This window comes from Apus apus, chromosome 3, assembly GCF_020740795.1.
Source record: "Apus apus isolate bApuApu2 chromosome 3, bApuApu2.pri.cur, whole genome shotgun sequence".
Lineage (NCBI taxonomy): Eukaryota > Metazoa > Chordata > Aves > Apodiformes > Apodidae > Apus > Apus apus.
In genome coordinates this window covers 15,188,701-15,260,789 of record NC_067284.1, presented here as the reverse complement: position 1 = coordinate 15,260,789, position 72,089 = coordinate 15,188,701, and the positions used below count along the sequence as shown (strand labels likewise).

The 72,089-nt window shown below is 41.8% G+C and overlaps 1 protein-coding gene across 1 annotated transcript; it reads right to left on the bottom strand.

Moving 5' to 3' along the window:
- Nucleotides 1-31,401: 31,401 nt before the first annotated feature.
- ELOVL4 (ELOVL fatty acid elongase 4) lies at nt 31,402-70,078 on the bottom strand. Its single transcript, XM_051616001.1, has 6 exons — nt 69,778-70,078; nt 50,162-50,349; nt 46,775-46,855; nt 39,109-39,280; nt 36,812-36,939; nt 31,402-36,317 (listed from the first exon to the last, which is right to left on the bottom strand). Exons 1-6 carry the CDS (start codon nt 69,872-69,874, stop codon nt 36,042-36,044), a joined length of 942 nt encoding a protein of 313 aa, XP_051471961.1. The 5' UTR covers nt 69,875-70,078; the 3' UTR covers nt 31,402-36,041.
- Between the last annotated feature and the right edge of the window lie 2,011 nt (nt 70,079-72,089).

Sequence of the window (72,089 nt, the reverse complement as noted above, 5' to 3'; positions counted from 1 at the left end):
CTTTCAGTGCTGGAGACCCCTCATGCTCCCTGAGTGATCCACAACAGGGCTGCATCATCCTCATGCCTGGAAAGCTCCTCCTAGCATTTCAGCTATGTCTTCTCACCTCCCTCTGGTTAAGGCTTGTGCTCTTCATCCTTCTCACAACAGATGTGAGAATGAATAATTCCCTTTCTCTTTGAGAGTTTTTAATGCATTTGTTACTTGCATCCTTCTGCACTGGTCTTCATCTTTGGGTAACCCTCTCAGACCAGTGATCTTGCTGGGATGCTCCTCTCTCCCTCCTTTGGGAAATTATTCCCTCAAAATTTTCTCCATTTTCTAAACATATTCATAATTTATAATTACAACTTTAAAATTGTAAATCCAGTTGTCATTTACAGTCCTGTCTGCCTTCCATTTCTTGCCAAATAACCTGAAATGTTACTTCTCAGCCTGGGTCTATGTCACTCTATTCTAATCCATTTTGCATGATTTTTAGTTGACTGCCACAGCTAAAACAGCATGAAAGTAAGCTGTGTGATTGAAAGGTATCTTGCATAAAAGCAGGGGAGGCAGCCTCCTCTCAGCATTTCACTGAAAACTCTGCTCTATTAGTGTGTGTTATCTCTGCTGGAAAACAGTCAGATCACTTCTTTGGGAGATTTGCTCCTGTGAGGATTTCTTATTGCTAAGTCACAAAGAAATGGCAACGCTGGAGCCTGGTTTGCCTTGAAAGGTGACATCCTTCTTGTAAAGAATCTTATTTCCAAGGCAGTTAATAAAAAAGGGAAGGTTTATTCTGTAGTATCTGTTCCAATACCAATTTTTAGTCAAAATACTGTTATTTCACCTGTTTTCCAGCCATCAACCTGATAGTGTGAAGCAATTCTGTATCTCATTTCCCTGTGATTTAGATGTACTTTTTGAATTCCCAGGCTTTCTTTTGCTTGCTTCTCTAGTGAGAGAAGAAGAACGATCAGAGAATTTTAGAGGATCCTTGGCCTTCTTTTGCCTGGAACATTTGTAGCCAAACATTGCTGTCCTTCCCAACACAATGCAATCAAGTGTTTTTCCACTTCAGTTATAATAACACAATATCCTCAGTGCAGAGCCTAGAGGTTTTTCTCTTTCTTTTGGATAAATTCCATATCTCATCTCTAATTGTCAAATTATGGAGAAGCAGAATAAAACATAGAACATATAGGCGAGCCTTTGGAAAGCATGACAATAGCATGTATAATTTTGTTTGCATGGTAAATGGGAGCTTCTTTGCTTCTTATGTGAAATTTAGCAAGTCAAGTGGCTGCTACTCATCTAGCTAAGGAGTAGACAGGGTATGAGACCTTAGTTGAGTGGCTGAGACACTGAGGATGTGTGTGTTTCACATACCCCCTAAATAACCTTAAATAACCACTGGAGACAGTACATGTCCCTCCACACAATATTCACCCAGGGAGATTGTTTGGAACAGCCCAGCACTGGAATTGTCACAACCAGCTGCCAGAAGAGTATAGCAGTGTCAAGGGCCATTTTATTCTGACAGGAATTCTGGAGCAATAGTTCACTGCTCCTGAGCATTATTTAGGATTTAAATAATTCCTAGCAAGTTTTCTGAGTGACCTGGGTTTGGGTGATAACCATGGTCTTAGCCAAACTTTGTTCCCCACTTATGAGATCAGCTGGTTAAAAGGGGAGAAAAAGAGTCCCTCACTTAGCTGTTTGGGGTTTTTTTCTGCATCTACTGCATCAAAATCCCATCCCCAGGCTTTGTCATCTGCTGCTTACTCTGAGACAATATTTCTAGCCAGAAACATGCATCTGAAAATGTAAATGATACCTCCAGCTGAACCTCCAAACTACCCAGTGTGCCAGCTGTGCCACCCTTTGGCATCCTGCCCCTCTGGGATGTACTGCACCCGTTCCATTCCTGGACTCCCTGGGGTGAGATGTCCCCTGAGAGCACATCAGGGCCAGCCAGTCAGACTGAAAATTGCTCAAAGCAACAAGTAGGAAACACCAACAAACAAGTAAATAGACTTTGTTTGGCTGATGTGTGTAGTCTTGGTCTTCCACATTCATGAAAGACAAAGTTAAACTGAAGCAGAGGCGTAAAAGGGCCATGAGGTCTTTTTTCCCCTCGTGCTTTTTATTGCATCCTGTTGGAGCAGCTTGGTGTGTCTTACATAGCAAAAGTGAGGGGATGTGTTTACTGCATTGAGACACTGCAGTGCTGGAGGGGTTAAGCAGAAAGAGTGGAGCTATTCAAGCTATGGACACCATGGGCACCAGAACAAGTGATGTGAACTGTCCATGAATAAACCTACACTTTGAAATAAAAGGTTTCTAATCACACGTGATATAAATTCCGGAATAACTTCCAGCTAAATGCAGAAAGCAGATCTGCTTTCAAAGCAGGCTTTAGACAATATATGGGAGGGATGAGATAAGGTAAGTAAGCTCATAAGCTGCCTTGCTTGCAATGACTTATGTGCCAGAATTTATTTTTCATGGGATAGTCTGAATCATGACTCAAGGAGCATATTGCACAGTGCTAGCTTCCCATCAGACCCTTTCTGCATCAGCAGGCCCTAAAACATGGCAGTGTGTGCTCAGAAGGGCAGGTCCATCCCCACCAGGGACCAGGGGGACCGGGTATTTTTCAAGAACCAGTGTTTCAGATGGAATGGAGGCAGCCAGAGTTTTAAAACCACACTTCTGTACTTTGGGTGAGCACCTGCATCTTCTGTTTGGATCAGAAGAGAGGGTCTCAGAAGAGCTCTTGGGGTGATAGGACTTTGCAAGCAAGGCAGGTAGAGAAATGCCTGGTTTGAAAATCTTCTCTTGCCTGAGATGGGATATAAAGCTCCGAGCAGCTTAGTGGCATCAGGCTCTTTCTGGCTGGGCTCACATTCCTCAGAGGGAATGTAGCCATGATGGGGAGTGAGGAAGGATGGAATGGTGGCTGAGAGGACACCTGTGCCACCCACGTACTAGAGACAAACACAGGTGGTTGTGCACCTCTGCTTTGGGGGCTCTGCTCCATCCTACATTCAAACACCCATGAGATCATCAGGAAGAGATATTTTTGTCATTTCACACTCAAGATTACAGATATTTCCAAGGCATTGCATCTGAAAAAGGTCTCTCCTTTACCTTCTGGCTGCTGTTCTGCCAGTTCAATTGGAAGAATAATTATGTAATAAAATCTGTGTAATAAAACCATCTGAGCATCCCCGACAAGAATGCCAGTGCCAATGTTTGAGGTTTGGAGCTGGTGATCAGGTCACCTGTCTTGGAATGGTGTAGTTCAAACCTCCTCAGTTGTGGACCATAACAGCATGAAAACATAAGTGTATATAGAACTCTTGCAATATGTTTCAGTCAAGTAAGATATAATCATATTTCCTTTATGTGCTTTTAAAGGTTGTAATCCCTACAGGAATAAAAGTAAATTATTTGGTAGATTAATGTAAACACTTCATTATACAACCAGAGCTTTTATGTTTGGGCCAAAATATTTATATTTTGCATCAGTAGGAAAATATATAACACATACCTGTGCATTGTTAATCATCTTTGTGTGAAGAAAGCCTTTCATTTATGGTTACCTAGTACATATTGTGTGATTAGGTTATTTTAAAATGTGATGAATGGAAATTTTGCCTCTGTTCTGCCAATGCAGCAATGTTTATATTCAGGTGATATTTACATTATAAATAGCAAAAGACGACTGCATTAATACTAATAGAATCATTTGTTATTGCTCTCTCAGCACTCCTTGTGAAAGCTGCCTTCATTGAGTTTGAATCCAGGAAGAGCCTGAGAAGGTATTTGTGTGCCATTAACACCCCTTTCTTGCCAGCACTGGGGTGCCAGGGGCAAGGCACCTCTCCCTGTGTCAGCTCCATGTGGAAACAAATCAGTGTTCTTTCTTGGCTTAAATTAGACTATTTCTCCCCCCCTCTTGCTGATTTGAAATATAGTTTTCACATTAATGTTCTGAGTAAAGCTCTGAGGCACCTGGATTACATTTCCTTCATCGTTTATATATATCCAAAATTCCATGAAAGCTAAATCAGGACATCTGGCTCACTGCAGTCACATTTCCCCTTTCCCCACTTCTTCATACAAACAGTGTTTCCCAGGGAGAGCTTCGAGCCTAATGTGATGCTGTGGTAGTTAGAGAGATGCTGCTGAGTGATACAGCAAAGGATGCAGCATGATTAACTCACCGCAAGTTCTTCTCATCAATCACAGAAATACATCTGTGCACTGAAATACATTTCTGCACTCAACCCCTCAGCAAACAAAAGAACAGGTTATAGGGTGAAGGCTGAAATTACTCTCTCTCATACTAGTTCCCAGTAGTGCTTAAGGCTGTGTGACAGCCCTGATGTGAGTGGGGATACAAAAAGTCTCAGTGCCAAACCTTGCTGTGGACTTTCAGTGCATTAAGATGTTGTCATTGCTCTCTAAATCATGGTATTTGGGAGCTGAGATGAGCACATGTGAGCCATTATTCTGTGGGATATTATCTTGCTTTGAAGGTAAGTTCTGAGCAATGAAAAGTTCAAATAAATACATTGCAGCCCACAAAATCCACTCATCCTTCTACCATGTTATTCTCTTCCAGTACCTCAACTGGATGATCACAACTGCAGTATCAAGACTTCTCCAAAGCAACATTTTTTTTGCGACTGCAGATAATGATTTCTGCTCTTATGTCACTTCACAGTGTCTCACAATTACCTTCAGCTCTCCAGTGCCAACAGTTAATCCAAAATCTTTGGGGCAGAGATCTTTTCTCTATTACATAGCTCATGAATCTGGTATCCCTAAACACTGAGGCACCATGCATTGTTGTTAATGAAATGCCCATACATGCAGTCAGGGTATGACAGAGATTTCTGAAGAGGCTATTGGAGGTTGCAAGTACTTCTTTATAACAAATCCTTGGGGACTAAGTAGAATTCTAGTTCTTTGCTGAAATCCATGAATTTTAGGCCTATTGCCAGCCTGCATCATCTGTCATCAAAACTGTATTTCACGGAAGCTCATCTGTCCAAATATTTCAGCTGTGGTTTTGTTGCCCATTGTACCACTGCCCAGCAAGCACAGCAAGACTTAAAAGCTTAAAAAATAAGATTCCCAAAGACTTTTGGGACTAGAGGTAGTTAATACTGTCTCTTGGCATAAATCCTAATCAACTGTTTTGAAATAGTGCCATTCCTTGCCACTACATTGAGAGCTTCTGGAGGAGCTGGGTTCTGCAGCAGCACAGTTTGATGGCTGCAGTCAGCACCCAAGGCACGTGGGTGTTCCAAAGAAACAAACAAGTAATTTTTGGCTCCACAGCATTAAAAAGGGTCTCCTGGTCTCCTTTAACTTTGAAGCTGATATGAGCTTGCTGTTGCCTTTGTGGTAATGCAGGTGGAGGAGAGCAGGTGTGTGCGTTTCCAGACCACTCTTGTGGGAAGGAGGGAACATTTACCAGGGAGTCCCAGATCCAGTGGCTCCCCTCCATCAACCCATCTTGCCATTGTCTCTGTGGGATGAAGGCTACAGGGAGCTGTCTGGGACCCATGCTGCTCCCCCGTTCACTAATGGAAAGAGTCCTGACCTCTTTCAGAAGAAGTTGAATCAAACATTGCCCCTTTCTACAGACACATCCCCAACAGCCTTTTTTCAGCTGCTCTGAATCAGGCTTCAAGTTACAGCTGTGAAAACCTCCAGCAGGGACTCTCGTGGGTTGGGACTGATGGCCAGGGTCATTTAGGTATAACAGGAGAGGGCAAAGCAGTGAGGGCCACCCCAAATTATGGAATCATGGAATTGTCAGAGTTGGAAGGGACCTCTAGAGATCATCCAGTCCAACTCCCCTGCTAAATCAGGATCCCCTAGAGCACATTATTCATGTAATCCAAGCGGGTCCTGAATGTCTCCAGAGAAGGAGACTCCACAACCTCCCTGGGCAGCCTGTTCCAGGGCTCTGTCACTCTCACCACAAAGTTTCTCCTCATATTTAAATGGAACTTCCCACATTCCAGCTTGTGCCCATTGCTCCTTGTCCTGCCACTGGGAACTACTGAGAAGAGTCTGGCTCCATCCCTGCACCCACCCTTTAGATACTTGCAGGCATTAGCAAGCTCTCCCCTCAGCCTTCTCTTCTCCAGGCTACAGAGTCCCAGGTCTCTCAGCCTTTCCTCATTATGGAGATGCTTCAATCCCCCAGTCATCTTTGTTGCCCTTTGCTGGACCTTCTCTAGTAGTTCCCTGTCTCTCTTGAACTGGCGAGCCCAGAACTGGATGCAGTATTCCAGATGTGTTCTCATCAGGGCAGAGTAGAGGGGGAGAGCGACCTCTCTTGACCTACTGGCCACACTCTTCCTTATGCAGTCTAGGATTCCGTTGGCCTCCTTGGCAGCAAGGGCACATTGCTGGCTCATGGATAACTTACTATCTACCAGGACTCCCAGATCTTTCTCCTCAGAACTGTTTTCCAGCAGGTCCCCCCCTAACATATATTGGTGCATGGGGTTTCTCTTCCCCAGGTGCAGATGTGCAGAAGGAAATTGGACGGTGTCACAGGACCACCCACCATGACCCCAGGTGACAGTCCAGGCATTCTTAGAAAGAATCTGCAGTCCATGTAGAGCCTGGGGGCTGGGGTTTTTTTCCACCAACAAACTGTCTGGCATTTTTCCATGTTTGGAGGTTATTACAGTATTCCTGCCTTGTGTCTTCAACCTTAATTATACTTTCAATCTTCCTTTCGGTCACTTTAATTAATTTGTTGTTTATTTCTCTCAGTTACTCAAAAGACACTCTGTCAGAGTAGATAAAATGGAGTTGGAGTGTTGAATCAAATCCTGGCATGTGATTATCCACCATGTTTAAACACAGGCTGGGGAAGAGGGAATTTAGGGAATGTTCTCTCTGAACCCTGCTAGGCTGTTTGAACCCAAGGACAGAAACGAGCTCTGGTCCTTTTTCTTTATGAACAAAATACGACTACTGATTCCAACCTAGTCGTTCCCTCTGCCTTCCAATGGCTGGGGCTGAGGAGCTGGCCTGTTTGCAGTCTCTCCCACCATAAATGTCCCATGTGGTTTTTGGAAAATATACTTGGATACATACTTCATTTCAGCGGTGGTTTAGCAAGTGAGGTGTTTTTGCAAATTTAAGAAGAGACCTTTCATCTTTGGGTGCCAATGTACATTTTTCTAGGACAATCTCTTACCATTAAAAATGTCAATGCTTCTTTCTGTGAAGATACTTCCATATCTCCAGATGGTCCTGTCTGGGTGAACCATGTAAGTGAGCAGAGGTACAATAGCAAGAGGGGGCTCCATTGCGTAACTATAATCAGCTTAATTGATTTATGACTTCTAAGGTAGTTGACAACACTTTTCATATACCATCTACATGTCCTGTCTTTCTATGTGGTGAGGCAGAGAGGAACCAGAATCTCAAATGCTGCAAATCAGGCAAACCTAAGCAGATTTACACAAGTTGACCACTTGGGTGAAAGACATCAGAGTCATGTTTTGGTCCCACAAAAGCTGCGAGTGCAAAACTGAGGAGGTGACATGGGACTGGGAGCACTGGGAGATGGGGTAGGATGGGAGCCACCAAAGGGAACCTCTGTTACATGACAGCCTGGCAGGCAGTATGGCTGGTGTCTTCTGTAAGTCAGCTGCTGAGTTATGGACAATCACTGACCCAAAATGTGCTTTCAGTAACCCCACACATCTGTCTAGTGTAGGTTGGAGCAATTTAACCATACCCACATCAGTATCTGACTGGTGCAGCCAAACCTGCCTGGGCACACTGCACTGGGAAAAGATTTGGGATGACAAGTTACTGAGTTGAGAGGCAACATGAGAAAGGAAAATTAATATTTATTCAGAGCCAGTTTTAATTTGTTCAAAATGGCAGATGTTTTAAGTTCTTAAAGCTCCCAGGGTGTTTAATACATTTTAAATGCATGATGATGAATTAAACATTCCAAAATTTCCCCCTTTTTCATATTGATGTGGGTCTGAGGGGAGATAAAAAGTTGGATTTGATGTCATTGTTACATAATTAGACTTGTTTGCCCTTTTCATCAGCCAGTGCAATTGCTCCCTTGGACCTGTCCATGGAGTGTGATTTGTAATTCAGCACAGAATGTGTTTCCTTGGCTTCACATAATTGCTCAAATTTTCATTTTTCAACTGTTGTAGATCACAAACTATTTCAGTTCTGCATAGACAGGCAAATGCTGCTTAAAATAACCCACATCTTGCAATTCTTCCCTCAGGAGCTTATCCATGAACATTTTCAGTGTACCGATTAATGAGACCAAGCTTCCCCCTCCTACGTACTCTCCTGATTAAAATATTTAAAGGAATACCAGACAAATTCAGGTTGTCTAGTGAGTGACTAGACAAGCTCCTCTCTGTCCTAGCTGACTCTTGCTCATTTTGATAAAAGAGGGAGAGAGAATCTCAAGAATTCAAAAGTTTGCTACTGTCCAAGACAGGAAGAGTTTCCTCCATTGAAGGGAACAAGCTTCAGCATGTAACAAGTAGGTGTCAGATTGGACCAAATATTATAAAACAAGCAGCAAAAAGGCAGCAAAGCTGCTACACTGTATAAGTTAAAGAAGCATCTGTTGCAACTAGATTTAAAAAAAGAAAATAATAACTGGGTCTGCAAAAATAGTAATAGTCTGTAGTTCAAGCGGAAGATGAGAAGAGCTGATGTGAGAATTTAGGAGTTGCCACGAAATCTGTTAACCTCACTGTTCCTATTGATTATCATGTCTGACACCAGGTAATGGGATGTTATGTCAGGCATCAGGTGCTGCCTATTTCAGCTGCTCATATCTGAATCACACAGATTCTTCTCCTCAAAGTCAATGGTCTCTTTACACTTGCTCATCATTTTTGATACCAGCTGCACTCTTATAACACAGGACTAAACTATATATTCCTAGGAGTGGTATAAAATTTACAAGAGTTCAGAGTGAATTGCATCCAAATGAACCACTCTCAGGCTAATTGTTAATAAAGAAAACAATTTCCTCTGCAATGATGATCTAAAATTCCTAATTTTCATTTATACAGACATGAAATCTATAGGCAGACGTGCTTTGCTCGGCACACATGAGCAGGTACATTTAGGAAGGCATGAATACAGAGCAAGACTTCTGGTGCAAGTACAGTTCCTGCAAATATATATCTGTAGAGTGACTTTACCTTTAAATGTATGTGCCTCTGCACCCTCAACAACTTTTAGATTCTTCAAACTCTTTGTGAACCATCATCCCTTTGTGAAGCTGTGAAATATTGTTAAGTGACATTTTGGAAACCAGGAAGAGGGAGGCTGAGTTCACAAAGACAAGCTGAACCCAAAACACAATGGATGTCCATGTCAGCAGCACCTGTGTGGTGCCCCAGGTTATGCACCAAGTCTCCAGCAAAGCTCAGAAAAAAACTGAAGCTTCCTGAAGCCAAAAGCACCTTCTTGGCAGAATGGAAACTGCTGGGCAAGCCTTCCTTTGGTACCCTTGAAAGCAGATAGCACAGCTTTGCCCCAGCCCAGAAAACCCATGTGTGGGTTGGGGCTGAGGGTGGGCTTCAGCCCCTTTGCACTGGTCAAGTCAAAAGAAGTCAGGCTGGAGAAGCAAGCTCTACAGAAAGCATGAAGTAGAGTTTCTTCTTGGAAAGTTCTTCCTGTTTTTGTTTTTTTTTAAAGATATTTTCTGTGTCTTTACTAAGAATGTTAATGGGAACTTGAAAAAGAGCTTTAAATCCTACAAATTTCCTGATATTCTTGCTAAGAAAGAGAAGTGATGTGTGGGAATAAATATCAGCAGAAGGTGTTTCTGATGGAGTCAGTGGTGTCCAGAAGCAGAATGCAGCTGCTTGACCACAAAATAAGTATTTAATCCTCCTATAAGAAGAAAACCCTGATAAGACAGTGTTCAGTAAAGAAGAAAGGTTTCAACCTCTGCTCATAAATGATGAGGGGGAACGAGACAAGTTTCTTGGATGGGAGATCCCTGTGGAAGAGGGTGCATGAGATGACAATGATACCCAGGGCCCACCACTCAGTTCTGGGTCTTCTCATCTCCCTGCAGAGGTGTCTCCTCTGTGGTAGGTCTGGGGGGTCCACGGAGGAAGAGGAGGGGGTGGCAGGAGGACCACGGTCAATGCAGGTTTTGATGCCAACAAGCTGAACACAAAAGTGAAGGTATTAATGGTCCTACTAGGTTTGGGAGCTTGAGGTGTGAACCTCTACCCTGTTGCTCTAGCTGATGGGGCACTGAGCCTTGGCTGTCCACTGGCTGGGCTGCCCTGGCTGGGCACATGGGCTTTCCCCTGGGTGGGAGGAGGGAACGTGAAGGGAGAAAAAGAGTGTGAGAAGAAAAAGCTTGGGAGATGTTCATTGAGAAAAGGTGGAGGGCAGCCAGTGGAATAGCACTGACAGGAACAAGCAGGCAGAGAAACTGAGCCACACAGGTGTGGTGTGTGCCCAGCACAGCTCTCATCCCTGCGGGTCAGGAGAGGCCTCTCTGATTAATGATTTCACCAGCATCTGGGAAAGATGCTAAGGAACTTCTCCTTAATAGGCAAGCAGGGCACAAATAGCTTCTGATGGAAAACAATATTAAAATTGTTGATTTTTAGAGAAAAATAAAATAGCAGCCATTAATCAAACAAATGGCAAGCTTGGGAACTGAGCAGTGTGGGGGAGCAGATTGATGGCAGGAGTTGCCTGCTCCCTCTGTGCCTCCCTGCATTGCGAAGGGCACAGAACACCCAGCTTTATTATATGCTGGCCCTTACAATTGGAATTTAAATGCAATTAAAATAACACTTGAGAGAGCCATACATTTTAATTAATGGCCTGCATTGCTGCGAAGTTGGAAAACAAGAAGAGCATTGCCCACTTGCAATGAGTAAATCAAGACAGATGTGTTCCTGGGAGTCCATACATCAATATGACGACATAATCTAGTAAAGCAAGAAACCCATCTCTGCTGCAATAACATCACTTGTTTTGCTTCAGAACTTTAGTCCAAAGGGTGTGTGTGATGAGTGCCAGCTGAACAGCCTCTGTTTTTAAAAGGGGGACAAAAATACATCTGAGGAAATGTGGTTCTCCCTTAAAGCTCCGGAACCAAAAGGAACCACTATGAGACTTGGATTGCTGACCCCTTCTTCCAGTTGAGCTGCTTCTCCTTTTGGTTTCCAGCTTCCAGAGCTCTTGTCCTGAGTTGCCAAATTGTTGTTCAGATGGAGCAATTGCAGATGGGGCTGACATCTGTGGGTGGTGTGAGAAAGGTGTGAGACCTGTGATGTTAAGTCTGAGGTTTGCTCCAGCTCAGCGAGCTTGTTGGAGCCTGGGCCAGCATGTGCCATCCTCAACAAGCATGGACAGCGAGTGGGAAGGAGCCTGGCTATTCCCTGTGGCTTCCAGTAGGCAGCTTGGATGTAGCATCCCTCTTTTGGATGGTACCTGGGTTATACAGTGTGTGTATATATGTATTTGTAGCAAAGATGGGTTAATCATAGATGCAGCCTTTCCCTCTCAGTCCTTAAGCTCATGAATATTTTATGTTGTGATCATCTTGTACAGAGCATTTACCTGAAAACCTGTTATCACATAGAAAACAAATAATGCCACTAAATTTTACAAAATAAATAGTAAAATGGGACGTAGAGCACTTAACACTAAGTCAGAGAGACTTTCAAGAGCATTTACATCCACCCACACATCACACACTAATTATGAGTTTGGCTGAAGAGCAGGGGCTACACAGAAGATATTTCTTCAGGTCTTTGCATGGGAAAAACCAAACCCGACCAAAATAGCACATAAAGCAAAATCTTTGTAAAAATAGATACTGAAGTGAGAGACTGGAAAAAAGCAAACCTAGCAACCATTTAAAAACACATGTAGAGATCTTAAAATTACAGTCCATAGAGGTAAGTATTTGGATTTTTTCTGGACTAGGAAAACTCCAGGAGAACATGGAGGGGAAAAAAAAGGCACCTAGGAAGCAAGAGGCAGTTGGCTGTTGTCAGAATGAGATAATGAACCTTAGAAGAAATAAACTGAGCTGTCCTGTCTCCTTGTTCATTTCTCAGTTAAATCTGACAATTTTGAAGAAGACAGAGGCAGCCTTTAAGGCTACAGTCCAACAGCAGGCTCCCAGCTAGGTGCCCTCAGCAAAACACAGAAGGGACTGAGATAGAAGTGAGAAAATGCCACTTACTAAATCAGTGAACCTCCTGCATTTCAAATGCTTTAGCCCATCTTGGTCACCTCATCTTAAAACAAATGAAGCTGAAACTGAGGGGCTCCAGAAAGGGGTTTGCAAACAAGTGAGTATAGGGAAAATCCCTTCTCGATTCTGCCTTGAGGTAGAGGTAGCTGAAGCTTCCTCTTAGTCTCAAAAAAGCAAGGAGGTTTTTGACACTTGTTCTGTGTCATGGAGGGCTGCAAATCGCAAACTGACTTACCATCCAGCTTTGCAGATGCATGTTCTCCCCTGAGCAGGCTGCTGAGAGATGCCAATGCAGATCAACCAGCTGCCATAGCCAGCGACAGCAAGGGTTGCTTGCACAGCCTTTGACAAGATTGTGCACTGGTAGAAACCAGCTCAGAGAAGAAACTGCAATGCCCTGGAAATGAGGAAATATACAAAAGCTACCAAGAACACCTGAATTTTCCTTATTTTATATCCATTTGTTGAGATGTGTGGATGTAATGGTGAGTATCTTTTTCTTTCCTTAACCGTGAAGCTACAAGATCAGGCTTTGTTTGTGTATGTCCTCTTCCTTTTTCTCCTCTCAGGAACAGCCAGTTGTCAATGTTGGCTGATGGAACCATTGACTCTTTCTGTAGTCACTGCTTCTTCATTTGGCTAGCACCCCATTACTGAGCCATCCAGCCCAGTCAACCCATTTGACACGTACATCTACAATGAGGGGCCTGAGGGGCTGCGGACAAGCATAAACATTCCTCTGCCTGGTCTGCAGGTCTTGACTGTAGGCAGGAGACATAGAGACCTCCATGTCCAGACCAGGGAAGTCCTTGGCACATGTATGTACAGGAGACCTGCATGTGTATTGGTTGAGGGACTGGGGAGAAAGTGCACCCTGGCTTCTGCCACCTTTGCCTTTTCATTAAGTATGGTTGGAAAAGATTTCTCAAGTGGAATACAATTGTTTGTTTATTTTGTTTATTTTTTTTTCTCAGCATTTAATAGCTTTTAAAAAATGCATCACCAAGGTTTTCTAGCAACCAGAAGTCATAGTAACATGTGCCCACTTCAGAGTGCATGATTTATCCCTGAGATCAGGAGAAGGTGGGTGGCCCTTAATCCACACCTGCGTATTCACTGGGGAAACAGCAAAGCTGAAGTACTTAATCTTCTGGGAAGTCTGCTTTAGTGTGCAGATCTCCTGACAGCATCTTAGCAGAAACTGGAACATCATATTGTCACTCTGACTCATGAAAGGAAGCCCTAACAGGCCTCTTACCAGCCCCCTTATATTTTCTGAAGTGTTAAAAAGCTGGGAAAGGGGACATGCACAGGAAAGGTGACTAGTGGCTGAATCAAAGGGACCTCCTTAGAAGCCTTGATAAGTGTACTGAGCTGAAGGCTGGGGAATTTGGATTAAACAAAAAGACACTGTGTAATTATTAAAATAACTACCATGTTGCTTTATAAACCACAATGAACCACATAGTTAGGGTTTCTGTATTCTGAACTTTGATTTTCTCACACAGCCAGGTCTTAATTGTCAACTTTTATAGAAAGACAAATCAAGCACAGTCAATCTGAGCCCCAAATCTATCTGCTGCTATTGATGTCAAGGAGAAAAAGCCCTTCTTTAATGATCAAAGATTGAAGGTGAAGTTTCCAATAACCTGAGGTGGAGTTTAAATAAGAATTTGTAATGAAAATGGCATGAACATTTGGATCAGGTATCTAAGATAACATGCTAAAAATAAAACAGGTTGTTATTGTTATTACTATCCTTTTTCATCTGTCCATATGGGTATGAGCACTCAGACCTGCCCTACACCAACCTCAGAGCACCATTCCACTGCCCACCTTTTGCATGTTCACTGCTTTTGTCTTGCTTGTTCTGTAGGTAAAAAGCATGAAAACCAGCCCATGGTGTAACTGGTAAAAAGTGGCAAGTTATTCCAGCTGGTGAGCTAGAGAATCAGGAAAATGGCATTATCTAAAACTAAGAGGGGATAAAATCCATGAACCTGTGGTTAACCTTGGTTATACTTCTGCTTTTTCCTTGAGTTGTGTATGCAGTTTGTGGGTCTATTTAAGCAGAGCATTTGCATTGGGACATAAGTGGGAACAAACTAAATATGGGTGAAAAAAAATCCCAGAGAAGTTACTGGAGGATTTTCACTGTCAGTGTCTGAACATTTGAAAGCTTTCCTTAAGATCTACACCACATTTTGTGGCAACAAGTCCTTACAGGGCTCCTTTCTGCATGCTCATAACCAGCACTGGTTATTTTTGCCACTGTTACCTCCTGCCCTCTCCAGCACTCTCCCCATGGGTGAATTCCTCAAAGGAGGCTCTGACAGATATGTAGCACAAGCACTGGAAATGGGTAAAGCTGTTTCAAAGCATGACTGTGAAGGAAACAAAACACACACCTAAAGATACTCATAGCTATTAATTGGGTTTTGTTATGTTAATTAAAAATTAGAAGAGTCAGATTTTTCAGAAATTCATCCCTCTTTTTTTTGTTTGCAAAGCCAGACAGCTCGAGTGCCTTTCTTTTAAAGACAAAATTTCAGAGTTAAAAACAAGACCTAAGCCCAAAGCTTCTCAAGATCCAAGATCTGGCACTAAATAGAAAGCTATTGCTAGTCTCAAACTGGGATGATTGTGACCCAAAATGTTTCCTCCCCTCCACACTATGGCCTTTCCATGACTGAAGCCACTGATGGTTTCAAGGTACCACTGATCAGATCCAGCCTCAGGAAACTCCAGTGCTACTAACTGTGGTAGGAGAGGACAGATACTCTAAATGTGTCCTCTCTTTATACTCCTTCCTGGTGTATAAAGAGCACTGAGGTGGGTGGACCTTTGTCTGGCCATTTCTAGGGTCCCCTGTGGTGTGGCAGTCCCCATGTTGCTGTAACAACACCCAGATTTTCTGCTTGCTGCTCTCAAAGGCAGTACCTGCTCTCCCAGATGTTGCGTGCTTGTCCATGCTTGTCTCAGTTTTGCTTCCTGTTTCCTTATTGCTAAGAAGGATTTCAGGGATGCAGACAAGCCTTCTGCTGCCCACCAGGACCTTTTAGGGTTTGGTGCCCATGACCCATGGCCAAAGGCAGATGTGATCCCACACTTCTTTGGAGTACCACAGGTTAATGGCAAGGAAGCCAAGGCTGGGGCTGCCCCCAGGAAACTGGGACATCCAGGAAAATAAGAAAAAAGGACTAAAAAAGGGTAACTAAAGCAACACCCTGCAGTACTGACCCACTGCTGGGGTGGAGTCCCTTTGTAGGACCCCCAACTACGTTGATAACATATTAAAGTTTCCCCATGGGGCAGCTCAGGGGATGAATAGGTTAACTGGGAAAAACCACATTAGAGCTTTAAAAATAGTATCGGTGGGCAGCTCTGCCCTGTGGAATAGAGAGAAACCCGGCACACGGCTGGGTAAGCCTGGGATATTTTGAAGGAATCGTGCCCCCTGCTGATTTAATTAGATTTTTTTCTTAGCCTCGGTTCTAAACCTGGGGAGAACGTTCAAACATACTGATTAGCGTTCAAGGTCAATAACTGAGATGTCCTGCTGGATAGTAAAAATCTTCTCTTTCAACACTGAAAAGAGACGCTTATTATTGATTTTTATTTTTTTTCTGAAACAGAAGGCAAAAGACGAACGGCATGCATACCCTTGCAGGGCCAGCATTTCTGAGACTATGCCTACCATTTTACATGCCCTTTGTAGCATTTAAGGGGGAAATAAAGGCCTGGAATAATAATAACACCAACAGAAATTTGTGACCAGAGGATTTATCAGGTTCATATGGCCTCTGTAGGTGTTTGTGACTTACCTGCGTGGTAAAATAGTCCCATTTTCTAGCCTGCCTATAAGGGACAGTCATTGGCTGCCCGTTTAAAATGACTACGAGTGATCAGCACAATAAAAATAGTCAATAATCTTGGAATAGCAGCAGCTGTTGTTTATGAGTTGTTGGTTTGCTTTTTTTATACCCCAGCGTCTCAGACCAACCCTCTCCATGCTGGCAGTATAAAACCCCGGGCTTTTTGACAGAAAACCCCAGCTCTGCCAAGGCGCTTAGCACGGAGGTCACCCCCAAAGCTTTTCTCCTTGCAGGTGGGACAGAAAAAAAGAGGAAGAAGAGGAAGAAAACCCAGCAGCGGGGCTGGACGGGGCGGGGGAGGTCCCCGCTCTGCTCCCTGGAAAAGGGTCACCAAGCCCCCCTTTCCCACTGCCCTGTGCCTCTCTGGCAGTTTGGGGTCTCTGGAGCTGTGGTACAGACGTGTCCCGGCTGGATTTAAGCTAGCCCCACATTTCTTTCCCCTGAAATCCTCCTCTCCGTGCTTGCTGGTCCTGCCAGGGGCTCCGCTATTGTTCGCGCCGCGCTGGGTGACATTTCCCGCCGGCTTCCCCCGCCCGGGCGCCCCGCTGCAAACCTGCTGTGCAAGGAAGGTCCTTGACTACCCTCTAGTGGGTATTTTTGGAAAATACAGCTCAGCTCTTTATCGGTCTCGGGAGACTCAGCCGCAGCTCTCTGGAAAGCCGTGTGTTTACAGTTAAGATACACAGGGGATGGATTACCGTGAGCACAGCACACGCTAACAGCGGTTCCAAACTTTTCCAAGAGCTCCTTCGCTGTAGTTAAATCAAACATGAAGGGTAAAGAAGATTTAAAATCAGTACTTCAGAGAGAAACGGCTTGGTGGTTTTATTCTTTTATATTATATTCTTTTATGTCATTTTATGTCATTTTAAGTATTTTAATTTTAAATTTTATTTTATTTTTTCCCAACTGGCAGATGTGTACAAGTGCAAAAATAGCTGTAGAGAAAAATCAGCCTGCCAATAGCATTAATTGCCATAAATAATAAATAATTTAATATATTATAATAAAATTCTATATTATTACAAATAATATAACAATATATCATATGTTACTATATATAATTATATATCGTAACAATATTATATACTTATAATATTATAGCATGATATAATAATAATATTTCATAAATAATAATTGGAATAGCTGGAGATGGCACTGGGTCCCTGACTTACAGCGTCCAAGGACATCCTGGAAATCACATCAGGGAGCTCCTGAGAGAGGCAAGGATGTATCCACATCATTTGCCTTCTTACCATATTAGCTTTATTAATAATCCTTTTTTAATTTTTTTTTTTTTTTGTAATTAGTTAATGCATTTTCTTTTTGCTTCCCCTGAACTACATGTGGCAGGTTAGCCTTCACAAACAGCCAAACTCAACCCCACCCCAGCTGCTCACCCATCCTCCCACCTTCTCAGAAAATAGTGTGAAAAAAAGGTCTCGTGTCAAGGTGAGAACAGCAAGATCAGTTGCCAGTCACAATCACAGGAGAACTAGACTAGACTGGGGGAAAATATTTGAATATGCTGCCAGTTAAAACAGATTCAGGTAGTGAGAAACGAGGCAAACACTAAAATAATACCTTTCCTCTCCACCTTCTCCCAGGCTCGGCTTTTTCCCCTACTCCTCTGCCAGCTCCAGGCACAGGAGCTGGGGTCAGTCCGGATGAGTGGCTCCTTCCTCATGCATTTCCCCTGCTCCAGCCTGGGGTTCTCCATGGGCTGCAGTCCTTCAGGATTAACCTGCTCTGGTGTGGGTCCTCAACAGTGCAGTAGTCATCTGCTCCAGCTCCCAGAGCACCTCCTCCTCTGCCACCTTCCATCTCCTCCTCCATTCCTGGCATCCTCTCTTCTGTTTCTCACTTTTTCCTTCCTCCTCTGCCTGTCCAGCATTATCTGCCCCTTCTGGCATGACTTACCAATAGTGTCACTGAAGTATTGTATGGCACTGAACCAAACGAGTCACAGAAAAGCATCTGCCTGCACAGAGTGCAGACAAGTAGTCTCCATGCAGAAAAAACCCCAAGCCATGCCTTTCTCCTCTTTGCACAGCGAGCAACACTAGTTTCTGTTCCTGTCATCTACCAGTCCAGTCCCTCTGTCAGCAGTCTCATCAGTTCACCTCAGGTTGATGTCAGACTTAATGTCTTACAATTACCAGGCTCATTTTTATGCCTTTTTAGTAGTGGTTTAATGCTAAGACTCTGTAAGTCTTCAGGAATGTCCCTGCTGCACTAGGATGTGTTGAAAATGAAGATGAGTGGGCCAATTATCCTCTAGGCAGATCTTCCAGGCCTCCTGAGTATGTAGCAAGACTTAAACCTATTTATGTCTAATACGTACTTTTAATGTCCCCATGTATAACTTAGCAGCTAAAAATTATGACTTCTCTCATTTTGTTTGAATATACCATCTTGCTTCTTTCTAAATGCATAAAAGAACTATTTATCTGTCTTTACCTCTTCTCTCCCATCTCCTTAGTGAGCTGCTGCCTGTTATTTTTCGGGGACACCCACCAGGCTTTGCCCTTTGCATGCCTCATCCAGGAGCATAAGCTCCATGCTGGTCTGCTGGATATTTCATTAAAAAATACAGTACTTCTGCCAGCTTAAAGGGCTTCTGGACCTCTCCTGGTAGTATGTTGTAAGATCACCTCCTTTTTTGACATCATTTTTTCTTGTGGAGCTTTTGGCCATGTTTCCTGAAGCTGGACCTCATGCCCTGTTCTTATGCTAAACGCTGGTCACTGTTGAATGTTCAGTTTCTGAACAACCCCAATGGGTGGCATGTTCTTTTTGCTGGGAATCACCATTATTTCCAGCAAGTGGCTGGCTGTCCATTTGTCATGATTTAAGAGAAAACCAGACTCTTTCTTTATACATGTAGGCAAAAGATGAGCCAGTTGAACCACGAACCCTCTCTCTAACCACCTATTTCAGATTCTCCATTGTCCATCCCCTCCACTAACACTTGAGACACCCACAGCCTCCCTCTGCCTTTTCCCTGGGTTGGTTCAGGTTTCCAAAGGGTGAGTGTTTGGTAAGGTCATATTTTCAGTAATGCGCAGGAGTTATCTGAAGAGCTTCTCAGTTGTTGGAAATTGGCCTTGACTGGAGCAGGGATTTGGACAAGAAGGTCCCCAGAGAGACCTCCCAGGCAAATTTTTTTCTGCAATTCTACATAAAAATATGGCATAGCACATAGAAAGGTAGGTGAAAGTATTAAAAAGATGCAAGGGTGGGGTCCAGGATGAGATACAAGATGTAACTCCATTTCATTATTGAAAAAAAATCAGGTTTTTTTGTAAAAAATTGTTTCCTGAAATAAAAATCTCCAGGAAGAACTGTTTTTTTAGTTTTATATTCCCTAATCCAATGATTTTCCAATGGCTTTGAAGCTTTTCCATAGATGCCAGGCTGCAGTGCTACTGCCCAAGGATGTTCCAAATCCCTCGATGATGTACATTTTGTTGCCTTCTCTGTTATGAACAACCTGTGCTCAGAAGCTGCTGTTTGAAAGTGATGAGTCACCTCAGTTTACTAGTAATACATTCCAAACCTGCATCATTTCTGGCTGTGTTATTGCCTGGGCTCTGAGACACCCATCAGACAGAGCAGAGCTGCAGGAAGAAGTTAACCAGGATCAGCAACCCTTAAAGTGTTTTTCTGACACACCAGCCCACACAGTGTGCACAGCCTTCGCTTTTCAGACACGTTCTGTGAGTGTCCATCTACCATGGAGGAGGCTTGTGCAGCTTCTACAGAGTTGGTGAGTCCATGGGCTTGGCTTTGGGAGTTTAGAGGTGCATAACACAGGATTCTGTTTACCCCTTTCACTTACTCAACAAGCTTCAGAGAGTTTCCTGTGGCATTGGAAAACAGGGTGTAATTGGGGTTGCATGGCAAGGTTTTGGTAGCAGGGGGACTACAGAGACGGCTTCTGTGAGAAGATGCAAGAAGCTGCTCTCATGTCTGAAAGATCCTATTCCAGCTGGCTCCAAGATGGACCTGCTGCTGGCCAAGGCCAAGACCATCAGTGACAGTGGTAGCACCTCTGGGATAACATACTTAAGAAGTGGAAAAAACTGCTGTGCAACAGGAGTGAGACAGGGGTGAGAACATGTGAGAGCAACAACTCTGCAGACACCAAGATCAGTGAAGAAGGAGGGGGAGGAGATGGTCCAGGCACAGGAACAGGGATTCCCCTGCAGCCCATGATGAAGACCATGGTGAGGCAGGCTGTCCCCCTGTAGTCCATGGAGATCCAAGGTGGAGCAGGTATCCACCTGCAGCTCATGGAGGACCCCATGCCAGAGCGGGTGGATGCCTGAAGGAGCTTGTTACCCTGTGGGCAGCCCATGTTGGAGCCCAGGCAGAACCTGTGGCCCTGAGGAGAGAGGAGTCCATGCTGGAGCAGGTTTGCTGGTAGGACTTGTGACCCCATGGAGGATGCACATTGGAGCAATTTGTGAAGAAGTCAAGCACGTGGGAAGGACTCACACTGGAGAAGTGAATGGAGGACTGTCTCCCACAGGAGGGACCCTATGCTGGAGCAGGGGAAGAGTGTGAGGCAGAAGGAGAAGTAGAGACATGTGATGAACTGACCACAATCCCTGTTCCCTGTCCCTCTAAGACACTGAGGGGGAGGAGGAAGAGACAATCTGAAGTGATATTGAGTCCAGGAAGGAGGGACAAGTGGAAGGAAAGTATTTTTAGATTTGCTCTTATTTCTCATTACCTACTCTGGTATTAATTGGCAATAAATTATTTCCCCAAGTCTAGTCTGTTTTGTCCATGACGGCAATTTGTCTCCCCGTCCTTGTCTCAACCCATGAGCCTTTTCTTATTTTCTCTCCTCTGTCCAGATGAGGAAGGAGAATGACAGAGAGGCTGTAGTGGGCACCTGGTGCCCAGCCAGGGTCAACCCAGCACACAGGGATGTTCCAGCTCGAGCCCTGAAGAGTCAGTATTTTTCACAGAGCAAGCACAAGTGTTTATTTCCTCATGTTTTCAAGCAACAAACAGGTACAGCAAAAGACAAATTGGCTTAGCCAGCACTTCAAAGGGTGTGAACTTGCACCCACAGTAATTTCAACGCAATACCTGCTGACTTCCCCCTTGCCAAAGGCTGCTCCAGTGATTCATGTGCTCATCTACTGATGTTCCCAGCTTCTTAAACCACATCACTTCCTGTCTTGGACCCAAAATTTTTGAAATGGTTTTTAAATGGTGTTAATGTAGCCTTCTTTTAACCAAGAAGGTGTTCCTGGCCTGTGCCCTGAGAGGCAGGGCTGGCAACAGGAAATCACAGAGTCACAGAGTGGTCGGGGTTGGAAGGGACCTCAAAAAATCATCTTGTCCAGCCCTCTTGCCAGAGCAGAATCACTTAGAGCAGGTCACTCAGGAACACATCCACATGGGTTTTGAAGGTCTCCAGAGAAGGAGACTCCACAGCCTCTCCAGGCAGCCTGTTCCAGTGCTCTGTTACTCTCTCACAGTAAAAACGTTTTTCCTTATGTTTAGCTTGTACATCCTGTGCTCCAGCTTGCCCCCTGTCCTATCATTGGACACTGCTGAAAAGAAACTGGACAGTCCTCATGACACCTGCCCTTTTAGCTATTTATAAGCCTGACTGCCCTCATGCTTGCTTTTCCCTGCAGCTGCTCCCTGCAAAGGGATGGAGCCATGTCCTTCCTCCCCATGGGTGAGAGCAGTGACATGGAGCCACTGAGAACACTTTGGCTCTCCCCAGCAAGGACTGCCTTGCCCTTTTTTCATCAGGCTACAAACTGATAATGCTGATGTGCAGTTAGGCTGCAAAGTTACAATGCTGACCCAAATGGAAAGCCAGGCCACATGGACACCTCCTCTCCCTGCTTCATTGCTGGGTGGAGGAACACCGAGGGCTGCAGGAACATTGTGCTTCCCTCCCCTTTAATGAGCGGGATCCCTGTGCCAGCCCAGCCACTCACCATTTCAAAGAACATCCAAAATCTTTCCTAAAAAGCACTACTTTTTAAGTGGAACAAGGAGCTCTGCATCTCTCCAGCCTCACAGGGGGCCAGCACAGTGGGTGGGCACCACACTCAGCAAGGCTTTCCCAGTGCCTCTGGTGACTGATCCACCTTGCCAAGCAGCTCTTCTGGTTACGTTACTTTCAGATCCTTAATCCTTTTTCTCTCCCTTTCCAGAAGTGATAACTTTTCTGTTTGCACCTCCATTGCATCACCACCCCCTTCTACAGCTGCCCTGTACTTGTTTGCCTAACAGCATGTAATTAATCAGCTCAGGTTTGTAATAAAATATGACGCCCATTTAATAGCCTGAGTCACTGGTGGAGCCAAGCAGAATTAGGTGATGGGAAGGATGGCAGGGGAGATAAGGCAGGCCTGCCTTGCACAGCCAGGGCTCTGCAGCAGCAGCATAGGCAACACCAAGACCAAACCTGCTCGTGTTTCCTCGTTGCTTGGTGATGTTTTGGCACATTTTCCTGCCTTACCCAGCGCTTCTGCGGCGGGAGCCAGATTGGTCAATCCTTTCCATAAGCGATGGGCACAAACAGAGGGTTTGGCTGGGAACTGGGAAACAAACAGAACGGGTGGAGCAGAGAGGTGACTTCCACCCTCATGGGGACACCTGCCCTTCTCGGGATGAGGGGAAGGACCCCACTTGAGGAGATGTGCCTTTCAGGGAAAGCTACCAGCCTCGTCCCCAAGCTGTTGCCGGCATTTCAAACGTTGGGCTGATTTATCTTCGTAGCATTTTTTTTTGTTGCCAGCTGTAGTACAACCACATCATTAGTCTTCATTCATTGGTAAAATACACATGTAAAACCCCTGGTAAAACCAGCTGATCACCAGCAATGTGCTTTATGAGCTCTGGAGTCATGAAACAAAGCAGTTCTGTGGCATTATAAAAAAAAATCTCCCTCCTGTGGCTCAGAGGGTGCAGGAGCTAATGACGAGCTGCCCTGATGTGGCTGACAAAGGTGTCAGGGCTTGCACACGAACAGCTGAACTGAGGTAGCAGGGACTGCTTCTTAGTAGCACCAGGAAGGTGTTGGGGGCTTGTACAATTTCCTTTGCAAGAGCTGCAGAAAAAAAAATGCAACAGCAGATTAGTTTCATTTTAACCTCAGAAATACAGAAAACAGCCTGTATAGACTTGACAGAAGAGATAACACATGCACCTGATGGAACAGAAAGATTGACAGAAGTGAAAAGTGCAACATCCAAATTTCAGTAATGGAGGTGCTGGCATGTGTATCCAGACACACACAGCAAAGTAAACACTTTTTGATTTTATGGTTGTGTCAGAAGCTTTTCAAGCAGAGTAATTTTAGTTTTGCTTCATGCAATTATGAATATTTTCATATGCCTGCTTTTCAGCTGTGTGTTAGAAAGGGCTTATCTTGAAAACTTTAATGATGTAAGCTAATTACATCCCAGCTTAAAAAGAGTCTATTAATGAACAAGATAGTGGGATACGGCATTTGCTTTCAGTGAAATTCCTGTTTAATGCTGTGCAAACTAATTGGGTCTTTTATCCCAGACCAGAAACTGCAGAAGTTGTGGAGGTGCAAATCACGCATTGCAGCATATTCATTGCATGAGAAGATTCAGGCTGCTCTGGGAATGGGCAGGAGACCAAAAGCTCTGCCAGTTCTTGGTGTTCCTCCATGCTGCCCTGCCCAGGGAGGCAGCAGTGGCTGGGGGACCTTCTTTCCAGTCCCTCCATGTGACGTGTCCCATAGGGAGCTTGCAGAGGCAGCAGCAGCCTGCCGTGGCTGCTGAAGGAACAGGATCAAAGGGGAGAGTCATCACTACCCAAGTTCTTGCAAGTCTTGTTTCTCATTGTTTACCAGGTATTCCAACCACTTTGTGAATGCCTTTTTCTTTTTCTTTTTCTTTTTTTTCTTTTTTTAATTGGGAAAAAATATTAACAAAGAGCTAGAACTACCACATGCTACCTACCTCACTTTTTATTGTTGAACAAAGAATCACCTCGCTTTATAGTCCTGCCAAGAGGGATAACGCTATTGTTAGGGCATGACACCACACTGCAGGAAGGGTGTCTGCTCAAAACTTGTTCAGTCCACTCTCATCCTTGCCTGTAGCTCCTGGAAAACATACAAACCTCCTGTAGTTAAACAGCATAGTAGCCATTCCAGATAAACTATAGAGCTTCTCTTTTGGTTTCCTTTCCCCGTTACGGAAAATAAATACCCTAAAGCCAAACACCTGAGAGTGGTCTTTTTCTGATGTTGAGAATCTCCAGAGAGAGCAGCTTTTGCTTTTGGTGCTGGGTGGACACCAGAAAAGCCACTTTAAGATCGCCCACCAGTTAATTTGTTTAAAGGCAAGGAGGTGGAGCTGCAGAAACGCCCCACCTAGCAATGCCAGAACATTATACAGCTCTTCCTTAAAAAACATCAGCAGTTAGGAAAGGCTCCCAGTTTTCATAAGGAAACACTTCAGTGAGATATGTCATCAAGCTGGCTGTGCCTTCACCACCACTCACCTGCACCAGATTATACTGCGTATGAATGGATAAGAGCTTGCAGGTTGTGCAAAACCTGCTAAATCCAAGTGTCAACTAGAAAATGTTCCACAATGAATGCAGTTTGCAGCTATAGGAATTTTCACCTTTCCCACTAAATTGCAACCAGCAGGAACTCAGCACCTGATATTTTAACTTATTTACTTATTTAAGTTGCTGTTCAGGCATAGAATCATAGAATATATTGGGTTGGAAGAGACATCTAAGGTCATCTAGTCCAACCTCCCTACAACAAGCAGGGACATTTCCAACTAGACCAGATTGCTCAGAGCCCCATCAAGCCTGACCTTAAATTTCTCCAGGGATGGGGCCTCCACCACCTCTCTAGGCAACCCGCTCCAGTGATCCACCAACATCACATTAAATAACTTCTCCTTAATGTCCAACCTAAATCTATCCTTCTCTAGCTTGAAACCATTACCTCTTGTCCTATCGCTACATGCCCTTGTGAACAGGTCTTCCCCAGCCTTCTTGTAGGCCCCTTTCAGCTATTGGAAGGTTGCTAGAAGGTTCCTCCAGAGTCTTCTTTTCTTCAGGCTGAGCAACCCTGACTCCCTCACCCTGTCTTCACAAGAGAGGTGCTCCAGTCCTCTGATCATTTTTGTTGCCCTCCTCTGGAAACACTCCAACAGGTCCACATCCTTCTTGTATTGAGAGCACCAGAGCTGGACACAGTACTCCAGGTGAGGTCTCACCAGGGCAGAGTAGAGGGGCAGAATCACCTCTCTCACCTTGCTGGCCACACTTCTTTTGATGCACAGCCCAGGATGCAGCTGGCCTTCTGGGCTGCAATTACACACCAGTGGCTCGTGTCCAGCTTTATGATCCACTAGTACCCCCAGGTCTTCTTTCACAGAGCTGCTCTCCAGCATGTCTTCCCCCAGCCTGTATTCCTATCTCTGGTTGCCCCGGCCCAGGTGCAGGATCCTGCACTTGGCCTTGTTGAACATCATGAAGTTCACCTGGGCCCACTTCTCCAGCTTGTCCAAATCTAGTAAGTCCTCAAAGGTAAACCAGTCCCAAGGAAAAGGAATGACCAGTGATGGGAATGCTGGAATTTTAAAAGGACATCATAGTCAAACATTCCTATGATTTCTATTTCTTTCACTTCCACAGGACAGCAGGGCCACCCTACTGGGTGTGTATGGATTCCTCCTTGCTAACCTAAAATGCTGCTTCTGGCTCAAGTGTTTAGACTGTATTATAGTGGCTTAAAAAAGAAATCAAGAAATATAATTAGCCCACCTGCCATTGCCAATGGACCGTATCATTAATCCCTTTTCCATAGCATTCCTCACAACCATAATGGCTATTTTATCTAAGCAGTAAACAGGTTCCAGCTGGTGCTTTAAAACCTGATTCTGATTTTCTTAAAATAAATAGTATTAGTAAGCAATAATGAGGGCATTTCTTAATTTGGTTGCTTCTGCTACTAAAATAGCAGGGGGCACAAGAAGAACAGCACATAATAATCTGAGTGAGGTTCCTTCCAGGATTTTTCTTTTTTACTTTATTTCTCAATGCTGAAGAAAGAGAAGACAAAAGTTGTATTGAATATAATGACTAAAAAAAAAAAAATTTTTTTCTTTAAACCAAGGATTTAGGACACAAAAAAGCTGTTGTGTTTTTTTTTCTGAATGTTTGGTTCCCAAACATAGCTTTTACAGCTAATAATGGAGCTTATTGTTATATTCCAGCCTACCCACGGTGCTGGAAAAAAGCTGTTGACTATCTGCTTTCTGGCAGATTATGGATTTTAAAAAATTACAATTCAGATATTATAGTAATATTAATACAGGATGATATAACTGATCATGATATTATTATTAATAATTATAATGACTAGAATATATATCATATAATACACTGCTCACCAGGTGATAACTATGTTGATAGCTAATCCTGGTGTCCAGCACCATGTTTACAAAGGGAGTTTTACTTGGTGACAAAGGCACCATTAAGGGTTCTGTGTCTCTTTTAACAAACAAAAAAAAAGAACCTCATTGCCTCGAGAGGCTATGCGGCCAAAACTGCTACACCATAATTTTAAATGGAGAACAGAGCCCAGAATCACTTGTCCAGCTAAAACAACACACTGTTTTCAATATCCTTGCAATTCAAAAGCAACCAAACCACTAACACCTCGTGTCTCTGTTTGTAACCCAGCATATGTTTCTACCTCTAATCAAAAACATGCATCAAGATATGAAGAAAATACCAATAATATTTTGGTCTGACTGAGGTCTGAGTAAGTCTGACCTACAGAGGCTCTAGTCAGTTGTTAAAATTCCAAACAAAACAGATTACAGACAAGGAAATTAATTCCTTCTATTGTAGTCATCACCTCCCAGAGTTGCTGAGCAGCCATCTTCTAATTCCATTAGAATGGAAACCACTGAGAGCCCAGCACTGCTGCCAGGTAAAAGGACAAGAGCCTCACGAAGTCCAAGACTTAAGGCCTTAAAAGAATAAGAAATTTCCTCAGAGGGATGCCAAAAATGAGTTGAACCATACTTTCGCAAGGTAACATGTGAGTCTAAGTATGAAAAAACACAACAGGCTTAATTTCGAATTCAAACTGTCATCCTAGTGGGTCAATTCAACGGATTTCAGCAGATCACTACCTCTATGGCTTTTAATGGGCTTCCAACAAGGCCTTCCAGATCCAAGGAATTTATAAACCTGTGGGGCAGACAACTTCTGCTGACTGCTTATCATTATGGTACTACAGGCATATTCTGTAGTACCGGTGCCACCAGAGGCATTCAAGAGAGTTTGAGCTACAAATGTTGCACATACAATATCGTATCTGAATGATATCTTATCAAAACCATATTTAATAAAGTATCAGAAATCAGGGAAAAAAACCTTATTCCCATGCACTTGTCTGCAGCACAAAGCAGGCTTTTTCTCAATAAGGAATCTGCCACAGCCACCACTGCTTAAACTTAAAATACATTACCACTTCTAGTGCTTATTGAAATTGCTATACCTTAATTGTAAAGACTTAAAAAAAATCTAAATAGAAAACAGTTGAAGTTTTTGGTACTTCTTTTTCTATTATTCTCTGAATGTCACAGTATGCAATGTGAGGTCTAGACAGTAAGTGAGCTCTAATAAATTCTGTTAGCATCACAGTGTCCTTAGCTAGTGAAAATCTTCACTGAAGGAAGTTTCGCCTAAAGAGGATCAAAAAGTCAGGATGAGAATTTTTACCTGTGCAAGAAAATATTTGTACTAGTTACCTGACTTAGAAATAAAAAACGAAAGTCAGATTTATATGCAAATCCATTTTTTATTAAACTCTGATCACAGAGGAGAATAGCTCAGTATAAAATCTCTAACAAAGTGATTTTATAGCGCAGTGAATTCTCCGTCTCTCGCAGCCATAAGCTCTGGTTATGAGGGCACAACACACCTTCGTACCACGAAATACAAAACTGGAGTTTGTCCTTGGAGCCCTGGATTTATTAAGCAGGAAGACAAAATGTAATAAATGCTGGTTTTTTTTCTAGGTTATCCAGAACACCCACTTCTGTAGTGATGCATTGAGACCATTATATGCAAAGCATTGTTACTGTTCATCAGACTGTGGCTACTCTTCAGCATTTCAGACCATAAGATAAGTCACTTCAAATGACCCAGTGACAAAGTACAGCAGTAAATTATTGCCTGAACACAGATAGCAATCTTTGTCCAAGGAGCTACCCTAGCAGAGCAGAAAGGCATGCACAGTGGTTAAAGACAGCAAAGGGGAAAATATGGGCAGTTTTCAGTAAAAAACTAGCTACTACGTAAAGCCTTACTTTCTGAAGGAACCCTAAAAGCTTGTGGGTTTTTATTCTGTTTAACTGGAGTATTTCCAGCTCATTTGGTTTATGTCAAGCAATTAAGAAGGACTGAAAGGCATGTGAGGTTCTCTTCGAGTACAAAGTCCAGAGGCACATTTTATTCAAACTCTGTACCTCGAGCTGTCAGCAGAAAGTGCGTAAATACCCCCTGCCAAGTTTAGCCATTTCAGAGTAGCCAGAACTGCAAAAAAAAAAAATCCTCCTTGGCCCAATGACATCTCCTGCCCCTTCTGCCAAATGTGTGGAAACCAGGTCAGATATCAAATCCCAGCTGAATCTGCTGGGAGAGAATCTACTGTCTGGTAAAGGAAATTAATAATGGTGTGGATGGACCCAAATTGCAGTTCCCTGTGCCCAAAGCATGACTTGAGGCAAAGCCAGTGTACTAAGTGATGCCATGGACTTGAAACCCTTGACTGTACAACACGCCTGAGTCCATTTTAACATTTTATCCACTTACAACTACTACAAGATCTTTCTATGAAGTACATCCCACTCCAGAGTAATTCAGTAAGCAAGCACCTGACCTGAAGACACATTTACAAGAAAAACCAACAAAGAATAGGAGCACTACAAAATAGGCTTTTAGCAGTTATATAGTGATTTTCACCTTCACAGATTTTTGTTATTGCAAGAATCTCCTCAGAAGCTGTGATGAAGATTATGAATTAGACAATAAAGAGTAAATACTAATTGCGAATCCTGCCAGTGCAGGACTGCGACACTTGTCATTACTTCCACTACAAGCATTTGTGGTTAGATAAATAGCTCTCTTTATTGTAATTTAAGACAGAGCAATTTTAAAGTTCTTCATAATGTACTTATGTGCAAAGTACACCACTTGTATACTGTTACAGCATCTATAAATAATAAATACACTGCAGTAACAGTTACAGTCATTTAACTGCTGCAACACCTAAAGGCAAGGCCAAAACTACAGGAGCAGCCAGTCCATGTTCTCTAGCTTTTGGCCCAAGTTATTTATTGTATTTCTCTAGTTTTCTCTCATAAACATACTCCAAAAGACACCAGCATAAAGGTGGCTTTCTCATGAAAGAAATCAAGACAATACCACTGCAAGAATAAGTTCTCAAACTAACGATAAGGACAGACAACATTTATCTTTGACTCATTTCAAGAACCAAACATTTATTCTCATTTAGCGGACTAAAACCTACCTGATAGTGGTTTGACAGAGAGCAGTGACATCATAAGAACTCCTATCAATTCCCACATATTGAATCAAACTGCAAATAGCTATTTCCCCCTCAAAGCTGTACTGACTGCACAGTGGTCCGGCAGAAACTACTGGCACTGTTTTAATACTATCAGGCCAGTGTGCACGACTCAGGGCCTGGACACCAGGCACTGTGCAGATTGCAAGAGCAGCAATCTTGCCCATGAAGAAGGGTATCTGTAATGAAGTCAAATGCGACATCACTGGTGCATCAGGCAATCGATGGAAAAGTCTGTGCACATTCACAGGGCTACCTAGAATTCTCCAGCATAAAAAGACACTGAAAGGCACTAGTCCATAGCAAGAAAGTACTGCCCTCAAAACTGTTTTTGAGTACATGCTTCATTTGCGGCTAAGACGACAGTGTGTGTTCACCCGCTGCCTTGTGGTAATTCCAGTGCTTTGAGCTGAGCAAGGACACAGGCAGTAAAACCCTTCCCCCAGTTCCAATTTCCTGGATGTTAAAGAAGCGAGTGACACAAAGAAATGCAAACATGAAAGCCAAAGGATGCAGTCTATTCTACCCAATCATGTGATGAATCTAACTTGATTACATATGTTTATTTTTAATTGCTGGTGGGGAATAAGTATTGTGGAAAAGGTGGCTGGACAGAGTACCTACCACCTGCATATGTTAATTATCTAAGGGACAAATCCTGCTCTGAACACTTGGTGTATCTTCTGATTTCAGGGAGGATGGAAGCAATGAATTGGAGCACCAGCTGAAAATCAGGCAAGAGATAATGGACGACACCATATTTTGCTATGACGGCAGACTTGATTCTCAGCTTCCTGACACCCGGAGTAGCTATTTGCATTCGGGTGCTAGGAGTGCAACATGTGTGCAACTCAGTGTTATAAGGTTAATTACAGAGCTCATACTTTGTGGAGTTGCTACAAAGGAACTTACCATATGCAGCAACGTGTAATCAATAATTACACCTGTTGCCAAGAGTGCCCCAGATTCTCTGAGAGGAGACATCACATTAACACAAAGCAGTGTCCAGCAAAAACTAAACCACATGGCTAGTTGTAATCCCCATTGTTAGTATTCCAAGACCAAACAATCTGGACCCTTGAATACAGCATGAAGATTCTCTTATCACCATCTTCTCAAAAAAGATTGGTTGAGAAGTTTTCTTAGCTAGAATCACTACTCTGAGGCACTATATCCACTTCTCGCTTTGCTGATCCTTCCCTCCCTCTCCTACGTATCCAAGGCACAAGCCATCCTGGGAGAGAAGCAAAAGCCAACTCCATCTGACACATCAGTTTCTCTCAGCCTTAAGATGATTTTTGGACCAAATGTGATGCCAATACATGTGCTGCACAGGCAGAATATATTCAAGGAGCGGACATACTATTTTCAGTCAGATCCCTAAGGGTGACTTCAAAGCCACAGGAATATCATTTTGGGGCAATCTCAAAAATTATAAAGTCTCCTAAACCTTAAAATGGGAGGATGTGCCACAAAGAATGTTACTGTTGAGCTTCTGGGCTACAAACCAGACTACACCAGCACAACCTGTGCAAAACTGTAAAATCAGAAAGCACCTTGAAGCAAGATGAGACACAGAAGAACACTCTATGGAATGCATAAACCAAACTCAAACAGCATGAAAAAAGTATTTTTTATTTTTATTGTTTACAAAAGCATGAACAACCTTACGCAAAAGCAGCATCCTGAACCAGACGTTTCCCTCATCCTCTTGGGACGTTGGCAAAAAGCAGGTATTTCACTGTTCTTTAGGGTTAAACGTACTCTGCTGAGGTAAACAGGGAACACCTCACTGATTCCCACAGAGCTCTGACTGCTTCCATTAGCAAAGGGGGCCAGCTCATCAGACCACAACACAGTGAGATGTTATATGGGTGGCTTGCTCTAGGTGCCAATTGGCTTAGCCTGCTTCTAACCAAGACAAATACACCATTCAGATAATTAATAAACTCCCCATTCTCTTCAATTTTAACTGATATAGATCTGATTTTAAATACTTGTTTAAACATTATGACTTTCATCCCACACTAATGTCACAAAAGCTTTAACTTCAGGCACCATGAACAATTTTACTCAAGTTTTTTTAGAGACAGCAGGTGGACTCATGAGCTGTTTTGCAAGCAAGACCTTTCAGCACAACAGCTATTTACTCCTTTCTTACCTGCCTCCCCAGCCCATGGAGGTCAAGTTATCACTCTGAAGAAACCTGCTCTAAGGTTAACCTGAAAAAAATGTGCAGCATTTTTACTTTGCCTTCATCTTCTCCTGATCTGGAGCTGGAAGAAGTTAATGATCACATAATCAAACAGGGCATACTTTGAACCTTAAGAAAAATATTTATTTATTTCAAAAGTATTTTGTTAAACAGAGAATTTGACTGCAATGACTTCACAAAGACCTGGAGCAAATTACTCCTACTGGTTCCTAGAATGATCCCTACTATAAAACAACATAATTCCTCAGCTCCTCTGAGCTGAGGTTCCTCCCCTCAAATCTACAACTGAAGCCTCAGAATATTTATTACACTGGGAGAAATGGCTCTGGCTTGTCTGCCACCATATGTCTAAAATGACTGACAAATACTATTTACGTCTGCAAGACAGATACTGGATCTGTGGATCAATGAAAACTACTTCATTTTACTCCTCAAGCTGTAATAGCTGTTCTAAAATAGCTCGTGCCAACTTCACATTAAAGAAATATAATTCAATTCAAACACTGAAAGAACCTGATAAGAACCCATATGTATATACACTGTATGTGTACACATATATATACACACACATATGTAGATAATTTGTATTTATTTTACACTGACAAAGTGCTAAAAGAATCAAACAACTGTCAGTGCTAGAGATGAGGCTAAATGAAATAGTATCGCTTATATGGCATCAAATAATTAGAGACTCTGGTCCAAGAGCTTCAGAATTGTTAGCAAAAAAAACCAACAACAACAAACCCAAACAAACAAAACTTTCATTGGTAAAAAAGGAAAAGTTCCAAAGGGTTTGAATTTAACTTTCAAATAATTTGTAAGTATTTATTAAAAAAAAACAAACACCACCAAAAACAAAAACCAAAAGCAACATGCAAAGTAGATTTTATCATTTAAATTTCAGTTGTGTATAGCAAGAACACACATTTATACAGAAATTCTATTACTTCCATGGCAAAATTCTGAGGTGCCGAGGACTCAATGATGACTTTAATGAATCTGGCAGTATCTCACATGTGCATCATTGCCTCAAATTTTGAAAAAGAAAATGCTGTACAACTTCAGCCCTGTATCCTGTGAGTCTGGCTGCATAGTCAAAAACAGAAGTATTGCACTCAAGACCATGCTTACAAAAATGCACATTTAATAAGGCCATTAGAGTCAAGATCATAATGGGACTCAAGTCACATGAATGATCAAATGTATCATAAACAGACCTAGGAAAGCCATATTGCAGAAGATGGACTCAAAAGAGCAGTGTTCCAGCAATTTGATAACTCATTATTTTCCCCATGAACTGCCAAACTCTCAAACTACTGTTATCTACCCACAGTGCCAGACAACGTGTGTATGTATGCATACACTCTGGCAAATGGGTCGTTTCATTTTTTTCTTAAGTTACCAAGTGCCCCAGAGTTTGAAGGTAGGATTCTACTCAAGTTCTGCCAATAAGGTTCAAGTTGTCACCAACTTTAAGCAGCTTCCATGCATGATGAGGGGAGAGAAAATTTGACTTTTGAGTTATTTAAATATTTGTCAACATGCAAGACATAATTCTTACTTTACAAAATGTAGCAAAGACACAATTGAACCTGTAATGGAATACTTTTTAGTATGCTCTTGCAGAGCTAGATCACATGAAGATTATCAGCTTATCAGACCTGGCTTACCAAGAGAAAGACAGAGCGAACAACCAATCCAACACAGTACAAGGAATGATACAGATTTACAGGTTAGCTGCCCACTTCCTATGGCAAATAGAAAGAAGCTACCCTTTAATCAAACTCGGGTAAGCTACTTTGAGTTTACAGTAGGGTAAGTGTATTCTCACTAGCCACGACCTTGGAGTAGCAGGTGTGCTGTAAATCTGTGAGCCTGCCATGTAGTTATTTGCTCCATAGTCAGCCCAAAGTTACCCACCCAGCCAGCATTTTGGCTTGGTTAAGGGTAGTGGCATTTGTCCATGATGGAAGGGTAGACCCCTATCCCTCTTCCCCATGCCACACTACATAAATACATAGAGTTATGCAGATATAAAAAGCATCAAACCAAGGCTGGAAGAGTCACAAGACACAGCAAATAGGAAACGTAATGGTCACATGAATTGCAGTTCAGCAGAGACATCCTTTCACAATCCTATATTCTGCCATAAAATCCACAGTGGTGTATTTTGGTGGTGATTATGTATTAATTACCTTCTAGCTGAATAAACTCCAGCATTAGGAATTATTTCTGAATATTACAGACTACATCCAACACTTTTTTTTTCCTAGGACCTCTTTTTTGGGTTTAGACTGTTTTTAGTATAGAGACAACAGACAAACCTGATATACAGAAGATGCATCCTGTTTGTTTGCATATTACAAACTGACAAATGGATAATCAAGAAGCAAACCTATTAAAGGTGTCACATACTTTACACCTACAGCTCCATGTACTTTTTTTCCTGCAACAATTGTGTCACTTGCTGGATGGAAGTTTGTCACTAACTACAAATATGTTTTTGACCAGAGCAGGGAGGAATGCATTTGGACAGCAACAATGCAGCTCTTGCACTGGTGACCAGGTAACATGGGAGTTCAGGATATGGTTTCTAATTCCACCCCTGTCCTATACTCATTGCAGGCTGAGCAGCTCAAAACATCTCTCTTAGCAATCACATTACTTAGAAGGAGAATAACTCTTTCCATATCTTCTTCACAAAAGGAGCAGTAAGAAGTCTGTTAACGTATCAGATGAGAAGCTGTCTAAAAGGCTTCTACATATTTTAGCAGTTTTGACTAAAAATGATCAGCAGAATCACTTCGTCAATTAGGTTGAAAAGAACCAAGAATATTTTGGGAATGTAGTTTCAGAAGCCCATCTCTGGCCATCACATTAAAATGGTGGCCTGAATACTAGCAATCCTTTGTCTCCGAGTGTCTAAACAAATAGAGTTTTAATGTGCATCAGGCAGCAGCAGCATTTTCAACATTTTATGCTTCCTGTATTTATTATTTTTTAACCAAATTCTCTTTCCCAATAAACTGTCTTGTAGTTAGCATGACTACCCACACATGCAGCATTTCTAAATGGAATTACATATTGTTGTTTCCTCTCCACCATGATATGACCTTACCATTTTCAGTCTCAGTCAGCACCACAGGTTTAATGCAAGTCATGGACAGCAGGCAGCGAACCTGCTTTTACTTCTTGCTTCAAACAATGTATTGTTTCATATTTATATATTCTTAAAATGTTTTCTTCACTTAGCTATACTAAAAGTACCGCTCCAAAGTATAAGTTTACATTGGAAAAGGTTATTGATGACTTAACCAAAAAAATACCACCAAAAATCCCTTTTAGTCCCACAGGAAATACTTTTTTCTCTCAAATTAGTTAACGTGCATTTATATTAGAGGACTCCATATTTCAGAAACCAGTTATTTAATGCTCAATATTATTTTCAGCAGATGAAGAGGTAGGTATATTTCAACATAAGAAAAAAAAAAACCACAAGTGTAACAGACATTCAATTAAATCAAGTAATGTCTGAGAAGTCAAACACTGTTCTGACAGCACATAAACATAATGTGTCTGAAGATACTCTCCAAGGAGGACAAGAAAAGTTGAGCATTCTGATTAGATAATACATCATAATTTGAAATTTAATAATTTTCTGGAAAGAAAACACAAGTATCCAAATGCTATTTCCTTCCCCTCCCTCCCCCAGAGAAATGTGGGTGCCAATAAAACTGCCTGTATCAATGGCATTATTAACTTCTGGACTGCTAAACATGGAATCAACTGCAATTTGTCCTTACATTCACCAACACCAGCAGTCTACAAGTTTACACAGAGACCATATGCATGATAATTACATAATTACAATAGAAATTCAACTTTAGTGTTGTTCTTAAAACAATCTTCATAAATAATGAAAATACCTGTGTTCTAGCTCTTCAGTAACCTAAGGTTAATTGGTACAGATAGTGTTTTTTTCTTCCTTTTATAGACCAAACTGGAGGTTCCTCACTGCCAACAATGGTTAAGGCCTGGATCAAGTTACTCTCCTTTTGCTTTTCCCTTTTTCTGCTTTTTTCCATTTTCCACCACTGCATTATTTTCTGGTTTGCTTACTCCATTTGCAACAGCACCATTTGCTATTTTGCCATTCTTTATGGGTTCCTTGGGCAGCTTATAAGTCCGATAGTAGAAGTTACCAAACAAGAAAATGAAGGTGATAGCATAGAAAATGACACCCCAGTGCATCCATTTAGGGAAAGGACAATCAATATAAATAGAAAAGGCTGTGTGGCCAATAGTCACATGGAACTGCACCTGAAAGACAGAAAATATAGAATCAAGAAGGTCTCAATATGCTCTGTAGGCCTGACTGCACCTATATTTATTGATTAATTAATTATTAAAACTGCTACACTGGGGGGTGGTAGGGAAGCCGTATTTGGCTGTAACATCATACATGCATTCACTTGACCAGGTTAATAAAATTTATTACAGTACCTGGCACCAGTTTTCATATATAGAAAAATGAGAAGACATTAAGAGACCTGGATTTTCCCTGCCTTTTGAATAGGCTTTTGCAATTCAGTTGAAAAAAAAACCAAGTAAAATTAGACTTTTCTCACACAAATCTATGCTGCATATTTTTAAAGAAATGAATTAAGTATTTCCATCTCCAGGAAGTATTCTAACTTGAGCTGTATCAGACAGCTAAGAACTTTCAGAAGCAGTAGCATCTGTTCCAAAGCTCTGCAAATGCAAATCCACCCAGAGGCAATGCCTTCTGTGATAAAGGAAGGAATTTTACTTACCAATTGCAATATGGTCAAGTATCGTTTCCACCAAAGGTATTTCTGAAATTTTGGGCCACAGGCAGCTAATCCATAATACATGTACATAATGACATGAATAAATGCATTCATCTGAGCTCCAAAAAAAGCTGTCCAGAATAGAAGGGAAGATCGTCACGTTATTTTGAAAAAAGTCTCTTCTAGTATTTTTCATGAGACAGTAAAAATTATAAAGCACAGAATATGTCAGGCTTCCATCTTTTAAATAATTGACAGTATAGTACAGACCTGACTGCCAACTTGTACTGACACAAACAGCTGTTCATGCAAGTGGCATGTCACATCTTTCACAGAACTACTTGTGCAAAAGCATTTAGTAAGACTTTTGTTGAGCAGACATAAATGACATGGATTCCACATTTTAATTGCAATTGCTTTGCGAAAGGATTATTTAAAAGAAGTGTCTGACAATATGAAACATAAATTATCAGGTTCTCAACTCAAATCTTTTAAATTATAATTAAATGCACAAGGTTGACTTCTCAGCAAGAAATCAAGAAACTCATGTGGAAGTCTGATTAAAGAGGCCAAAAACATCATACAGAACAAAACTTCACTTGTGGTTTTAAGGTGTTTAAAGGCATTGCCAAGCAAGTTGGTCTAAATTGCTCAGCTTTCATTTCCCTGTTTGTGACTTAAAATATCCAGCATTCTTAAATATATAAATGTATAATATAGCTTTTTCTAGAATGATCCATGCTGGAAATAAAGATGACAGCTCTCAGTTGCAGCGAGAAAGATCTCTTTGCTCTGTCAAATTTGGAAGCCATTTAACAGAGACAAGATCTTGTTAAGGTATTTCTTACACTGCCAGAGAGGCTCAAAAAGGCTGTAAAGTGTAAGATCTGGGCAATACAGACAACAGCTGCTGACATCAAACAGTTCAGATGTCCATGTGGTCCAGACCCAGTTAGTTATAATAGGGTCTAGTTTATAACAGATCTGTCTATATAGGCAATGTGCTATCAACTAGAAAATGGAAGAACACAGACCTATCCACATTTATGCAGTAGCACTACATAAACGCAGAAGAACTGTTGCTTTTCCTTTTGCAGGGGCTAGAAATGAAGAGACAAAACTTGAAATACACTTGGAAATAGTGGCAACTGTTCTATTGAAACCTTCAAATGTTTAGCATGAAAAGTCTGAAGAGGCAACAAGAGAGAGGGCATTTCAAGATACCCAGGGACTTTCTAAGTAAGACTACAAGTAAACATTCAGTCACCAATAAACTTATTTTATGGGTGCAGTAGCCACTAAAGATCATGAAACATCTGGCTGAGTACCTGCATCCTGCAGATTACTTGGGAGAAATTCAAGGATAGTCACAAATACTAATTTAAAATCTTTCTTCTTTTGAATATAAGTAAGCACTCAGTACAAGGTATCTATGGTAAATGAGAGCATAAACCCCCCATGTACTAAGTATTGGTGTGGTTTGACAAAAAAACCCAAAATATTAGTTTGGTGTAGTGTTTACTGCATGTTATTTCAGGTGTCTTATGTCTATAAAGCACATTACAAAGAAGACAGCCTATTTTACCTGAACCATCAGCTCTGTAGAGCTTATAATTCGTGAGACACAGGGCAAAACAACAGAAACCAGGGTACAATGTAGGCAAGGGAGAATGTTCCAAGTACAATGGAATAAAATTATTTGACCAGGGCTTTAAAAAGGAATCAAGAAAAAAAAAGGCTCATAATGAATTATAGAATTGTGCCATTATGCATAGGTTTTAAAAGTTAACTGACAGATTCACTGGCTCACCATCAAGGGAAAGCTTCAGAATTTTATACACGCCTCTTTCTAAAGAAAGCAAGCAACCCCCAAACTCGGATACAATGCCAAAAAATAATCTCCATTAACTTCATCACATTTGCATACAGGTTGTGGCCTGTAATTAGATTTTGCAGTTCTCCACAGCTACAAAAATTTAAGTTAGGCAAGACATGTTAATCTTCCTGTTTCACACAGAAGGATAACTTTGAAGACAGAACTTCAGGATTCCAATTGATGCCCATGAGGAAAAAAAAAAGGTTTTGCAATTGATTAGATTATTGCCCTGTTATCTTTTCCTCCCCCACGTTTCCCACAGAGGAAAACTATATGCATTAAAGCTATTGCACTGCTTCAGTGCTATCTAAACAGCCTTGTATATTACAAAGTTAAGTCTCCAAAAACTTTTTTCCATTGCTCCCAAACAATAATAATTCTCCCTTGTGTCCAATCAAAAGGGTATTGGAGGAAGAGAACCCACCTTGTCCACCTGCAACCCACTTAATACCAATCCACCACAAGGTGAACATGGTGAAATGGTGATAGACATGAAGAAAACTAATTTGGTTAAATTTCTTCCTCAGGATGAAGAAAACTGTATCCAAATATTCAATTCCTTTAGAGACATAATACCACCATAAAGCAGCAGCTATCTGTAAGGAAAAAAAAAAAGACAAAACAAGTTTTAGTGATTTCAAGCTGAATGTAATTAAGTTCTCTCCACCTATCAGCTGCAAGAGAAGGATACCTCTTCCTTCCCCAAGTCCTGGTAAATTTTGAGGTGGAGACATGAAACATCTGACAGTATAAGAACAACAAAAACAATACTCCATCTATGCTGGACATGGAAATATTATTCTGAGTCTACTGCTCACAAATCACAACAGTGAAAAAGAGCCAATATAATTAAAAGCTTTGCCATGTCTGAACAGTTTACATAGGGAGTTAAACATAGGTAGTTGTATTTCAGTCTCTGTCCTAAGCTTTGCAGAAGACTAGCACAGGGCTTCCTGTGCTAAGGACATAGCACTTTGATGTGGTCAGAACAACAAGGCAGAAACATAACGATAAAATGTAATTGCAAAGGTTGAAACCTTATATAGAATTCTTCCAGTACCACAGGCATATGGGTGGGAAAATCACAAATCCCTCTTACAAACTAGGTGTGGTAGGGTACCCTCAGGTTCTTCTAGTCTGCTCAGCAACCCCCTCTGGAAAAGCAGCAATCCCTCAGTGGCTCTGTGTCATTCAGGGAATAGAAGAAATGAGACCATGGGAGCCACACAAGCTGCAGAGATCTAACCCATCTGCCCAATAGGGCCATGCTACACACCCAAATTTCTTTTTCTAATCCACCCATCACAGTGACTCTTGCCCAAGATGCAACATAAACATGACTTCCTCCTGAAATCAGGATTTTGTTTTATTGTTATAAAGCCCAGAAGCTCTGTGTAGCAATTTGCTAATACTAGGATATGGGGATATGGTGGTGGTGGGGATTCCCTTACAGATCCCAAAGCATAGCAACAAGTCTAGTTCCTGGCATGGTAAGTCATCTAGCTTGTTATGCAGGGATGGGATGAGAACATATCCCAGATGGTGACTCATACAGAGATAGAGAAGAAAAAAAGAAAAAAAGAAAAAAAGAAAAAGGAAAAAAAAAAAAGGGAAGTCGGAAATGGCACCACCAGCAAGGAGAGCAGACAATGCCACAACACACTTATTTGTCAGAAGTTCATCTGGTCTTTCAGGACTCATCTGATGGGAGATCAGAATTTCTAACCTTAACATGGTAAGAAATAATGCCTCCATCCCCTCAGGGCCCAAGGGGGACAGAAGAGAAAACTTAAGACAGCAGTAGCTTCCCCTCCCAAATACACACACCCAATTAGGCAAGCGAGATAAAAGAGAATCAGGAGAATGAGCAGTAGAAAGCAATGCTGCAGCCCTGCATGGTGTTTTCTTCCATTTCTCCAAGCTAATGGGAAAGGAACACATCTCTCTTCAGAGGGTCTGTCACAGCAGCAACTGGACTGGTGAACAGTTAGGAGAGATTTCAGCAGAAGCAAAAAGCAGCACGGGAGCAGAACAGTGCTGCAGATCTGCATTGCAGACTCTGCAGTTTCCCAAAGGGACTGCACAACTTTCAGTTGCCAAATTGCAGCCTTCTATGCATCCATTGATGAATACTCATTTCATTCTCTGGATGTGATTTAGCCTACTTCAGGTTTCAGGAAGAAGATGTATATTTTGTCAATTTTATATTAAAAAAAGATCGGTCGAAGTTGGCATGAGGCTTAATGAGAGAAAAGTGACACCTCACAGATCCTGGAGTTCCCAGACACAAAGGCAAGCTGCAAGAACCATCAACACATATATACATGTTGCTCAATACCCAGTATAGTTCTGCTTCTGGGACAGGTAATCAGGTGTTATAATAACACCCACATCAAGGCTTTGTCTCACACCCATGAGTTAGCGTAACAGTCCAGCATCTTTTACAGTTCTTTGCTAAAGCTGCATCTATTAAATAAATTAAGATCAGCATATTCTCATCTCATGAGTTAATAATAAACATTTTGGATCATATCCATAAAATGACAAGCCAGCACAACAATACTAAAGCTCTTTAGAGATTCTCTCCCTTCTGAGAGACTTCTAAAGAATCAACAGGGCAGTTAGAAGCAAACTGCCATAAAATCTCTTAGAAAGCCAAAGCGCATTTTGTTAAAGAAACACTGGAACACTAAGCCAAATAGCCAAGAAGCAAAGAGCCATTTTACTATACAACATAGACCTGAAATGGAGAAAAATCCAACAAAATCCCTTATGTTTTACACCCAAGATGCCACAGTCTCATTGCATGCTCTTAGATGAGTCATTTAATACTTCTCATTCCTCTTCTTTTGAATTCCACCTGCCTTGCACAAAAACCAGTTACAGTCTGTGGATCAACATCAGCTGAACTTTTGATCGAAATGCTTCCCATCACTTAAGAACAAAAATAGCATCCATTTCTTTGCAGGATCATGCCTGCTGATTTTTGCATTCCTGTAGATTTCTGACAGCTCTTTTGCTCTCTTCCTACCATCAAATTTTACTATTATTTATATTCTCAAACCTGATAGGTGTTGTGCACCCATGATCTACTTCAATGGTCTCAGTGACCTATGTAGATGTTTTGATCATTATAGACGCAGAAGAAAAGGAAACAGTTGTTATTTGTCCAAGGCAGACACAGGGAGAGGGCAGAAATAAAGCAGAACAATACTCTGCTACATAATCTATGTCAGGGGCAGATGGCTACTTATAAACTTCTTTTGCAAGACATCAGAAGTTAGGACCTAACCTGTAGCCTTTCTTTGGACACAGCATGAAATTGATTCAGCTCAAAAGAAAATACATTAAAAAGGCATTAATTCCTGAAATTAATAATACTAGTCACAACCATAACTCTTCTAACAATTTTCAATTTTTTTACGAGCCAATCCATGTCTGTTACAACACCAGATGGCACAGGAAGATTACACTACAGCCTAGGATTAAGGGGGTCAACAAGAGGTTCAATCCCATGACCTCTGCCTGCTGCAGGGCTTTTGAACAGAGGACTCTTAACATGGGACTCTGTTCCTGCACCCTCCTTCCTCATTTTGGGTTGGAAAAAGTTATCCCTTAAGGGGTTTGAAGGGAGAGGTACTTCTTAGAAGGTAACAGTAACATGAAAAATTAAAGTGGCTTTTAAGGAGAACTCTTTTCCCTGCTTCACCTATAGAACTTTGTTTACAGGACTATGAAGTCAATTTTGTTAACTCAAACTCCCTCTTCAATGAGGCTAAAGTAAATAATTATTACATTTATTTCATAAAAGGAATATATTCAAACTCTAGATATAAACACAAACAATTTAGATTACAATTACAATAAAGCTGAGCTATGGTTGTCTTCTTTATCATGACAGCACACTTAAAGCCAGGAACTAAGTAATTCCCAGAGCCTCAATTCCCAGTTCTCAGCTCTTCAGAAATTATAATAAAATAGATGAACCTTGAGCTGGGAAACAAGGACACACAAATGTCAGCAGAAGGGGAAAGTGACTACTCACTGACACTCGTATGCTTTAACTTAGTGTCAGGAAAATGTTCTCTCCAAATACTGGAGCTTCTAAAGGAGTACTACAAAGCACAGATTTAACACCCTGGCCCTTTTGACTCATAAGCTATAACCCAAAAAGTTCTTCCAAGGTGCAGCTTCAGCTCCTTTAAAATCCCTTCTTGGGGATTTCTTCCCTTTTTTCTTTCTTGTTTACTCCAAACATTTTATTTTTTTATAGAACCCATTACAGAACACAATTCCTTAACTTCCTGCCAGCAATCTGTAAGGTGGCTACCTACTACACCCAGAATATACGCACTTTAGAAAGGAGCTAATTTCTGCAAATACGTCTGCAACTGTAGAATATAATTTCCACTCTTGCTTTCTCCAGCCACCCTTGCCTGACATTGTAGAACAACAGCCAGGGGAGCCTGGATGAGACTGAAAAGTGGAGGGAGGTTCAAAACAGTAAGCAGGAGAACCAATTTCCTCATACCATGTGTTAACTACCTACAGAATTAATTGTCAGTGGAAGTCAGAAGCTTGGTAAAGGTGAAGAAAACATACAGACAAGTTAATAGAAAAAATATTCCCTTAAAAACTGGCAAAACAAAGAGGCTATGTCTGACTTAAGAGGTCTGTGAGCTACAGATCACTGTGCTAGACTATACAGGGCAAGTGTCACTACATGCCCTTAACTGTTCCCTTGAAATCACCATTGGCTCACTGTATTGACACACGATGTGGGTTGGAGAGGAGAGGGAAGACGTTCTCTGGCACTAGCTCTCTACCAGCTCTCTGTGCTCCTTTGAGGAAAAAAGGATGGTTTCTTGGCCCCTCATTTTGAGCAACAGCTTTGATCAAAAGGGGCCACTATATAGCAAAAAAATAGTGGCCCATTCCAGAAAAGATATAAACAGAGGTCTCACACCAGGGCTTCTATGCTGCCATTCAGACACCACATGCAATTAGTTTCACATTTCTCAATATTTGCTCCAGCTTTCTTAGCCCCACAATAAAGTCATATACGAAGCTGCTCCTTTCTAGAGCATGTTCAGTATGCTTTCTGGGCTTGGTGTCATTTTCATCTGGGTTAGTCCCAATCTCCTTTCACCTGACTAATACAAACTGGCTTATTCTTTTACAACTAAGGTTACTGCATTGCAATTAATTCTACTGTTGCAGTACAGTACTGCTCTTCAAAGAAGACCAGTGCCAACAGACACTAGACACTAGGTATCTAGAAGTATTAAGAGGATGTGCTACAATGTTTATCAATTCTAAACACAAAACTGCAAAAAGCTCATATTTATGTTTCAACATTGCTTTTTTTCAGGTGTATACTATGAAAAAATTATGGAAAAAGAAATCTTGAGGAAGTTTGGGGGTATTTTTGTCCTACAGTGTCAAAAACCAACAAAATACCTTCCAAATGCAGAGCATGATACACTCTAAAGTGGGACAGAAATGTATCCCAGACTCCTTGGTAAGATAAAGTAGGCTTGTAGAAATTACAGCTTTCTACTTGCAACTTGCCTGAATAGAGATTTTATTCAAAAGAACTACTACATAATTATCAAGATCAGGGTCTTGACTGATAACATACTATACAATTGCTGCAACAGCTAAAGATAACTCAGTTTTCCCTGCTTCCTCAACTCTCTCAGTTGCAAACTGAACACATTGCAACTTAGAACTCTACTTCTAAAGATCATGCAAATTCACAAGTTTCAAAAAAGCTTAAAAAGTCAGGAAAACCAAAGAGTAGGTATTGCTAGAGCAACCTTTCTTTTCTGGACAAATCATATGCAATAAATACATTGGTCATTTTGCCTTTATTTTATGGTACAATGCTTTGTTTGTCACAATGAACACAACAGAATCATGGAATCATGGAATTGTCAGAGTTGGAAGGGACCTCTAGAGATCATCCAGTCCAACCTCTCTGCTAAAGCAGGATCCCCTAGAGCACATTACTCAGGACTGCAACCAGGTGGATCTTGAGTATCTCCAGAGGAGATTCCACAACCTTTCTGGGCAGCCTGTTCCAGTGCTCTGTCACCCTCATCATAAAGAAGTTTTTCCTCATATTTAAATGGAAATTCCCATGTTCCAGCTTGTGTCCGTTGCCCCTTGTCCTGTCACTGGGAACTATGAAGATGGACTGAAAACAGTCAATCCAAGAGAAGGACTTAGGGGTGATGGTGGCCGAGAAGCTTAACATGAGCCAGCAATGTGTGCTTGCAGCCCAGAAAGCCAACCATATCCTGACCTGCATCAAAAGAACTGTGGCCAGGAGGTCAAGGGAGGTGATTCTCCCCCTGTACTCTGCTCCCCGAGACCCCACCGGGAGCACTGCATCCAATTCTGGAGTCCACAACATAAGAAGAACATGGAGCTCCTGAGGAGAGAGCACAGGAGGGCCACAAAGATGATCCAAGGGCTGGAGTACCTCTCCTATGAAGACAGGTTGAGAGAGTTGGGGAAGAGCAGGCTCCAGGGAGACCTTATAGTGGCCTTCCAGTATCCGAAGAGGCTACAGGAAAGCTGGGGAGGGACTTTTTACAAGGGCATATAGCGAGAGGACAAGAGGTAACAGATCAAAACAGGAGGAGGGAAGATTTAGGTTAGACATTACAAGGAAATTCTTTAGTGTGAGGATGGTGAGACACTGGCACAGGTTGCCCAGGGAAGTTGTGGAAGCCCCACCCCTGGAAATGTTCAAGGCCAGGTTGGATGGGGCTTCGAGCAACCAGGTCTAGTGGGAGGTGTCCCCACCCATGCAGGTGGGTTGGAACTAGATGATCTTTAATGTCCCTTACAAACCTAGCCATTCTATGATTCTTTAGAGTAGGTCTGACTCCTCCACAGGCTCTCACAAACAAATGCACCTGAAAGTGTGGCTGTGAAACTGAATTTTAGCATACTAAAATGTCATTACTACTTGTACTTAGCTAATATCAAATTCTTTCAATGTGTACCATCGCAGTCCTCAATGTCATCCAGCTGAGTAGAAAGACATTTGTTTGGCTTATCTACTGAAGAAAAACCCACCAAGCATTTTTTATACTTGGCTAGATTTTGGTTTTTAACAAAATTATGAACAGAAAATTTTAGTCACTAAAATAGTGAGTGTATATTATTGGCAAAGGTTAAAGATAGGTGGCTACCATAAGATAAATACAAATCTACACACAGAGTTGTTCTGCAACATCAGCCATTATACACAAGGTGTATAACTCAAACCTATCCTCACTACCACCCCTCTCATATGCACAAGCTTTTGAGTAATACTGCCCATGAACAGCCACCCTGAAGACAGAAATTTTTCAAAACATGTTGTAAGTATTAAACGTATTTAGACTGTAACACACTTTCACCTACAGATTAGAACATGTTCCTGAAAATGTAATGAAACTTCCAAGAACAGCTGAAAGATAGTCTGCTGGAAGGTTTAGTGCCTGAGCTAATCAACAGTATTACAGAAATTACACGCATCTGCACTTTGATTTTAATTTGAATGCTTTCCAAAGAAACACACATTTGAAATCTAGGCCTCACATTTACTGATAATACATTTGCCAGAAACCAGAATGACCTCACAAAGCCAAACCCGGGTGAAGGAGACAAAAAGCTGCCTCACCAGCATGAGTGAAGCACAACCACAATATATGCTGACAAATCTTAACTTGCTTTGATCTAGACACTACAGCTTTACTGTGGTCACCCTGGTATGAACTTCAGCAAGGTCTAGGAACCAAAATTATCTGTACAAAGTTTATCCTGGATTGTACAACCACAGATGAAGCCAAGGATGGTATCTTTAAGACAACCCTTACTTGCAGCAGTCAGATGAAAGTTAATGCATACACACTGATATACTTTGATGAAACCTGCTATGTGCAATGTCATCAAACCTGAAGTGGTCTGTGAGAATGTAACAGGATACAGTCATGGCTGACTATGGAAACACTATTTTCAGACAAGACTTAAACCATCATGTAATGCTATGTATTACATACATTCATATACATATACAGAAAATAAATACTCACCCTAACTTCATAAACATTATCTGAATAATCCACAGTCTGGCAGACATAGCTGTACCCTCGAGCTCTTGATGACAAGAACAGCTGAAAATATTGAAGTCACACATGAGGGGAAAGATGCTACATAAAACACATTCATAACAATTATCAGCAAATTTCTTGCTACATCAAACTTACCTGAACAAAAGCACTTAGAATATCCTTACCAGTTCTGACAATACTATTGAAGAAAACCAACATTTAGTTCTAACACACAGTTGTCTTTTTTTCTTGTAAATTAAAAATTATTCATTTTTCACTCCTTGTATCTGCCCAGATACTTGGAGTCTTGTACAAATTACTAAGAACTCCAGTATGACCCTAAGCTATTCAAACATTAATATTCCCTCTGACAGCTCTAGTTTCAGAGATAGAAAATACTAAATTGATTTCACTATGAATGACAGAAATTATATTCCCATGATGGATTCAAGAGAACTCTCTCCAAGAGACAGGGATTAGATAATTTGGATCTATTATTCTTACAACAGTACACCCATCAAAATCCAATGCTGAGCACTCATAAAACAAATTGAGATAAACTGGATGAAGAAAAGTTCTCCAATTTGTGCCATCAGAAATGGCGTAAAGCACATGAAGTACTCCTGTAGGGCCACTCCAAATAAAGCACATTGCAATAATCCAAACAGGAGAAGATAAACTTGACATTTCAGCAAGTTCCCACTGGAAAGAAGAACACCTGCTTAGAGCTGTACAAATTTCAAGTAATACTTCTGATGCTGATGTTCATAAACATTATGATCCAGGACTGTTTAAAGCTGGGCAATCCCACCCTGTTAAGAGTCTCAAGATAGCAGTGGAGCAGATATAGCCTGCAAATTGCTAGCTGCAAGAGCAGGGTGGTACAAAAAGGTGTCCATAACAAACACAGGTAGCCACTGATTATTCTTAACCCTAATCTGACTTCAATCCTACTTAGACTGAACTCAAGTTTATTTTGTTATCTCATCTAGTACACAGCACTAGGAGTGCTGTCACATGCAGAGACAAGAGTTATCCAGATATAACAAACATACAAAACCTGGTGAAAACCTGGACTTAGTTGCTGTACATGTCTGCCAAAGTAGGGAAGTGAAAGAACTGTCCACAGCAATTAAAAAAACCCACCTGAACTACTTCTGCATAATCCTTTGATGTTAATGGTCTTTTCCAACCAAAATGATTCTATGATTCTATGATCCAAGTCCATTTACAATCTGCTGTAACACCACTACTCTCCAGTGTGGTCCCAGACACACATGGGCACACTTTATAACATCAGAGAAGAGCAGGGAACAGTTTAGTTTGCATTGTCACAGAAACTAACCAAGTACCATGACCTACTGGGTAATTTGATCAAGGTTCACTTGGCCACAGGCAGTAAACTGGCTTCACCAGACTGCTTCAGAGGAGAATAAGAAATGCAAGATTCTGTGTTAAAATAGGGGCTACACATCTAGGACTTCTGCATGTTCTAAGCAAAATTTGCTCCTCATTTGAATCTGAATTTGAGTCCAACAAATTTGAGTCTTGGACCAGACAAGCTAACAGTGCTTTATGGACTTACATTTTAACCTAATTTATCACAGATGAAAAATGCAGCTTGCCATCAGGATGATTATTTAAATAACATTTAAAGACATTTCACATTCAAATTCTGTTCTCAGTAATACCTGAAAACTTCTCAGTCATTCACAAAATGGAAGCTGTGTATCATTTTACTCATAACAATGACAATACTCATGTGAGTTACAACAGTGGCACACTTCATAGATTGAAGCAGAAGCTGCCTGGTTAAATGCAACAGTTGAAAGTTGAGCATCTTCCTCAGACCAGCCTCAGAGGTCCAGAAAGGGCACTACCTGCAAACGTTGTATCCATAGCCTTAATATCCACTGAATAACAACCTACGATTGAAATACCAGGAAACTAAAACCTGTGTCTAAACTGAGGAGCTTTCAGCCTATCAGCAAAAACCACAGTCCCATTCATTCTTCTGTTAATTCAGTGATTTGGAAATGCCATACAAACCCCTGTTATCCTATAAGCAATACAGGCTTGAAAATTGGTTGACCACAAATTTGGTATAATTCAGTTTATGGATAGAACAAATAAATTTAAAACAGTAAGTGAAAAAGACAGACACAGCAAAAACACTGCAAAATTAATTTAAGAATTTCAGTCTTAACCTGCCAAGATGATTGGATTTCATCCATTCCTACAACTATCCTTGCGTGTCAGCATTAAGTTCTGTGGAACCTGTAGTATTTTATTACTTAGTTGAATAGTGCAAGCAAACAATTTAGACAAAATTATGACTGAAGGCTGATGGCTAAACTTTTACTGAACCACATCTTAAAACAAGGCTGAAATCAGTTAATGTTTTTATTATAGAAGCCGTGGGAAAGGGTCAATATGCAGATCACAATCAGATATGCCACGCTTTCCTGGCAAAACTACAGAACAGGCCAGCCAGGAGGAGTTCTGCAATGCTGTAATTTTAGCTGCTCTGTTTATTTGCTTACTCCTCAAAAGGGGTTTTGCAATTTTGTCATCTGAGATCTTCAAGGAAGACAACCCTCAATCAACATGAGCAAAGTCACAGCAGCATAAACCATTCCTTACCTACAGCTGTATTCTGGAGAGCTATCCTTGTATAATGATTACCAAACTGTTAAATAATCCCATTTAGCTACTGCTAAAGAGCTGATCCACTGCATTGTTATTAGTAATTTCCTCTGTACAGAAAATCTAACAAAGAAGAAATGAAGCAACACTGAAATTTCTTAAAATTAACACACTCAGAACTTTGCAAACAAAATACTAGAAGACTGTATTATTTTCTTTTTAAAAAAAAGATAGTTAATTTTTATTCTTATTCTAAAAGATAACTTACAAACAAGATACTGTTCCTCACTACAGACAATGGATATCTGAATTTCCAAAATGATAAACCTATTAAGGCACTAAACAGCTCAATTTCTAACAAGATACTTTAGGACTTATAACAAGACACAATTCAGGATTATTAAAAGGAAAAATCAGTTACAACTGTTAAACCTCTACAGATTTTAGTGAATCTGTCCAGTACTTACACTAACAAATCTAAGAAGCACACAAAATAGCTAGTACACACATTCTCTCTCCAGACTCATTTAGTACATTTATTCTCAAATGGAATGTACCTAGCTATGAAAATACTCACACCAAACATAAACCTATCTTTAAAAGTCTGTGCAATACATTCACTCTCAATAGACATTGTGAATATGTAAGATTATTTTCTTTTTGCAATCTGTTGACACCCTCAGACTTAAATAGGAATCGCCTCCTGTGAGAGGGCATACACACCTCTTTGAAAATGAAGAAGTTGAGTAGAACCATTCCAAAGTTGTATACAACCAACAGGAAACGTAACTGGAAGGGCTCTCTTGTCTTCATCCATTTGGGGCCCAGCCAGACAGTGAGAAGATAAATAGTACTTATAGTCAGTGTTGGAAATGGAGACTGCATCAAGGGCCAGTCATCGACACGTTTGTCTGGGGGGAGTGAAACAAACAGAAGGAGTCAACAAGGTCTAAACAAAATATATTGATTCATTATTTTAAGCATTGTATTTGTTAGGTATTATTCTCTGTTGGAATAGCTGCATCAGATAGTAGAAGCACAATACACTCATTCTTTCTAGGAAGATTAAAGAACATAGTTTACAAAAAACATACTATATCACCTCATACAGAGATTTGTTATGACATGCAAATTCTATTGTCCAGTTCTATAATCCAAAACAACAAAGCAACAGAATCATGTGAGCCTAAACCCAACCCAGCCCATTAATCCCCCCAAAACTGATTTTGCTTATGATGAATAGTGACTGTAGTGGCAACATAATAAAATATTAAACACCACTGCAAATAAAAGACACACAAATTTAGTAAAATACTAAAATTAATAGCTTTTATTAGTTTAAAATTAGGCACTAGAAAGCCTCCAATCAATTTTATACAGGTTGTATGCTGCTAACCAAGTACTTTTTGCTATTTGATGTAGGTTAGTCTTGTATGTTTCAGACAGAATTCTAACAATGTTGCTGGAATACAGATAAAGAAAAGAGTGTAAAGGGATGGTTCTAGGTAATCTGTGCTCCCATACGGGAGATAAAGACTTTATTTGTGCTCTCCTTCAATCACTCATGGGATCCAGAGTTACACATACTCTAGAGCCCAGAATATGCTATATTAAGTTCTGGATCTCTATCAAAAAAGCACTCTTAGCCTGAGTAACCAGTGTGGCATTCAGGATGTATAGTGCTTGTCTTGAACAATCCAAGAGATAAGTGATGGACTTTGGCACTCAGGGTATCTGTTGTCTGTCTTGTGGCATCTGAGAGTTGAACAACATTTGCTGATGGACTGAAGAGATGTCTCAGCAACCCACCCAACCGTTTTGCTTCCCCTCCTGTGACGAGTACCTAAGAACTGGGGAGTTCAGTGTGGGACATGCTGAGATCAGAGACAAAGGAGTTCTACAGCTGGTGCTGGGAGCAGAATATCCAGTGATAACCAGGCCCTGATATCTCATGAAAACCACCGACTTAGAAGGACAAGACAAAGAATGCCAGTCTCAAGCCACTTCGAAACTCCACTGCAACAAACTAATCCTGTGGTGCCAGTTGTCTCAAGCTCCTCCTTTGTAATGGATGACCTCATCAATTAGTCAAACAAAGACTACATAGCCCCTGGCATCATACCTGCCCCCTGCTGTCTCTGATGAGCATGGAGAAGATAGAAGAATTTTCTCCCTTATTCATGGAGAAAAGTGGGGGTGCAGTGGGCAAGAACTGTATAAAACTCTGGGACACTATGGGTGCATTGGAAGCACTTCCCCACCAGGAACCACTTCCCCACCGACGACATCGCTGGACCGTGGTGGTAACTATGCTCTCGCTTGCTGTCCTCTGTATCTCTGCTTTCTCCCTTCTTCTCTGTCTCTGTTTTCCTCCCTGTCCTATCCGCTCTAGGGACTTTGCCATGTTACTCTAATAAAAGTTTGTTGTGCGCGTGACATCTGACCTCGTTTGTGTCTTAATTTCACCACTTGGGATCACCTTTAAACTTCTTCTCAGGCCCTGCCAGGCAACAAAGGATGCAGCTGCCGTGCGGCTCATCCCAGGAGAGGGAAGGCAGAATCCAGCCACCCCAGCCTCCCACTGCGGTGAGGAGTGTTGGAAAGCAAGGGGGTTCTGCCCCATCTCTCGTAAGACCGCACGCCAGCCCCGGTGCCTCTTTGTGCACCCAATGTTGTGTTATCTTTGTTTTGTCCCAGCAAGATCGCAAAAAATTGCCTCGTATCCGAATACCGGATCGTGACACAGTGACATCCAGGATTAGAAGATGGCTGTGCTACAGAGGAGGAAAGGGAGAGACTACAGTGACACTGTCTTACTCAGTATTTCCTTCCCCTCCATTTGAAGGCTTATCTCTAGTTACAGCAAGAGATAAAAGGTAACTATTCCATAACAATCAACACTTCAGATACTGCACATCTCTACAGTACTGACGGGGTTATTTTCCAGATGCTTAGGCCAGAGGGAGTTCAGATGGGAATCGCACCACAGGGCTCCTTGGGAATCTCAGACACAAAAAAACTGCCTTTAGTCACGTGTGGGCAAACTCACAAACAGCAACAGATTTGCCCATGGATTTACCTAGAAAACAAGTTTATTTTGGAGAACTGTTTTTCTTCATGGTAACCCAAAGACAGTGAAAAAACCCTATACCATAAATTAGTTCCTGATCCCAGGCATACCAACAGGTAAGTTAGAAAACTCTTCTTATCTACAAAAGGAAGAACTCTAATGCAGTAAGAAAAGTAGAGAACCACACTGCCATTACTCCTCCTCTGCTTCATTCTTGTTTCCTTGGTTGCCTTTAAGATCACAAATTAGAACCTCATTTTAGAAGCACATGTCATGAGACCCTCTATTTCTAATAACACATAATGTGAGCTACAGAAGGACAGTGTGCATCACACTGACTCTTCATACTTCCAGCTTATTGAGCAATACTCGACCTGCACATTGCAAATAAGATCCTAGGAGGCCTAAAAAGTGGAAAAGAAGAAAGATAAACCAGTATAGCTGCTTCCCTTAGGGCTGTTAACACCAGAAGGCAGAAGTCATCCTAATGCACAAAACCTTCAGCATGGCTGATGCTGCCAGAATGATGGGAGTCAGCCTTGAGACCACAGCCAACAAAAGAAGCTAAGGTTAAGACAGGGCAAGGAGTACAAGGGGGAGTGGCAAAAAATTCAGATAGATCAGCTGTAGAAACATAGGCAATGAAAAAGAACTGAGAGCAGAAAGATAGTTAGCTCTTACTTTTCAGCAAGTCCCTGAACAGACACTTCTGTTGCAATATAATGTACTCTCTTTAAAACCTGAGAACAATTGCTTTATAGTACAGTGTAATGCCTTGGGATGTAAAGGAACAACCACATTCTCCAGACCTCACAGAACATTACCTATTGAAACTGAACACACACTGCTGTGTAGCAATTATTACACTATCTCCCTTACCCTTCATTTCCTGCCTTTTTTTTTTGCAATCACTCTATAAATTTGCATTTTAAAATAAAACACCATTTAAAGACAAGAGAAATGGAGAATCTCATCATCCACCTGATATGAGGTAATGGACAAAGACTCATCTCTCCCAAGCAAGAAGGTGTAATTTCTTAATTAAGAGACAACTCAGGATATAGCCAATGTGTGACACGCTTTAATGAAATCTGCATCTCACTTCACTGTAGTGTGCAAAGAGTTAAGAGCAGGTGAGACAAGTGAACCAGTTGCTTTTCCAGCCTTCTTGCATTAAGCAATATAAAGAGGCAAGGATTAGAGAATCTGTCTCCAGTTTTCTAACACAGTGTTCCGTGGAATCCTGAATGCTAAAGAGACAATATGAAAAACCTGAAAAGGAAGATCTGAATTTTACCTGAGAGCTGAATGTAACCACCCAATGCTGAAAAAGAGGAAAACATGACCTATTCCAGATTTCTTTTTGTGGCAGATGACAGAGGATTCTAGAGGGAAGAATGAGGATTCACTAAAGGGTGAAAGGAAAGACAAAGGGACAACTTTTATGAAAGCCCAGCTGCAAGCAGGCTTTGCTTCATGCTTCCTCACCACTGTAAACAATCCTTTCAACTACTTTCCACAAATATTACAAATTGAAGAACTCACCTGGAGAAAAACAAGAGATATCTTTAATTGACTCAGACAACATCATAAAAGCATCTGGGCAGCTACCATTACACTTCCATACCTATATCATGGTTTCAGCCTGTTACTTTCCCTCTGCACAGGGTTTTTGGAGAGTGAGCCTCCACATCTCAGAGACAAGTCTTCAAATATTTGCAAGAAAAGCCTATCTTACTGACACTGCATAACACACTGCCCAGGGAATCTGATGGGGATTTTGGGGACCTGAACTCTCCCTCAGATGATTACACTTTGAACAAAAAATGACTGTAGGGGAAGGAATACAGTAGGCAATTCAGATCTGGAGTACATCCTGGCCAAAACAGAAGCATATTGATAGTAAAAAAGTCTATTCTAATTCCTGCTGTGCTATGAGCAATACCTTGCCTTTATTTAAAGAGGATTTAGGATACTCTGTATATGATAATTTTCTACTACCACTGTGGCATTAGAAAACATGCTACTACTCATCCCAGAACTTGCTAGATTTAGAAACTTGTTCATGATAAGATCTCACCTGGGTAATGCAAACTAATTTGTTCAGTTTTAAACCAGCTCCATGCACTGCTGCTGTTGCACAGAAGGTATTACAAAACTAATTTCATTTCAGTTTACCAGGTAAGCCTGCTTGTCTATGTTCTACACAGAAAACACAGTTACATGCAGACCCTTGCTTCAAAGTTCCTGCCAGATACCCTCCTTTAAACCAAGATAAATTCACTCTCTTAAGTCATCAGCTTAAATCACAAACCTCCCAACCTGCCCCAACAGCCTCCTCCTTCCCACTCCCCACCCCATTTTAGCAAAACTAGCATAATTTTGTGTCCTACTTACTAGCTGGTGCTGATGACTACAAATGATTTCTGCAAATTAGAGAGAACTGTGATAGCTGAAGGGGACATATGAGTGTATTAAATTCTGCAGTACTTCATATGGAATAAGTACATTATTATCTGAAAGATGAAATAAGCTTGAAATAAAAAGGGCATCTCCCTAAATTAAAAAATCCCTCCAACTGCTTTGAAGCAAAACGACCAATGCCTTTACCTGATTAGAATTGACAGAGACTGACTGAATCTTTCAGGGGATTAATGCGTTTGTCTTTCAAATCCTAAGACCCAGATTCTAATTTGATCACAAATAAAATGTCTCTTGTGATGCCACAGCCTGTAGTACAGTGCTGCCTTTTCTTTTTTTGTTTGTTTTAAGGTGGGACACGTTTTAAAACAAACATTTGCAATTGCACTCAATTGAAAAGGTGAATCCAGAGTAGAATAAGGCATCTGCTAACATGTACTTGATAGAAAATCACTGTTATGTAAGGAAAGAAAATGAAATATTTATATACACTAGGCTTCCCTGTCATTTTGGGTATACACATTTTAAATTGCAAAGACAAGAAATAGAACATATATTACTTTTATATTAAAAAACTAATTTAAATTGCCCTGAGGCACCTACCTTTGCAGGATTTAATTCTTTATGTGGGGCAATTAACAGGGAATACACTAATAAACCTCTTTGACCTCTTCCTCCAAAGCAAAAACAAGAGAAGGACCAGTGAAAAGGACTGAATATCCTCCTTTGTAACGTCTAAAGAGGACATAATTTACCTATATTGCAATATGGAAGGCAAACAAAGTTAATTCCCACAAGTGAGGCTGCATTGATGGTGATCTAAAGTTAAAAATCACAAGATACTTCTGTAAGTGCTTTTAATATGCAAATGCTAGGATTTTAGATGGTAGTGTCCTGCATGTTACTGAGCCTATGATCTATTTTTTTTTTCTTTCCTTAAGAAGGACAAACTTCAAAAATAAGCAAACGTGTAGAAGTCACTCCTACCTTCATCAGGAAAAATCCTGCAGCAGTACACTGGTGACTATCTCTGCCTTTATTTTTTGTTTTAGAGAAAGTATTATATAACTAAAATACAATACTTTTGACATTCATACTAGACTAAAAATCAACACTTAGTAAGTCTTTATTTGTACTTTTCTTATGCTACTTCAATGACATATAGCATTCTGTAGCTATAAGGTCGCTACTCACTAATTTATCTAGAGAGCCTTTCACAGTTATTAATAGCTATTGATACTATTCTCAGCGCAAAGACACTTACAGTGCCAATCCAGCACCTCCATCTGTCCAATTACATTTCTAAAGACACTGCAGAAATGATGGTGACTGTTTAAAAGTGGTTCTTAACAGTGAGAGCTCTCTGTAGATCACGCTGTTTATTTTAACAAGAAGTCTTTGCAAAGCTCAATCTCGGATTTAAAGAAGATTTCCTTAAATGAGTGAAATTTTAATTACACAATATAAGGAAGGCAAATCAGTATTATCTAACTGGAGTATTGGTCTATGAAGTACACTGTTTTAATTATCTAAGAGTTTCACACATCTTGTCAGCTGAAGCACTATAACTACAAAATTAAAACATATCATATAGGAAAACATGTAAGAAACATAACCTCATGCACCTTAAAATGTTTACAAAGCTTTCACATTAAATTCCTTTGCTGTTTTTTAATGCCCCCCCCCTCCCCCCCGCTTCTTTCTGTTTACAGATTAATAATCTATACAACATACTTCTCTTTCTGCATTTGTATTAGAAATACGGTCTCAGTCCTGTAAATATTTACAAGTGAATATAAGGTTCTCTGTGGCTATACAATTACTGCAGATTGGCTCAGTTGAAAGTAAACTCTAATAAGCATCTACATGATTAGACCCTAGACTTCTAAACTAAATAGAGTCATGCATCAGAATCACTCAGAAGTACATTTACTGGTGATCATTTTCTAGAGATTCCACAACAAAAGCTTAATCTTTGACTAACTAAAACGGCAGAATGTACAAATGGAGCACCAGCTGAAGCTATAGACTAAGCTTTTAAAACAGTACACAACTAACTACATGGGCTTGAGACTGAAAACTGCTAGAGAAGTACTGTTGCAGAGTCAAAACTGAGAGGCCATACACCTTTGTCTGAATTCTTACAGAAGTTAAAATTTTCTGTTCACTTATTTATAACAACTGTAATAGAGCAGTTTATAGAGCCCCAAATGAAAAAAATCTTCTAAAGGTATACAGTGCTTGAATCAACTTGTCTGCTTTGATATTGATTATTCATTGCAGATATTGCACTCTAATCCTCAGTTATCTCAGATCACCAATTTTTCTCCTATGATAGAGGACTGAAGCCAGGGCATTATCTAAATAACATGCCTACAGTCTCACTCTTGTTTCAATCAGAAAAAAGTCTCTGTCCTCCTAGCAAGGACTGTGCAGACAGATTGCTCCAGGAAAACAAAAGGATTGGGACAAAAGGAATGTCCAGTTTATGCTTCTTTCTCACTTTTCATACTTGGCAACATCTGTGGTCTTCTGGCACTACGTGTATTTCTAAAGAGTCTGACAGGGTCAAAGATACCTGCACCTAATTCAGGAACACAGCAATCTAGTATAATCTGCAATCAAAGGCCAAGAAACTTCCCTTAATGCATGTTTTAGCTAAGAGATCTTCCTCAGAAGAATTTCCCATTCTACTTAGGATATGTCTTTTCAGAGGCAGAGAACCCAGTAGAACATACAACAGCTTGCTGTAAACTGTTAACTAGACTACTGCATAAATGAGCTCCCTAAATCCAAAGGAATTAGAATTAAATTTTAACTAATTAGTGATACTTCTCTCTGCTAGACTGAGGATCCATCTTTTATCCATTTTTTTCATCATCATTTAGGTAGTCATAAGCAGTTACCAGGTTGTTTTGTTTTTTATTTTATTTAAAGAAACACCTGAAGGCATATTTTCCAATCCCTTAATAATTTTCATGGCTCTTCTCTGAATACTTTACAAACATTTAAGTCAGCCTTGCACCTGCTTGACAGGGAAAATTAGCCATTCCAATTAAGTTCCACTTCCCCTCTCAGAAGAATTCTGTGTTATCACAATAACATCACAGCATCAGTGATTGTTATGATTGGCAAGAAAGCAGAGGAACGGTACTTGGAAAGTTAATGATGACATACACACTATGCTGTATGGTCAAAAGTTCCAAAACCTGACACAAAAAAGCCCAACAACTGGCCTGATTAAAATTATTTTTAAAAATAGAGAACACTACAGAGAAAACATTTACTTTGATCTTCAACAATGAACAGAAATGTGAGTTAAGTATTTTGTCTATCCTCACACTTTAACTAGCCAAGCACAAACTAATTCTAGGGAGCCAAGAACAAGAGATGTCAACATTTTATAGAAAGCCTTATTGTTTTAACAAGCAATAAACATCAAGCTAAGATGCAAGAATAAAAATATTCAGTCTTAAGCACAATGAAAGTATATGCTCTGAAAAAAAACAAAACACAACAAAACAAAAACCCAAGCCAAAACAAAAAAAACCTCACAACCAACAACAAAACCCAGAGATTTTAAAAGTTTTCAGATTAAGCTGTATCAATCCTGATGCACTCAGAAATAAGAGATGCCTGCCCCAAAACCAAAACGACTACAGAAAGGACTAACAGGTACTGCCTGTAACCAGCTCTGGCTGTGGTTTAAATTTCAGAGCTTTGTAACTGACTAGTCTTCTTTACGGCTACATACAGCAACATAAACCATAATACCACACAGCTAAGAAGAACATCTCCTGTAGCTAATGAACACGTGTGTAATAAGCATGTGTTTCATAAACTTCCATTAAAGTAACAGGAATGCCTAATCCCCAATTTGCTGTTAAAAGGTCATATTATTTTAACCAGTATTTCCATTATTCTAACTAGCATTTTATTCTTCTAGGGACCCCCATCAATTAATCACTAATACTATGTTGTCTTTGTTTCAAGACAAGGATAATAATGGAATTCTTATGAAGTTCAGGAGCCGTACCAATTCACCATCAAATCTCATGTTTGCCAAGTCTAAGAAATTGTCTTGTTCAATTTTTTCTTTATTTACCACCTCCGCTGATGATTTATGAGGACAGGGCAAACACACTGCTTCAAGGAATAATAAAAATATAATCCTCATTGAAGCTTACACAAGATTTGCAAGATAGTAAGCACGTGAGGCACATTAACATTCAATCATTTGTCAAATCTTACTTTGCCAACCATCACAAAAAGAAGCTGCATGCCCAGTGCAGTAATACCTGCATGCCTTTTCTTAAACGTTTCAGGTTACAAATCAAGAAAACCAACTTTCCCCACCAACCCCTGGGATGCAGTTTTATGAACTAGTTGCAGAAAACTATGATCCGGCCCATGTATCTGTATTTCTAAAGATATAAAAGTGCTGCATAAACACACTTCAACAAACATTCCTTCTACAGCATTTTCTTTATTGAAATTTTAATCAAACATCTCTGGTTTTAGTCAAAACTGTATTTCTGAGAGCTCAGACTGGAGATGTCATTACTTCACAGAAAAGTGGGGGATTCTGGTACTATGAAAATAGTTGTAAGGGTATCAGTAAGTAGCAATATAAACACAGGATTTATGCACATTCAATGTTGCAATAACAGATTAGACAACTGGCCTGCCTAGTATGATTCAGTGTTTTATAAAGCCAAAGGGGATGATCATAGAATGAATTTGCTGCACAGACATTTTTTTCATTAGATTTCCTTAGTTAGAAGCTAACATCCATGAAAAATGTGAAGGATTATTAATAACAGCTTAATAATAACTCTGCAGGGCCTTCCCCACCGTAGAGAGAGATATTACATATACAGCACACACAGGACAGTACGTTCAGCACAGATACATGTCTTGCTAATGTTCTAATACAGCAGATGATACAGATGTTTAACTAAACAGGAAATGTTTTTTTTTCAGTTTGCATCACAATGAGGATGTTGGTTATCTGGTTTTACAAAATTCTGGGAGGTGGGAATTCTGTTTTGAGTGAAAACTACAGTAAGAATTATTGAAATATATTAGTTCTTATCTCCAAAGTTCAGGGGCAGAAGTAAAATTTACAGTTATGCATTGCATTCTATCTCTTGCTAGTCTAACACAAGTACATTACTCAAAGCCTCCAAAGAAAAATAACACTGCAAAACATTTAGAACTTATTTCCTCAACATATCTTCAACATCACTAAAGATGTCAAATCGGGGGGGGAGGAGGTGGGGTGTGGGGGGGGTGGTGGATAGCAGAACCAACACCAAAAAATGAGACTCATTTTGAAATGTTGCTTTTCAAAACATGAACTGAATGATAACATGTTCTTAGACCCAAAGATGATCTGAAGAATGATTAGTGTTTGAACCTTCCACTCACTAAGTATACAGTAGCAAAACAGTAACTTTGGCAGCTGAATAATGTGATACCCAAATGACTGCTACAACTAAGTCTCTTCACTTTCTACAGTTGTGTTACCTTCATGGCAATATGTGCCCCATAATTCGAAGCTTCTTTAATGGTTTCTGCAATACAGTTTCAGTTCAGTTTTCAGAAATTCATTGATTACTGAAACTGAGATTAGACAGAATAGAAGAAAATCTGACCTGAAGATGAAAGCATTTTTGGGTACCCTATGTGTAAGTATTTCTACTGGGCACATCTGCTCCTGGTAAACCACTAAATATTAAAAGCAAACTCAGAAAAGATGAAGTCTCTTATCCACAGCCCATCTACTCAGTTTAGCACCTGTACCCCCTATTTTTTTTTTTCCTTTAGAGTATCTTAAAACGTTAAAAAAAAAGGTGTTACAATTATGCTCTATGAATAGGACATAAATTCTTGTGTAGAGAGGTAAGATCTACTGTCTCAACAGAAAAAGCGAAAGATATGGCTTATGAATTCCCTTCTTCCAGCAACATTCTGTGAGCACATAGAAAGCAATAAAACAATTTCTCACATCTTTTACAACTGTGAGAGGGAAATGAGGAGATGACACCTATAAGCAGATAAAAACAAAAAAAAAATGAACAGAAAAACACCATAGTCAAACATGCCAACTGAAGCATAACATAGAGCTGGAAGAAGACACTTCTGAGATAACGCAGAAAGAGATAAGAGGAATAAGAAAATATGATGGAAACAAACCAAAGAGTCAAGAGTCCACAACTGCACTGAAACAGAGGAGTACATGTGAGCGGTGGATAGATGAGGTAAACTAGGGAAGCATCTCATGGTGTAAGCAGACACAATGCCACAGAGAGAAAGAGCACTCCAGGGCAGGAGTTAAGGAACCACTGAAATTATTCAAGTACATGAGGGAAGGAATTGAGTTGCAGGTACATAAGGGAGTTAACCCGACATGACCAAGAGCAGTTAATGCCCACAAGCATGCCATTATCTTGCATCAAATGCAAGCCAAATTGAGGTTGTTTATTCCCCCTCACCTTCCATGATATAAAGGCAAACTAGTTTGTGTTTATCTTGAGATCCAAGCACACACAATGGGAGTTAATACAAAACATGTTGTACTTGATTGATCTCTAGGCTTGCCTTGGAGCTACTTGCTGCTTTACCTACAGTCTAGGGTGCAGCCCTGAAAATCTCCACAGACTTGACACTTTAGTCTTGGCAGACCTGAACTTCAGGGCTGTCTTTATTTATGTCCTTAAAATGCCACAAGTCCTTGAAGCCTGTACACCTAAAAGCACTCGAGTCTTGACAAAACTCAGCATGGTTGTACACTCTTGCCACCTAAACAAGATCCAGAAACTATGTATCCCTCATCTACATCTTCCTAAAGGAGATGTCAGTCAGATAGTGTCACACACGAGCTCCTTATGAAATGCAATGGTAGCTTCAACTTTGTTTTCAAATACAGCCTTAGAAAGCAAAGCCCTGTCATAAAGCAGCTTATTAGTCAGAGAAATCATAGAATCATAGAATGCCAGGTTGGAAGGGACCTCAAGGATCATCTGGTCCAACCTTTCAAGCTACTACTACAGGTTATATCAGATGGCTCAGCATCCTGTCAAGCTGAGACTTACAACTGTTCAATGTGGGAGAATATACCACTTCCCTTGGGAGACTATTCCAACATTTGATTGTCCTCATGGTGAAATGTTTACCTCTTGTGTCCAATCAATCTCCCCAGGAGCAACTTGTGCTCATTACCCCTTGCCTTTTCCATGTGACTCCCTGTAAACAGAGAGTCTCCATCTTCTTGGTAGCCACCCTTTACATTCTATGTTCTGTATCAGACCTGCCCTCAAAAGCCCACTGTCCCAATTTCTGTGCTCCACACACACTCCACTCATAGCAACACTCTTTAAAAGCGAAAACTCTTACTTTTTACGGCAAATTCTTCTTAGCCAAATGAACCATCATTTAACTTCAGTTTTTGACACCATTCACATTTAGCTCCATTTCCCTTACCTCAAAAAATTCTCCAGTACATACCCCAGGCTTTTTCACCCCCCCTACTCTTGCATCCTAGCAAATTCTTCCTTCCAAAATTATCTCCACAGCCATTTGGTGCTTTTTCATTTATTCTCCTTTAATTTTAATTCTCTATTAATCCTTTCCATATGAACTGAGTTACTCCAAAAACCTGTCTGGACTTATACATAGGAAAAAGCAGTCTTGTTTCACCCACTCCTAATGGTATCTGATCTACAAGACCTTAAAATGAAACACATCCTAAGTTTTCTACACCTTCCTCTACTAATGGTCCTTGTGCAGCCTTTGACAGTCTTTCCTGGTTGCAGAGGATACTACAGCATAGCTGCCCTGAATACGACCTCTCTGGTCTTCCTTAGCTATAACGACAGCCCTCCTACATGCCTCTTCACCCCTAAGCACAGCATGAACACAGAATGACTAGTACCATGATCAACTTCTAGTCAACTTTTTCCACCTCTGGACAGCTACCTAAGAGTTCAATCACTGTGCTAATTCAATTTACATAACCAGTGCAGTCCACAGGATGAATGCATCTGGTTCAAGCCACAGATATTTTAACCACTCAAGAATTCTTCACCTCATTGCAGTAAGTGGCTCCAGGATGACATGCTGATTTGCACCTCACTAATGGCATGCAGCCTTAGCTGAGAAACATGATCTGCTGAGAACTCCACTAGAGTAATTTAAAGTGTGCTGCAATTTTAAACATCTAATCACTTGGCCTTCTGCAGTAGCTACCTGGGGATGTTGGTTAATAAGAACCTCAACAAGAGCTAGCAATGCATGCCGGCAGCTCAGAAAGCCAGCTGTATCCTGGGTTGCATTGAAAGAAGCATGGCCAGCAGGTCAAGAGAGGTGATTCTCCCCCTCTATTCCACTCTTGTGAGAACCCACCTGGAGTACTGTGTCCAGCTCTGGAGTTCACAACACAAGAACAACATGGAGCTGCTGGAGCGAGTCCAGAGCAGGGCCATAAAGATGATCAGAGGGCTGGAGCATCTCTCCCATGAAGACAGGCTGAGAGAGTTGGGGTTGTTCAGCCTGGAGAGGAGAAGACTCCAGGGAGAACTTATAGCGGCCTCTCAGTACCTGAAGGGGCTACAGGAAAGCTGGAGTGGGACTTAGACAAGGGCGTGTAGTGACAGGATAAGGGGTAACGCTTTTAAGCTGAAAGAGGGTAGATATAGATATTAGAAAAAAATATTTTCTGTGAGGGTGGTGAGACACTGGAGCACATTGCCCAGAGAAACTTTGGATGTCTCATCCCTGGAAGTGTTCAAGGATAGACTGGATGGGGTTCTGAGCAACCTGATCCTAGTGGAAGGTGTAGTTGGAACTAGATGATCTTTAAGGTCCCTTTCAACCCAAACCATTCTATTATTATACAATACTAGGGTCATGTGATCAGCATGCTTAAACTCTGTATAAAGCAGTTAACCAACCTTTTTCCATTCACAAGATCTTATTTTATAGAATCATAGAATGATTTAGATTGGAAAGGACCTTAAAAATAATCTAGTTCCAACCGCCCTGCAGGGACATGTCCCACTACAACAGGTAGCTCAAAGTCCCATCCAACCTGTTATTGAACACTTCCAGAGAGGGGACAGCCACAGCTTACCTAGACAACCTGTGCCCGTGTCTCACGACCCTCACAGAAAAAAAATTTCTTCCTAATATCTAATCTGAATCTACCCTCTTCCAGTTTAAAACCATTACCCCTCATCCTAACACTACAAGCCCTTGTAAAAAGCCCCTCCCCAGCTTTCCTGTAGGCCCTTCAGGTACTGGAAGAGATGTCTCCCTAGAGCCTTCTCTTCTCCAGGTTGAACAACTCCAACACTCTCAGCCTGTCTTCATAGCAGAGGTGCTCCAGCCCTCTGAGATAACTATGTACAGTCAGCGGGAGGATGAGAAGAACCTTAAGTCTGCCAGAAGCACTGCTGAGGAGCCCAAAAGCCTCCTCTCCCCCATACACTCTCAAATAGCAATAAGAATAAAGACGAAAGCTACTGTGAAGGGAACTGATTAACTTGCAGAGTACTGATGCTGTAACATTAATTTAAAAAAAAAGACATGCCTCAATTTCCTCCAAAGATTTCAAGATACAGTCTTAAAAGGAATTTTTAGAAGTTCAGTCATATTCTTGCCATTTTGTCCAAACATTTCCTTTTGCTTCTGGAATATGCCAGTGAGTACTGAAACAGTTCATATTACATTCTTACTGGTGCTCCCTGAAGGTCTTTTTTGTGTTTCATCTCTTCACTGGAACTAAGAGTTGCAGGTGATGACCTGTAACTCCTCCTCCTTCATTTAAGGAAAGAGAACTCCCTACATTCACAATTCAGTCCATAGTAGTAGCTTTTGCTTCAGGCTACTCCATCAGGCTCAAGTTCTTGAAGCTTGGTGATCAAAACTCTCTAAGCAGATATATCCACTTCAGCAATGTACTCTTCTGAATGATGCTTCCATTTCCAAAGATGCTTGGTATCTGTTTTGTTCCAATTGTCTTTTGAGTTCTGCAATCTGATAAAATCTCCTGGTGATGAAATGTGGGTGGGATTTCACTCAAACACCCAGCAAATTGTCTTAAATAATGACAGCTGTTTTTTCTTCAGTAAAGAAGTCCCTCCCTCCACTGAAAGGCAGTTAAATGTGGTGCTTGATGAAACAAATCAAGTAAACTGGGATGCTCCTATTGCTCAGTTTAGTTGACAATAGACTCACATAACCTAGCTTTTAACATTATTTACTTCTGTAATCAATTTCTCCAAGTGTTGCTTCTGCCACAGGTTTTCCTTTGTCTTCATACCACAAGACAGCCAAGCCCAGTTACACTAGCTTCTCCAGTTTCTGGCGTGCTTCTTCCTGTTGAATTCTTGTGTTTTACCCAGTCATGGTCACAGATTGAAAAAACTGTTCCCTTGAGAAGAAAATTCTACCTACAAGATAAGTATCATGCCAAATCACCAAGTCTGATGCTCAGCCAGCCCTCCGAAAGCTTAGAAACACATTCTGCTTTGTCTCTGTGAAACAGGTTCCATGAACCTTTATCTCACCCTCTGTTCTCTCTGCCCAATCATCACCCTCTGAAGACCTGAATTGGGATTCTACTTGGCTACAGCTTTGGCACAAGTCCTCATATACTACAAGGTGGTACTACCACTCTGACTGTTCTGCTAACCACCCCGATGAACTTTCCTGAAGCATAAACATTCAGAATCCTTTGGTCATACCTGGTTTCTGCATGGGGAAAGGAACAAGTGAAGAAGAAACATTTTCTTCCAGTTCTATTCCCTGGACTGAAAAAGAAACTGAACCTGAACCTCCTGAGCATTTTTAACTTAGTCCCAAGTTCTTCCTGGCAAAAAAAAAAAAATGGCAATATGAGTTCCCACGGAAGCTGCTCCACTGGTTAACTTCTAAGGCAAGCAGCTGTACATTCCTCATCGCCTTACACTGACTGATAAAAGCTACAACTGATATTGTCCCTGAACAAGATGCCACTCAGAAGACTATCCTACCACTAAAGTGAAAGTTTGCATCTTTCTCCTCTCTCCTTTCCTCCTGATGGAAAAAATCTGTAATCTTATTAACTGCAACAGCTGTAAATAGTTACTGTTCCAAAGCAGTCCCACGTGGCTGGCCTGCCTCCTTTTAATTTTGAGCTCCAAGAACAATAATTCTCACCCAAAGTCAGTAAATCCTTCTGTCTTTTGCTTGACATATTCAAATTAATGACTTCCTCTAAAATAAATCCTTTTGACAAATGGTTTCACAAATCTACTTTTTGAGCCACATCCTCCTACTCCCCCTCTCCAACTGCCAATGCTCTCTTCACCCATGTTTTGAGATTACTAATTTATTCTTTCCTGGATTGTGTCCTGAGCTATTCACCTTAATAGTTTCCCCTGGACTCAGCCTGGAACCTCCCTTTAAGTCACTTGCTCAGTCATCTAATCATACCCTTAATCCTTCCTGGCTGATCTAACCCCAACCAGCTATCTGAGCCAAGAGAAAGAAGGAAGCCCTGCCCTACGTATTACCTGTAGCTGGTCCCATGCCCTTCCAGAAATGATGGCATGGAATTCCTAGATAAACTTTCCTGATAGTAACTGTCCCACTGACCACTCTTTTTTCCTCCTGATGAAGGCTAAGACCATGCTTTTGTCCTTTCCACTTCTCCTTGAAGTTTATGTCTTACTAAATTACCTCCTTCATCCTTTTCAGGTGAATATACAGTTACATTGGATTTTAGACTTTCATTAAAGATGTCTAAAAATAGTCAAGGAAGGAGAGGGAAAAAAAATAATTAGTTTTTCAACAAATTAACAAGCAAAACCATTAAGCTAAAGCTGAAACTGTATTTGTTAATATATGTGGGGAAAAAGTCACAGAATACTGTTGCTATTCCCAAACACAAGATTTTTAAAAAAATCAAAACCACAAACAATCCATCTTTAGATAGCATGCTTAATGCTAAGAAAATGGTGACATCATTTTTTAAAAAAAATCCAGTTAGGCTCATCATATACTTGTTTTTTCAGGGTATTTTTGGTCTCAGAAAAGGTTGATGGCTTTTTAAATAGCACAAAGCAGGGGAGGCAAAAGACCAAATCTTTACAGCACAAAAATAAAGCAGCACAAGACTCAGAGGGATGTTCTGGCACAGTTCTACACAAGTCTCATCAAAGCAATGCATGGCAGCACTAGAAAACACCTGCTATTAGGACAATCCTGCTGAATACCGAGGAAAGAGCTATAGACAGACTTGGATATCCAATAAAAAAAGGGGACAACTTCAGAGAACAAGTAAATTCGGTTTTACATGAATGATAAGTTTTCGTGTAGGAGTAGTAGTGGGAATAAAATTTCTTCACATTTTATTGTGTAATTTTGCTGTGTAGTAGTGTTTCAGTATGATTTATTGTGTAATGCTATTGCATAGCATAATTTGTTGAGCAACTTTGCTGCGTGGTATAGTTTTTTACTTAATGATATTGAACATTAGGCAATGATCTTGCATGCCATAATTTGCGTTTTCTGTTGAGCAACATCACTGCTGTAGTTCTTGACACAAGGGTGAATTGCATGAATTCACTTAACAATGCTGAATTGATGATTTTAACATATAACCACTCAGATGGCAAATGGAGACACATGCAGAAAAGCAGCAAAGCCAGGAGGTACTGAAGCAGAACTTAGGGCATTAAGATACAATTTAATTTAAAGGCAATGCAGCATTGCCTCAGAAATGACAATTTCTTATCCAGAGCTACCTTGTTACTACACTGTGTCCTATAACGTGTTCCACATATCCATACCTGACTGTAAAAACTACAGAAGGACCTTGTTTTACATACTGTTGAGTACAAACAAGAACAGTAACGTGCTTTGATGTGGCTTAGGCTCTATCCAAAACTATCCTTGCAGGGATCCACTCCAATCCAGAACCTGAAGAAGATGCTCTGAATCTCTTACAGAACATGCAACTGATTAATTACTTCATGACACTGGAATCCTGTGTTAACAGCAACAGTACTCAACTTTGAGTAAAAATTTAAAATTTTGCATTAGTAAATGAATAAAAGAATTGAGCATAGTTTAGGTGCCATCACAATGTCACCCTACAACTGCTTAACATTCTCTAAAGAAACAGGAGAAAGAAATAAAGAGTTTGTTCTAGATGTAGTATTCGTGAAGTTACTTATCTTCACATTCCTTACATAAACTTGTCTTTCATCCCTTTTTTTTTCCTCTGATTGTTTTTGCTTACAACAAACACGGTCTATATACAGTCTTTACTAGCACATTTAAAGTTACGGAAACAGCAGAACTTGGAAGTCTTTTTCCAAAACAATCAAGTAACCCTTAAGGATATCAATTTTGTACCCACATCTTTTTTTACATTCACCTGAAAATGCTACCAATTGGCTAGAAGAGCATCTCTTTCATGCATTAGCTGGCACTCTATGAACAACTGTATGTTGCAAGAGGCAGAGAGCAGACACTGGTAGATTACAACGCAGTGCTGCTGCAAGCATTTTTATTTGATCTCATATTCTGGCGGGTTTTAGAAACAGAAGAAACATGCATGCAGGCTTAATTTTTAAAATACAGCAAAAAAGCCAAACAAACCAGGAGATAGGCTGGGAAGGCAAATTGAGGGAGGGGAAAAAAAAAAAATAATTGAGCTCCCTCCATCTATAACATAAGATTAATTTATTATCTGACAGATGGCAGAAGGGAGGGGGCTGGAAAAGACTGCTGATTCAGCGAGCTTCCCAGCTGTAACGGAGGCCGCACATTCTCACTTATCATAATGCCACAAAATACATCCATGGGTGCCTTCGCTCCACAGTTTTTTTTGCTCCAGGTATTTCTAGGTTTAAATCGAGATAGCCTAAGATCTCACTGCTGTGTGGACAACTGAAAAATGAAGAAAACATCCAGAGAAGTGGCTCTTCTGTCAACTGCCCGAGGCTACTCAGAACAGCAGCTATGGTGCCCCACTCGTTTCGTTTGGCCAACGAGCGGGAGCCATTCACGCTGACCAGCACTTCCAGGACTGCTGGTCATTGTAGCAAGTTACCATCTCATCTGCTGTCCCAGCACTCAAAGTTGCTTTTTCACATTTTTCCATATTCCAGGTCATTTTCTCTTCCTTCAGCATCTTCCACACTGCAGTCATGGGGTGTCAGCACAAAAAAACGGAGCATATTGAAAACCAAAACCAGCAGGACCAAACCAAACGCACTTAATACAAAACGAAAAAGCTTCTGCACGGACGGAAACAATATCTCCTCATTTAATCTGCTGAACGCCGTGGGACGCTGTCACAGGACTCACACCTGCCGCAGAAGCCGAAGGCTGCGGCAGCTCCGGCAGGAATTACTGAGGGCCTCGCTTACCTCCGACACCACATTCCCGTAAGACCAACCCGAGGCACGCTGCGGCGAGAGGGAACCAGAGGAATGACGACTCTGGGAAGCGGATTTTGCCACGTCCAGCCCACAGGCGCCCGGGGACACCCTCACCTTGCCACCAAGCGATGCCCCGCGCACCGCGGGCCGTTACGCGGGGATTAAGAGAGATAAACAGGCAAAGCACCCAAGCACGCCCCGACGAGAAGGAGAAGCCGGCGCGGAGGGGCCCGGCTGCCCGCCGCGGTGACAGGCCCGGCTGCCCAGGGCCGCCCGCTGCCCCGGCCCCCCGCGGCGCCGGCCGCGTCTCCAGGGAGACGGAGCCATTTTGAAGCGCTGCGCCCCGGCGGCGGCGGCGGGCGGGGGGCGATGGCGGGGCCGGCGCTGCCGGCGGGGCCGCCCTGGCGCGTTACCTCGGATGCTCCAGGTCCAGCGGTAGAACTCGAGGGTGTCGTTCACCACGCTGGACACCAGGCCCATGGCGCGGGGGGGCTCGGCGGCGGCACCCATGGCGAGCAGCAGCAGCAGCGGCGGAGCCGGCAGACCTCTCTCGGCGCGCGCGTCCGTGCCTCTGCGCCGGGGCTGCTGCTGCTGCTGCCCCTTCTACAGCCGGGGATGTGATTTAAATCTCTATCTCTCGCTATCTTCCCTCCAGACTCCGCCTCGCTCCCGTCACCGGCTCCCGCGCCCCGCGGGCAGGGAGGAGGGCGCGGAGGCGGAGGCGGGCGGGATGGAGGATGGGGATGGAGCGGGGAGGGGGGGGTTGCCCGGCGCGGCGGCTCCGCAGCTCCGTCCGCAGCGCCCGGTGCGGTGCGCTGCCGTCACGTGACCGCGCGGGCTGCCCGCGGGCTGCCCCGCAGGGCGCGCGGCCCGGCCCGGCTGCGCAGGCGCGGTGCGGGGCCCGGCGGCGGCTGCAGGTGCGGGGCGGCCGGGCGGGCTGCGGGGCCTGGCTCGGGGACGCCTCTGCTCCCCCAGAGGGTATCCGGGGGGGGAGGGGAAGAGGTGCTTGTTTGTCTTTAGTTCCCAAACAGTCTTGTTTTTACCAGACGGGGAAATAAATATTTCAGACAACTTTTATTTCTTTTTTTTCCTCCCCCCCTTTCCGCCGCGCTCCTTCCCCTCTCGCTCCCCCTGGGCGGACGGGCCTTCACCTCGAGCTGCGCACCCGGAGGTGTCTGTTGCCCCCGCTCCCCTCCCGGCACCGACCCACCCGCAGCCGCGGCGGGGCCCCGCGGCCTCCCTGCCCGCCCTGCGCGGTGCTTCGTGGCCTTTCCCTCTGACCAGAAACCTGTCCAGCCTCCTCCGGGTGCTACCGAGGTGCCTTTCACACCCGCCCCATCTCCCGGCCGCGGCGTGGCGGTCACTTCGTGGCGCAGAGAGGTTTTTCCAGCCTGGACCGTTCCTGGGGGCTGCGGGAGAAGGAGCCTCGGTGGCAAAGGCCAGCAGGGCTGCAGGCGCAGTCTCCATCCGGCACCCCGTGTTACCCCCCCAACAAACTCTGCCTGGTGTGGGCACACCAGTCGCTTCTCCCTCTCCAGCCTGTCTGCCTCCCTCTCCCACGGCCTGCCTTGTGCGAGCGGCTGCGTGACACCCCCAGGGTGGGTTTCCCCACGGAGGGGCAGGAGGGGAGCTGCTCCACCCCAGCTTTCCTCCTGGCAGACAGCAGATCAGATGGTATCGGCTTCTCCCTCTCCCAGTGCACCAGCAGCTGTGTCACTCCTTGTCCCTCAGTCTCGGTGAGCACAGCTCCCACTCCTCCTCCTGGGTGAGTCACCCCCCGCCCAGCTCCCGGACCACCCTGGCAGCTGCGATCCTGGCCCTGTGGATGGGAGAGGCTCCCCGGCCGTGCCTCGTTACTCCGCTGTGAGCAGAGCTGCTGCGCCTGGAGCCTGGAAACCAGCAGGTGTTTGGGAGTAGGAATCACCTGCACTGGGAAAAGGAAGAGGGGCTATGCCAACCCCTGGAGGCCTGGATGGACAGAGTGTCCAATTTACCCCAATGCTGCCTGAAAGCTGGATCTGGAGCAAGGTTTCAGCATGCTGGTGTATGGACAGCTGCTACTTCTTGCACATGAGAAGAGACAATCAAAAATCTGCATGAATTGCACTGCCTTGAATTACATTTTGTTTTGATGGCACTGATCATGGCAGGAGGTCTGATGAGAGCTCTGAAATGGATCTGCCACTGGGCAGGGCATGGTGAACACCAAGCTGCTTCCCAAGCTGCAGGCAGTGTAGCATTAGCTGTGGTTCCTGTGCCTCCTTCAGGTGAAACCACTACACTGGATTGTTGAGCAGTTATAAACTGGATGTGTATTTGGCATCCTCTAAAGCACAACTTCATTTTGTTTGTTTGTTTGTTTAATCATTATAATTTAAATGAAAAGGAAACCAGAAGAGTGAGTCATAATCCTCAGATTGGTACATGGCCATTTGCCTTGGCCACATGTTTGAAACAGAATGGGCTGCTGGATGAATCAACATGACGAAGGATTGCACTTCCCTGATGGTCCTTGATGTTAGGCAAGATGTGGATTAAGCACAAGGAGTAAAGATCCACAGCCTACACAAGAACAAAAGGAATAAGACACATTAACAATATTAACACATCTTGATGATTATAATGATTTATATTATATCCTAGATAAACTTTTTTATTGAAATGATTATTTATTTGTTCTATGGAAGGTTTTCTTTCACGATCAACACTGATAATTGTTGTTTAT

Excerpts from the sequence above, each read along its gene's own strand:
- ELOVL4 (XM_051616001.1), bottom strand. The coding sequence starts at position 69,874 with ATGGGTGCCGCCGCCGAGCCCCCCCGCGCCATGGGCCTGGTGTCCAGC. Across the intron at positions 50,350-69,777 it reads CTGGACCTGGAGCATCCGAG|ACAAACGTGTCGATGACTGG; the intron begins GTAACGCGCCAG and ends CACTCCCCCCAG. Across the intron at positions 46,856-50,161 it reads ACTTCTTCATTTTCAAAGAG|CTGTTCTTGTCATCAAGAGC; the intron begins GTGTGTATGCCC and ends CAATATTTTCAG.